At 36.2% G+C, this 60,948-nt stretch overlaps 2 protein-coding genes across 4 annotated transcripts; both read right to left on the bottom strand.

Annotated features, from left to right (window-relative positions):
- Positions 1-14,329: 14,329 nt before the first annotated feature.
- LOC129281391 (uncharacterized) lies at positions 14,330-30,139 on the bottom strand. 2 transcript variants are annotated; one of them, XM_054917334.2, is made up of 6 exons: positions 29,914-30,139; positions 25,852-26,301; positions 23,705-23,801; positions 21,975-22,189; positions 20,755-20,877; positions 14,330-15,561 (listed from the first exon to the last, which is right to left on the bottom strand). In XM_054917334.2, the coding sequence occupies exons 2-6, from the start codon at positions 26,299-26,301 to the stop codon at positions 15,547-15,549; spliced, it is 900 nt and encodes a 299-aa protein (XP_054773309.2). In that variant the 5' UTR covers positions 29,914-30,139; the 3' UTR covers positions 14,330-15,546. The 2 variants fall into 2 exon arrangements, with proteins under 2 accessions (XP_054773309.2, XP_063969145.1); XM_064113075.1 differs by having other exon boundaries at positions 20,781-20,877; positions 29,914-30,136.
- Positions 30,140-42,817: 12,678 nt separating this feature from the next.
- Positions 42,818-58,777, bottom strand: LOC129281940 (deoxyribose-phosphate aldolase-like). Of its 2 annotated transcripts, XR_010296452.1 has the most exons (9): positions 58,674-58,738; positions 54,673-54,770; positions 53,120-53,267; positions 50,886-50,984; positions 49,545-49,679; positions 48,133-48,261; positions 46,199-46,311; positions 44,428-45,224; positions 42,818-44,125 (listed from the first exon to the last, which is right to left on the bottom strand). XR_010296452.1 is itself a non-coding variant. In XM_064113026.1 (8 exons), exons 1-8 carry the CDS (start codon positions 58,702-58,704, stop codon positions 45,018-45,020), a joined length of 960 nt encoding a protein of 319 aa, XP_063969096.1. In that variant the 5' UTR covers positions 58,705-58,777; the 3' UTR covers positions 42,818-45,017. The 2 variants fall into 2 exon arrangements, 1 of the variants encoding a protein (XP_063969096.1); XM_064113026.1 differs by having other exon boundaries at positions 42,818-45,224; positions 58,674-58,777.
- Between the last annotated feature and the right edge of the window lie 2,171 nt (positions 58,778-60,948).

The raw sequence follows: 60,948 nt of genomic DNA, 5'->3' as shown, positions 1-60,948 counted from the left end.
GGAGTTTTAAAAGTGAAATACGAAGGCTTTCGTGCACACTTTTGGTGAATTTTGTGATAATTTTCAATAGAAAAATAAGTTTTAAAAAAATTAGGGGTCATCATGCCCCCGTATTGTCGTTGCGAGCATTTTGGGGCCAGGGTTAAATCGCCCCAAACGCCTCAAACAGACACTCCAAAATGTATTTGAAGTGCATTATTAGAACTGAAACTTATCTCTACACCAGGAAAAATTAACTTAACAAAAAAAGCAACAAGAAATATTTATAAAAAGTAGAAGGGCCTGTACAAGTACACTGATATTTCACTCTCTCAGCTCATATGCACTTGATCGACTTCCATCGAGGATTCGGGCTAAATTCCGCCCGCCACTTCCGGGGACCAACCAACGTAGTATTTCGATGAAGAGCACTCCGTCGATTCACCGGTTGTCCCTACCGTACACGCGCGCCTATGGGGATTGTGAACTGTAGGAAAAATCGTATAAAATTACACTTTTTGATATTTCTACGAAGACGAAGTTATATAGAAAATGAAGAATATTACAATCAGACCATATCCCTAGAAAATTGCTTCAAGAAATGTCATTATGAAGAGGAAATGGACAAAAATTTGTGAAGAAAAATCACGAAAAAGGAAATCGCATCATGAATATTCATATCATGGGCGGTCCCACATTTGCATGTTATAGCGAGTTTTCCATTATTTAATAAATAATGGCATTATTTAATAAATAATGGCATTATTTAATAAATAATGGCATTATTTAATAAATAATGGTTATTTGTATATAAATAATGATTATTTGTATATAATGGCAAACTGTAAAAATTGTTTATAAATAATGATTATTTATAAATAATGGGATATTGAAACAAAATTATTATTTATAAATAATGAAGTAGATATTTCATTATTTAACAAATAATCTTTATTTATAAATAATGGAAAACTCGAACATTAAATAATGATTATTTATAAATAATGAGAATAATGGCGCACTCGAAAAAATTATTTATAAATAATGAAGTAGACGTTTTCATTATTTAACAAATAATCATTATTTATAAATAATGGAAAACTCAACAAATTATTTATAAATAATGAAAAACAAATAATCATTATTTATAAATAATGAAAAACAAATAATCATTATTTGTAAATAATGAAAAACAAATTATCATTATTTATAAATAATGAAAAACAAATAATCATTATTTATAAATAATGAAAAACAAATAATCATTATTTATAAATAATGAAAAACAAATAATCATTATTTGTAAATAATGAAAAACAAATAATCATTATTTATAAATAATGAAAAACAAATTATCATTATTTATAAATAATGAAAAACAAATGATCATTATTTGTAAATAATGAAAAACAAATAATCATTATTTATAAATAATGAAAAACAAATAATCATTATTTATAAATAATGGAATGTCGAACTATTATTATTTACAAATAATGAAGTATTACTTGGAATTATATATAAATAATTAGAAATGATATTTTATATAATAGTAGTTATTTACAAATAAAATGTAAATTATATATAAATAATAGTTATTATTTAATAAATAATGATTATATAACAAATAATTGTTCTATATAATATTGGTACATTCGGCGCCTCATATTGGATGTGGTTTGAAGCCGGCGTCAAATTGCCGGACTGAAGCCGGCCGGCGCACAGTGGGCCAGGAGAGAGCAAAAGTGCGCCAAAACTGGTTTTTGGTCATGAAACAAATTTTGTTTTTTTCATGTTCTAAGCAAAGATAAGAACCTGTAGAATGCCTCCGTACAATATTTCTCCATTAAATTGAATATTAGTTGCCCATTTTTATTCAATGTTACCGGAAAATGACTCTTTACGGCTACCGCATGTGTAAATGACACGTTTTAGATATTTCACTGTTTTAACAAAACGGATTGCTTAATTCATTTCTAATTCACGGTGCTCTTTGATGAATAATTGTTTTAAGTGATCAAAGATTTTAAAGATAAAATGATAATCCCTTCAGAGGCAATTTTGGACGAAACCATTTGACAATGGGGGTGTTTTAGCATTTTTTTTTTCATGAGCATTTCTGTTACAAATTGCTGCCGATTGCTGCGCTGTAGATACCATGGCGGTCTTTGTCATAGTTCATGCTTTACACTGATACCAAATTTAGCTGCATATACGTGCATTTTCTGGAGATATAACCAATTTTCCAACCACATGTTCGCCGTATTTATCACAAAAATCGGTCCAAGTTACTGTCCCATTATGCGCGTGCATGCCGAACGTTGCGGTGACATTAAACATCAAACTCCCCGTCGCGTTCTGGGAGAGAGAGAGGGGGGGGGGGTGTCTGGCTCAAGTGTGTGGCTCTTGTGACTGGTGTCTGCCTTTAAAATATTTTCGTTAAACATACGTAAAGGCAAGCTTTCATTTCCAATTCCACTAACTATACAATAATACATGTAACGCAACTTCATTTTGATGCCAAACTGTTCCATCCCGTGTTCCATATCTGAAATGCTGTCATACTGAGAAGATTAATTCTTAAGGTAAGATTCCCGGGTAAGATTATATATTTGGTTTGTTGTTCATAAACCAAGTAGAGGCTACTGTATATCGCTATAACACACATGACTAGGGATGTGATAGGTCTCTCGCAGTTTTCTGACAAAATATAAAAATGTGTATAGGACAGAGATGGGATATACGTGGGCTCTATTACATGTATAAATTGCATTATCATTATTAGTATTTATCCCCCAAAAGGGTTTGTAACTTCACATACACGTATGAATTCGTTTATCTCTTGGCTCATTCTAAATTTGCTATAATTGTTGGTATCGATTAAGAAGGAAGTGTATATTATCATTTCAATGATTGTTTGGTTTATGATTCTCATTGACTTTATATGTATTCCACAGGCTAATGGTAACAGGTGACATTGTGATTAGTAGCAAGTTTTTAAGAGTACAACAATCACAGTCTCTTCCCCCTGATGTTCAAAGTATGCTAAAAAGATCCTCTCATTAAAGACATAATAGTTGTTGAGATAGTAGAGAGAGACTCTGATTCGGAATAACTTTGTATACGCCGTTCTTAGTAGGCCTTGTAGGGCCTTGTACTGATTAACCTGCATAGGACCCGGCCTCTATTCACTGGAATCATTATTTTAAAGATTTCACTGTCCACTTCTGGTATCAATCCATTTTAATTCGTGTAGGTGTGGTTAATCATTGTACACAGGGAATAAAAATACTCCTTTTCATTTTTTTTACAATTTCACTTTGAATTTTACAATTCCGGATTCATGGTAGGACGCCCTCTTTAAGCGATACTCAAGTCACCAATTGAATTTTTTGTACCCCGAGCACAGACTTTTCTGGTTTGGTTGCCTGTTTGTGTGTTTGCTGATATGCTTAATTATTGCTGAAATTTATCTAAAACTAGTTTCTGAAAATTTGAAACTTATTGTAGAATTAGAAACATGTAATTTCTGCTCAAATGTTAACAGCCAATCAGAAAGCAGTGTTTTAACGACGTCATCAATATTTGAAAATACTTTTATTGAATTCTACGGGTGAAATTACCCCTATCTACCAAATTTAATCATACAAATGTGTGAATAATGGGTTTTGGCGCACTTTGGGTTCATTCTGGCCCACTGTGCGGCGGCGCGACGCCGGCTTCATTCCTGCAATTTGTATGTGTATTACCCCCAAGTTGACTCAGGCCGGCTTGACCGCTGAACCAGAAATTGGAACATTAGTTACAGCCAATAAAGTGCGCAAGAACTGTAAATGTTCATTTGAACAGTCTTGACAGCACTTATACCGGGGACTTAGGAGTGTCTTTTGTGCCCCTTGAATGGGATACATATCTTACCAATCGAGTCATGCCAGCACGAAGCGCTGGCTGAAAATGTTGGATGTTCTGACTTGAAAACTGGACATTCTAAGCACTGTTTGTAACCATGAATAGATTGGGTATGTTGCGAAGCGCGAGCGAAAAAAGACAATGGTTTTCTAATCTACAATGTGTTACTTCAGAAAAAAGGACATTTTTCAGTATGAAAAACTCAAACTAAAAAAAAAAGCGGCATTTCCCCCCTTTTTGGGGGGTGCAAGTGCCGCCCCTGGTTCCGCCACCCCTGTATCACTGGGATATTTAGCATATTTATATAAAAATATTGAAAAATGTATGTCTCATAATTTGCATCGTGCATGATGCAACATAAGTGTTGATTTATGTAGAAGAAAATATGAGCAGAATCTGAAAAGTACCGTGACAATACAATGTTAATACTGGACGCCCAAATCGTGTTGTTTGAAAACATTTGTGTTTTTTTAGACTTTTTTTTAATCTACATCTTTTCTCTAAATTGTGGGAAGTTTCACCCATACCTACAGTGCCGTTATGTTTAAGATTATTGATCTTTATGCTTTACAACCTGCTGAAGACTATCGAGGAAATCAATTACCAATGAAATACGTGGTTTAACATGAGGGTTTAGTAATTTACTAGGGTTTTGTAGTAACAAGAGAATTTGATTAATTCTATCAAATGCTTTCGGGAAAAATCATTCAAAAGTATAGTACATACAGTGATAGGCTTCTCAGCGTTACTTGCCAGTGATCCGATTAGATAATGACATAAGACAACTTTCGTCCGTTACCAAATTGATTTTGATCAATTTTGACAACGATGTCCTCCCATAACCATTTTGCAATACAGAATTCTGCAGTCTTTGCCAAATATGTCCATGCAACTGGTCTTATTTCATCAATTCTATTTGTGTAAGGATTTGCCACAAGTATAATTTCCACATTTGGGGGGAAATGCCATATTGATAGCTTGACCTTGTAATGTGTGTCAGTGGTGTGCTTAATTCGGAAAACCCCGCGAATTATTCGAACTGGAAAATTGTAAAATATGCTTGCTTTTTGTAATTTCATTTTTTATAATAACTTAAGTAATTGGTAAGGTTGAACAATAGGCATTCAGAAGGAGATGGCAAATATGCAGGTAACAAATCCTTATTGAGATGATGAATATCTGACGCTACCTGCAAACAAAATATCATGAATATAGTTGACAGATTCTTTGAATTATCACCAACATCAGTAGGAAGGCCAGGGATACTAATGGTTTGAAATTGGAATATGATGTGAATTACTAAGAATTGAAATATTAGCAGCGGGAAATACTTAAAGGAGAATGAAACTCTTGGAGCAAGTTAGCTTTTGTGAAAGCAGAAAAATCAAAGAATAAGATCAACAAAAGTTTGAGTAAAATAGGACTAGCAATAGAAGAGTTATGAGCATTTGAATGTCGAGATCACTAATGCTATTGAGATCCCCCCCCCCCCCCCCCCCCCATTGGCAATGCGACCAAGATCTATGATGTCACAGATGAACAACTCTCCCCTTTTGGACACTGAAAATATACCCCAAAACATTTCTTTTTGCTCATTCTAATCATATGACAAACGATTCATCAATGATATAATGTTGTGAAACCCTCTGTACTTGTCCTCTCATAAAGAGAACACCTCACCTTGTGATAGACTCTATAAAAGTGAGAATATAAGTGAAATATGTACTAATGTAATGAGGGAGTTGTACGTGTGTGACATCACATATCTTGGTCGCATTGCCAATGGGAGGATCTACATGGCATTAGTGATCTCGACATTCAAATGCTCATAACTTTCTTATTATTCATTCAATCTTCCTCAAACTTTCAACAATATGTTTCTTTGATTTTTCTCTTTGATATGGATTCGGCAGGTTTCAAGGCTTTCATTCTCCTTTAATACCAATTAAGGTCTGGTTATAAAATAGTTCAAACAATCAGAATGCAACAAAATCAAATGTTTAAAAAAAAAACTGCCAAACGGCGAGTCGAAAACAGTCTTTTTAATTTTTTTGTACCAGCTAAATATAGGTGGTTTGAATAAAAATGAATAAAACGACTGTTTTCGACTCGCCTTACGGCCGCCGTAGAGGAAATGTGACCAAGGTATTATATTTGATATTTAAGCTTAGAAGATAAGCGGTGCGAATTTCCAAGTTGAAGGAAGATTTCTATATTTTGTCATATTTCGTTTCCGTTTCTGCTTGCCGTCCCTCATAAATTAATACATATATTTCGTAATTAATTTTTTTCTCTCCACTTTTTTTACATATTTCCTCCTCGTGTGATTTATAATACCAGGAAGACTCAGCGATTTCGTCATCGATAATGCATGTATGAGATTAATATCATGTGTCTTTACATTTTGATTGTAGAATAAATAACACGTACGTTGTTCATAATTCCTAAATAAGCATACCTGATTCCTGCTGGGCAAGTTATTATATCGCATCGGGTGTGATAAAAAAAATAATTAGGATGGATATTGACAGTGATTCATCTTCATATGAGACAAATTTATCTTCATATAAACATAAGTCGAGTACTTGTGATTATAATGGGTACACAGCAAGTGTTCTTCATCTCATCGCCGGGATCACATCGATTCTTGGTATCGTCATTACGTTCATCACCCTTCTCACTATAGCCTGTCATCGTCGAGTTCGAAAGAAGCACTTCATATTCGCCTTCAACATCGTCCTCGCTGACTTGCTGCTTGATATTGCAAGCTTTGGTTTCGTTATGTGGAGGGTCCGCAACACTAGCGTACATACGGGGGGGGGGGGGGGGCAGAGGGGCAGTCTGCCCCCCCCCCCTGACGAGCCACCACCCATGCATGTATCCCTGCCCCCCCCCCCCCTGACGAGCTTGAAAGACCTTTTTGTCCCCCCTGACGAAAATCCTGGAAAATCCTAGGTACGCCAGTGGTCCGCAATGTTTCCTGGGTAGGTATGATTGCCATTATTGTAAAAAACTTTGAGATTTCCATTGGGCTGAAAAGGCACATCCTTCGCTTTAAGGACGTTCCACAGTTATGTTTGTGCGCATTATGATCTGCGCATAGTTTACACTCTGCGCGCTGACGTCACAATGGATGAACAGGTGATTAATTAGCTGCGGGTATGTGCTGATTTACTCATCTTCTGCACTTTAACTGCAGATCCGATGCGTTATTTCATGAAGCTAAAAAATTGAATTATTCCATGGACCATTCAAAAAAAGATTCTCTACAATTTCAAAATACTTTACTCTGCAGTGCTGCCAAGAATCACGAATATTACCCCGAGTTTGAATAAATGGTAGAGTGGTTTTGATTTTTTCTTCACATAGATACAAAGCATTCGGCGCATTTTTGGTGTTTTAAAAAGCACATTTGCTCTAATAAAAATACTGATAGTTTAAAAACAAGCACATGAACCCCTATTCTTAATGTTTGTTCCTCTTAGGTATATCTTCCTCTACAACTCTACAAATTTTGGTGAAAATGACATGGATTTTGAATAAAGTGCAGCATTTATTGTACTTTTGTAGTTTGTTACTGAAATTTCACATTTTTTAGATTGGGATTTTGTTATCTTTTACGCCATTTTTAAGAACTGACAGTGCTGTTAAACTTAAAATTGCAAACAAATAGCACTATAAATATATTCTCCATTCTAACGATACAATTATCAACTCTCTTGCGAAAGTTGATGACTTTTTCATGTATTTTGACTGAGTAATACAGGTTTAAACTCATCGTAGTAATCTTAAGCGGTCTAAAAATGCCAAATTATTTTGAATGCGCAATTCTTAAGAACATCAATTTGGGTGAACTTTGAAGTTCTATAGCAAAAGATCAAGCACATGGACCTATGTTAATTTTTGCATATTTCGAATATTAAGGTTCTAAAGTATCGATGTGCAAAGTTTGGTGAAAATGACATGGATTTCACTTTAACTGTGGAACGTCCTTAAAATGATATATAACGTGTCAGAATTGATCGTCAATTACCCACAAAATTGCTGGATCGAATATGGAGTACACAAGGTTTGAAGTTCAAGTTTCACTCACGCATGGGATGTGCACAAAAGTGCAACCGTCAACTCAGGGAAATGGTATCAGAGAAACTCTTGTATCTCTTTTTTATTATTTTTTTCGCAAGTACAAATTTTGACGATATAAATAAGAATTATTTATTTCTCTTTCAGATTATTATTTTTTTACTCTAACAATACAATTTTGGGGTATTTACTGTCTTACTGACGACTTGTCCTGACCATTGATTCTTAGTTTCGTGGTGGCACGTCACATAATTATATCCTGCTGGTTTCCAGGAGTATTTTGGTCGGAGGAAGGTCGGAGTAATCCTGACGAGACGGGCACTACTCGGACCCTTTCTCCGACGAACTTGACAGCCTTTGTCTAGGTCGTGATAATAGAAATATCTTTGGAATTTTAATAATAATAAAAGCTGGATTTATTAAGCGCCTTTTGCCTGAGGATACATAGCGCTGCTATTATTACCCCGGCTTTAGCTCGAGCTGCCATCACCATGCATAATATAATTTTACTCCGACTAAGATCCCATGTCTGATTAAAGCAATCCCATGTATGTTAAATTAAATACAAAATATTATTGACAAAGGACATAATCATTGGGAAGCACAGAAAGTCACATCTTTCATTATGGTGCTAGTTCACGCAAGACAATTTTAAGAAGGGATACCAAAAAGGTATCTGAATTTCAAAAATAAAATCAAGTGTCGAAAAGTTAATACATTAATCAAACAAAATAACAAATTTCTGTTTCTTTGAAATAAATGCTTGCATTTCCATAATTTCATTTAAAAAATTATGGTCATCTTAATTATCACGTAAAGGCTTGGTCCCACTGCAGAAACGGATGCAAAGAGGAGGTAAAACGTACAAAAATCTTGTATTGCCATCTGTAGGAAAACGCGGAGTCCGTTGTGTACTCGTAGCATATGCGTTTCCATCGAGCATCCGTCCACTGTTTTCATCCGCGCAAAAAGCTTTGAGCTGCACAAAACGTTTTGAAGGGATGAACTTTCCGCCGTGTACAATGAAAATCCGCAACAATACGAGCAACAAACGTCCCATGTCGGTTACCATCCGTTAGAGGTGTCGATCCGGGGGGGGGGGTGGGACAAGGGGGCGGTTCACCAATGAAAATATTTGAGTGGCAAGCATATCGTTTTGCCCCCCCCCCCCCCCAATAATTCCGTAAGTGCAGAAATAAAATAAAATTGTAACGTTACACAGAAATCAACAAATTAACCCAACTCAATTTAAAATTCAGTTTTTACATCTATAATACAGTATAAAAATCATGATTTCTCCGCGCGGGAAATGATTCCATCTATCATTGCAACTTTTGTTAAGGTATGCCCTACATTTACGCAGGAAACTCATCATATAGGCATAGAATTTTTTTCTGCCAATGAATAAACAAGAAAATGGCAAACCCCTTTTTCCAAAGGCGGATCCAGGTGAGTTATGTATATCTCTAAATTAATTCTAACAAACTACTTAAAAAAAAAACTTTCCATGACAGTTGATCAAAAATTTGGTTTCGAGATTTGCGCTCGCTTCGATTGTTAAAAATATATTAACCCATGCATCCTATTCATAGTTATAAAAGTGATTAAAATGTCCCTTTTTCAGGCCTTAATATCAACAAATTTCGCACTCTCATTAGGCTTATAAAAATAGATAAGATAATAATATATCCACGATAATGTTCCTAATAATCAAATGTCCCTTTTTTTCAGATTGGAATTTCGACAAGTTTCATCTCGAGCTTAGGAAGAGGAATTAAGATAGTCATCATTTTCATAATTATATGATGACATTGTGTCTTCAAAATATCCCGGTCCTAAATCAAATAAAACTCATGATATATCAGCTCGCGCCTCGCACCATTTATTCATAGCGATCCATATCCACCTCACAATTTCCCTACAGGGCGAAATGTATCATTGATGGTTCCAAATAATATCTATAATATTTTCATGATCTATAATAGGGGCAGCCCTGATTTTTCCGAACCTATTTTTGGCAATGTCCCGTACGACACATGAACATGCAAAAGTTTTTCCTACAATTTAATTTTTGATGATGCAATTTTACAATATCAGTTTCTCTATCTTTGACCCATGGGTGATCGATTTATCCCATAAGGATCTAATTACTGACCTTCATTTTTCAATAATTGTCCTATTAAAAGTTGTCCCGTACGACAAACAATATATACTGCATTTAATTGCAGGATTTGGATTCAGAATCTATAAATAGTAGCCCTATTTTAATTTAAGTAATTGATTTGACATAAAGTGAACTGAAAAAGTACTCTTTTTATCTCAATATAGAACATGAAATAGGTGATTCTAACCATTTTAATTTACTTCATGTAGGCGTATTCTTTTGTGAATCCCTTCAGCTAAAGTGGTGATTTTCACTGGTCAGAGCAGGTTAATTTCTTTGTCATTGAGCATGAAAATAAAAATCTTCATAATTGATTCACCCTAGCCTGCATGGAAGATGACTTCCTCTTGCATGCTAATGTGAAATTATTGTAAATAATGTAAAAAAATATTTACAAATCAATCATCTATTTGGACTTCCCTTGATGATCACTAATTTTTTTATATGCAGAATTGAAACTCCTTACTTTTTTTTCAAGTTGTAAAAAAAATATGGAAAATAAGACAAACCATGTTGTTCAAAAAATCTGGAAAATAAATCAAACCATATGGTTTCATGAAATGCAGAAAGGTTTGAAAAAGTAGAATCGCATTTCTTTAGAAAAAAAAATATTTTGTAGAATTACAAGTGACAGTTGTCACATATATCATGTATATATACATTTTATGTGAAAAATCATAACATTTTAGCCCCATAATTTACACAAACAGTTTCATTCATTCATTGTTTAAATGGTGTATTGGAAATCATCAATTAATTCACTAAAATATAACTTCACAGAAAACCTCAAGTTTTTCAGCTCGTAAAAATGCTGTGAACCATTGTACATTTCCCATCATGAAAAAAATGATAATATATTGCTCCCGATTGTATATATTGAGGTTACTTAATCATATTGTCCTGAATGAATACTTATTAAAAGGCTTTTCATTAAAAAGGAAGAATTTAGGGGCAATGCTCCCCTTCTGATTGATAAAAAGTTCATTGTTTTATTCAGGCTGTCCAGTACAACACTCAAGTGCCTGTTCAACACGCAAGTGTCCCGGACGACACATTATTTTCTTAATGATATATTGACAGAAATATTCAGCCAATAGCGGTTTCTAACATAATGAATGTCTTTAGTCTGATAGGATTATCATTATCATCAGCCAAATAAAGTGATTGAAGAAGTCAAAGAGACATAAACTAAGAAAGTTTGGCTTCAATTTTGAGAGTCCCGTACGCCACAATGTTCTTGAAAATTGAAATTTGCTTTATTTATTCATGAATGTTTATTTTGCTTTCTTTCATAGATGTGTTTGTTCTTGGGTAATTGAATATCAATTTGAGTTCAGTTTCTATGCAAATTATCTGTCCAACTCACAGACTTTAGAGTACAAACTTCAGGTTTCTAAAAAAGCCACTTTCTGCGTCCGCACGACACATTACTATTTTAAATATGTATTATACAGGATGTGAATTCAAGTCATGTTAAGTCTTAGTTTTCCTAAAACTCTGGTAGTACTTGATGATCCCCTTTAGTTACTGGAATATTATTTTTTTTTCTTGTCAAAAAACTGTCAAATGTTCTCTAAATGTCCCGTACGACACGTATGGAATCACCCTACAGAGTGCTTGAAATACATGTAGTGCATAAATTGACCCTTCTTCAGATCGGAATATCTTTTTTTTCAGCTCGCGCTTGACTTTCATAATGAAAGAAATGTATTTAGAATGACCAGAATCCAGGTCGCATTATTAATGTTGGAAGATACACAATTACCCATCCTTTTCATCCTTTTCATGATTTCCAAAACATCAATAGAGTGTTCCATTTTCAGGTCTGTCAATTTCTTCCCGCTCGCGATTCGTGCTCGCATCAATTATTTAGTTATATACATATCTTGTTCATGATTATAAAAAGTTCATACAATTTTTAGTTTTAGGTCGGAATGACAAAAATGTTCTGCTCAAGCTTCGCGCTCGCATTATTTGATTTTTTAATTATGTCTTGTCTTCATGGGTAACTGCAAACAGTCCTTAACATGTCCCTTTTCAGGCCCAGAAAGTATAAAAATCAAGCTCGTGCTCGCAGTAATTATATAGTTACATACGCATCTTGTTCAGGATCACACACACGTATATATATATGTATAGGCGTAAACTAATCCAAGCATTGACGCTAGACGTAGCTTTCAAGGTATCTCATTTAATGCGAGCTTTCGGCCGGTAGGGCCTTCATCAGGCCTATAATAATGTATTGAAACAAACAAAATATAACAAAACCATACAAATAAAATCGTAATAACGACAAAGTAAATAAAGGGTAACAAAGGGAACAGAACAGGATTACAGTAAGATAACAAAAAATAACAACAGAGGGGGTCATGACTTAAACGAGATAATTGAGTACAATAGAAACGATTTGGTAACTTAAGTTGTGTAGGAAGACGAGGTATTTACCGGCAATGAGATTAACTTGGGTTTCTGTGCATCTGGAGGGGTAGTTAGTTTTGTGTAGTAAGTACTGTGAATAAAAATAGGGGATAATGTTTCATGTAAAATGACAACTCGTTTCAGTATTATTCGACATGTATATTTCATATTTGAGTACATAACTATATTGATATATTCATACGTTTACATACGATCCAATTCAACTGACCTTACACTATTGAAGTTTTATGATGTTATGTGTTTCAACTGCCTTAGCAGCTCGCGAGCATGTTGTTGGTGTATTCATGGATCTCAGTAAAGCTTTTGATACACTTGATCACTCGATTCTACTTTGTAAATTGGACCACTATGGAATACGAGGTGTCGCACAACAATGGTTTTCAAGTTATTTATCTCTTGGAAGACAATAAACTCATTATAAGGGTACAAACTCAGATATTTATTTTTTAACATGTGTTGTCCCACAGGGGTCTATTATAGGCCCACTACTATTTCTCATTTACATTAATGATATTTGTGATGTTTCAGCTGCTTTGCATTACACTTTATTTGCAGATGATACTAATGTTTTCATTTCACATCGTGATGTAAATGTTCTAGAGCACAAACTGAATTCAGAACTTCCGAAGCTGGCATGGTTTAGGAGTAACTTATTATCCATGAATTAAGGGAAACAAAATTTGTTCATTTTCAGGGGAGGAAATCTACTGGTAACAAATAAGCATTAAAGTAGATGAAGTTGAAATAGAACAAAGGCAGTGTACAGAGTTTCTAGGTGTGTATGTTAATCAGAATCTAGACTGGACTGATCATGTCACTCACATTGTTATCAAAATTTCTAGAAATATTGGTGTATTATATAGGGTAAAAATATTTGTTAATGATAGGATATTATTGATATACAATACTCTTGTACTGCCACACATTTCATATTGCAATGTTCTTTGGGCTACATCTAAAGTGTGAACTACCAATATATTTCTCCTGCAAAAGAAAACAGTTCGCATATATACTGGGTCTGGCTACAGAGACCATACAAATCCCTTATTTGTAAAGCTGAAGTGCTTGAAGGTAGAAGATAATTTTTTTTTGCAAACTGCCCTATGTATGTTTCGTCTTAATGCCAATATGCTGTCCGACTCATTTTCTTGAATTTCTTCAATGTTTCAGCCTAAAAGCACTGTCCTCCATTCATATAGTACAAGACAGTCCTTGAACATACATTTGGTTAATCCCCGCACCGCATTAGCTCATAAATCAATCAGACACCGTGGATCAGATGTTTGGAATTCTCTTCCACATAATATTCGAAATTTGAAAACCTCACATTCTTTTAAATTGGCTGTAAAGCACAATCTCCTTTCAAAATTACAGAATCTGTAAAGTGCTAGTAACGTATACATGTAAGTAATTTTGTTTCCTTTCTTTCTTTTCTTCGTAACTGAAGATTAAGAATTTAACTTTGTTGAATTACTATTACCATATATTCATAACAACTTGAAACTTAATTGTTATATCTTGGCAGTCTATCACTTTTATATTCTCTTTCTTTCCTCTCTTCCTTATTCTTACATTTTTATTATGTTTTCTTGGATGCAAAACCAGTTTAAAGATGCGTCAACCAATCAAGCTTTTAGCCTATGTTGCAACACCTTTGTATGTTCATTATTTACTTGTGTTTTATATTTATACATTATCTGTATTCTTTTACATTGTACATTTTTAACATGCATGAATAAATAAATGAATAAATATATATATATATATATTGTAACGAAACGAAAGGTTTATTTAATGTTCACCATGGTTTCGTACACTGTAAAAAATGGAGTGCTAATTTAGCACTTAAAGTGCTTGTATAGTGACTGCACTACGAGTGCTGAATTTCTAGTTTAAATTTGAACTTAAAAATCAGCACGAAAGAAAGAAAAAGAAGATGATGAACAATAAGAAATCAATTTCACATGAAAGCTTGGTAATCTTTAAGTATTAAGAGTCACACATTTTTTTTTTTTTCACCTTTTAAAATCTTTAACCTTTATATTAATTGAACCAGTTAAATCCCCATTTAGAGAGTGTAGATCCCCGCCTTCATGATTCCAGATTGATGAAGCAATATACAGACACATAGAAGGAATAACTATTAATCAAGTTATAGACATAATATAAATACATAATATACATAGGCCTACACATATACAATTTTTATAATTATTTGTGCCATTATTCAATTATTTTAATGTAATGTTCTTACACCAAGATTTTTTTGGACAACGGAACAACCTTTAACAACCATTTCGACTAGTCTATTTTGAATAGACCCTTAAAATAATAATAATACGTTTATTTCCTGTTTATAACATACTGGTTGCTTAAAAAAAAAATCAGGTTGCATACACTTAGAACAGAAAGTGTAGGAACTAATTTTAGGATGACACCAAAGTCACCAATCTTTATTTTCATTTATTTATTTTGTCTTTGACCTAGACTTACAGTTTTATTCTCTTCCCCATATCTTTAGTCTTAATTCCAGAATAGTAAACTGTTCTTCAGTACAATAACAACATCAAAATACACTGTTATGTTCTACACGTGTGAAAAACATTCATTATTAATTTAATTTTTTTGTTTGTTTCATGCTATTGCACCTGAAAGACATAGTGCCAAACCCCAGGTGCCACATGGAGATATAGGGAGCAAAAAAAAATTTGAAAGTAATAAAGGTTTGGAAAATTCAGGCTCGGTTTTATAGGCATTCCTATTCTCCCAAAATTGCATAAATAGATCATAGAATTTAGAAAATGAATCATTTATTGTGAAAATGCAGTACTTTTTTTATAGTCATTTATAAGTACTACAAGTACTACGGATGAGACTACGTACATGCCACCCCCTGCAGAGCCCCGTGCAGAGCGTAAATCGGCGCTGTTGTTGTTGTTATATTGCGTTCTAAGGCGCGTACCATTCAGATTTCACGGTATTGGTTCCTGCAATATATATCACAAAAGATACGAGATCAAATTAAATGAAACCGATATGAGATCGTCATTTAAAGGACAAGTCCACCCCAACCAAAAGTGGATTTGAATAAAAAGAGAATAATCCAACAAGCACAACACCGAAAATTTCATCAAAATCGGATGGAAAATAAGAAAGTTATGACAAATTTAAGTTTTGCCTAATTTCACAAAATAGTTATATTCACATCCTGGTCGGTATGCAAATGAGGGAACTGATGACATCACACACTCAGTACTTCTTTTGTATTTTATTAGATGAAATATGAAATATTCTAATTTTCTCCTCATTGTCCTGTGAAACAAAGTTTGATTTCGCCCTGAACATGTGGAATTACCATTGTTTAACATTCTATGTTTCAGTCAAGTTGGTCTTTATTGTCAAATCTGTAAAAATTGAAATATTGTATGATTCAAACAATAAAAAACAAAAGAAATAGTGGGTGAGGGACATCATCGATTCTCTCGTTTGCATGGGACTAAATTGTGCATATCACTATTTTGTGAAAAATCAGCGAAACTTTAAAATGTCATAACTTTCTTATTTTACATCCGATTTTGATGAAATTTTCAGCATTATGCTTGTCTGATTTTTCTCTAATGATTCAAATCAACATTTTTCTGAGGTGGACTTGACCTTTAATATCACAAGGTCAAAGGTCATTTGAGGTCAACAAACTTAGTGCATGTTTTTTTCTCCTTGGGTGAAAAATTATTCATCTTGAAAGTCAGCCATTGTTATTTCTCCCCCCCCAAAAAAAAAAAAAGGGGGAGGGGCCATCTCAGAAGTAACTGGACCTGATTTTTCCCAGTGCCTTAGCTGCTGGTGGGATTAGTCTACTGTGCAAACCTACATGTAATCTGCAGGCACAGATCTGATGGAAACTTTGATCAACAAGTGGGTCTCCATGCTAAGATAAGCACACACAAAACTTCCTGAGCAAGAGGGCCTTCAGTACACAAAGCACGAGTAGGCTGCACATTCAGACCCTTAACTTGAATGAAGGCTTTGCACAGTCTAGACTCGTGCAAACACTTCACTCGAAGAAAGTGGTCTGAATATGCAGCCTAAGGCCCCTGACAGTGACTGTACAAAAGATCCTTTTGTTCTACAGAAAGTTGTATTTGTGCTAGTCTTGTGTGAAGACCCACTTGTGGATCAAAGTTTCAATAAAGGGTTGTGCGTGCATAGTACATGTAGGGGGCAATGTTTTATTAACATGTTATTATGTATTGTAAATGGAAGGCAGGTTCTATTTAAAGCCCTTGGGCGGTATTCTGAGGTCATTTTATCTTTAAAATATTCTATTCTATCTCTTAAAATAAAATTGGTATTCTGAGATGACATTTTATCTCTCGGATAAAATTTAAAATTTTATCTTGCGTGTAAATTTTACCTTGCGTATCTATGATGATACGCTACAGAGCAGTGCCTGCGTAGACTTACCAATCGTGTATTTTACCATTGCAACGCGGATGATGTGTTTGCGCCCATGTTACTTTGAAGAAAAAAAATCAACTTAAAAGAGGGTAGGGGCTATTTTATCTCTGCGACATTGATTTCATCAGTATTTCTTGCGATGTTGATTTTATCAGTATTTCTAGGTGAATCAACTCCAAATTTTGACATGAAAATGAAGAAAATTTTATATTTTTTTAGAATAACACCTTAACGTTATTCCTGTACAATCAGGAAGTATTTCATAAGACTTTTCTTGACTAAATATTGTCTTTGAAATTATGCTTAAAAAGATGCGATAGACTTCGAAAAAAAGATGAGAGTATTGTCATTTTTGTTTTAAAAAATCTTTGTAAAGACGCGCAAGCGTATGGTGCAAGCGTATTATGAAGTCAATAAATTGACACAATCTCACTCCTTCGCCACACCTCCTAGCGGAATGGTTTTCCATTGGTTGAGTGATATGAGAATTAAAGGCGCGTTTCTAATTGGATGTTGATTAAAAAATAGGTGTCTTACAGAGATAAAGTGAAGATAAAATTGATCTCAGAATACCAATTCGGAGAGATTTTAAAGGCATTTTATCTCACTGATTTTAACGCAGATAAAATATTCTATTTTATCTGAGATAAAATGGATCTCAGAATACCACCCCTTGACATTAAAAGAAAAATGAAAAATAGTGTAATGCAAGGCTTAATTTTTTCTCTTTTTCATTGATAAGAAGCTCCATCATGTTTACTAGATACACACATGTACATATACATGTATACTGTACAGTGCGTTTCAGAAAAAAGGTAATCCAAATCTAGAGGGCCGATATTTGAATCATATTTAATTTTGTGAAATTTTTCTGCATGGATATGAAAGAAAAACTCATCAGCTTTCCATTGATACGCTATTTGTACCATTTGCACCACAAATTACCGAATTAATTGATGTCGAAGACAACAGGTGCAGGTACCACTTTTTCCAAGTTTTGGTTAAGTGAGTAAAATGTGCGTTTGATAGAATAAAATGTAAAAAAAGTAAATTTTGGAAAGAAGAGTCCATGCATTCCTCTGAAATAATGATTGAAAGGTGAATGTCTTATTCATCCACACCTTCAACATGTATTCTTCTCCTTTGCACACAAAACCGGTAGCATGGAGAAATTAAGGATATCTTGGACAGCTCATCTTACCATTGCCCAGTCATTGCACAAAAAGCATCCACCTCATATCGAATTTGGCCCTGCAAATCATCAAGATCTTGAGGAGGAATTACAAATACCTTGCTTTTAAGTGTCCCAAAGGAAATAATCACAGGGCGCAAGGTCAGTGGATCTTGGTGGCCATTCTACGTCATGGTTGAGGAGTGCTAGTCCTGATGCAGGTACACTCCTCGAACCTGCCTATCAAAATGTTGGTCCAACAACTGGTACGATCTCCTTGTTAATCATTTGCAAGTACAATTGCCCAATTACGCTCCTTTGGAATAAAAAGGTCCAATTAAGATTTTTGCCAGCTCAGGCATCGACGAAAGTATTCACATCAGCATCTGCCCTTTCATCAAGTTTTCAAAAACTTGGAAAAAGTGGTTTTTGCACCTGTTATCTTCAACATCACTTACCAGTAATTCGGTCATGCGTGGCACAAACGGTACAAATAGGGTATCAATGGAAAGCTGATGAGTTTCTCCTTCACATCCATGCAGAATAATTTCACAAAATGAAATATAATTCGAATACCAGCCCTCTAGATTTGGATTACCCTTTCCTGAAATGCACTGTATAATGCAATTAATATATGTACAATTTGATTAATATTTTTTGCCCTTGAAGAATAAGAATAGTTTAAATAAAAATGGAAAGTATAATATTTGAGGATATCAATTTATGATTTTGTATTTTAAAACACAATTTATCACTTTTTAAGAAAAAATGAAAATTCTCAAAAATCCCTGGGAGCTGAAAATTCCCGAAACTTTCCATGGAAATTTTCCAAAATTTCTGGAAAGTTCCCAGCCCTTTGCAACCTTAATAAAGATACTGTTGGAGTAAAGCAAAGAGTTGATTTAGTGATATGATAGTCTAAATAATATACTTGTCATCATAATGAAATATAGAAATCATAAGAGTATGCATACAAAAACAAACAATTTTTGTTTTCCCATTTGAGAAAGCTGAAATACTTTAATATTTTGCTATTCATCTGAAGTTATTCAGAGTTTGGGGCAGAATTTATATTTTTACCTCTATTACAGAGAGCTAATTATCCCCATGCCAAGCGGAGTCGGAGAGGGACATATTAACGCTGCTGTCTGTCCATCCCCAACACTGGTTTCCATTTGATAACTTTAGCCAAGTTTGACAGATTTAAATGAAGTGTGTTATGAAGGTACATGGTATAAAAATACAGCCCATTAGCAATTTAGGACTGTCGATTTAAAGGTCAAGTCCACCTCGGAAAAATATTGATTTTAATCAATAGAGAAAAATCAGAGAAGCATAATGCTGAAAATGTCATCCAAATCGGATGAAAACTAAGAAAGTTATGACATTTTAAAGTTTCGCTTATTTTTTACAAAACAGTTGTATGCACAATTTAGTCACAGGCAAATGAGAGTATCGATGATGTCCCTCATTCACTATTTCTTTTGTTTTTCATTGTATGAATCATACAATATTTCAATTTTTACAGATTTGACAATAAGGACCAACTCGACTGAATCATAAAATTTAAAACAATGGTATTTCCACATATTCAAGGCAAAAAACACTTTGTTTCATAGGACAATGAGAAGAAAATTAGAATATTTCATATTTCATATCATAAAATACAAAAGAAATAGTGAGTGAGTGATGTCATCAGCTCCCTCATTTGCATAATAACTAGGATGTTCATATAACTATTTTGTAAAATTAAAGCGAAACTTAAAAATGTCATAACTTTCCTATTTTACATCCGATTTTGATGAAATTTTCAGTGTTGTGCTTATTAGATTTTTCTCTTTTTTTTTCAAATCAACTTTTTTGAGATGGACTTGTCCTTTAAGGTAAAAAGTTATACCCTCTTTATATGAAAATAGGTGGGTTCCCCTTGATAAGTATAGTAATATTTGGTGGATTTCAATGTAATAATAAAGCCTAGAAACAAGTTCAGAATACATACATGTACCTGTATGTAAATGACAGGTCAAAGACCAAGACCATGAAATGTGACATGTACGTTTCTGTTTCATAACTATAATGTTCAATGAATTTCAATGAAATTTGGTATGAAGATCACGCTATCAAAATACAGCCTCAGTTTAATTAAAGAGTATTTAGGTCAAATTTCAAAGCTCATTAAATATGTGATAATGATAAAGGCTGATTATGTACAATTATGTATCTAAAAATGTGGTTACCATTCAATGACTTTCATGTCAGACAAGTTTAAATAAATTTGGTATGGGCAATTTCAACAGTTTATAGAGAGCAATTGCAGTACTCACTTGTGCTGATAAGAATTTGAATATAACTCTGTGTAATATACAGCCAAACTGACTAATTAATCATACTCGCATAGCCCTTTTTGAGGAAATGTCACAATCAACTCATTTCTCTCTAACAGATTTGACGTACAGTGAACCCTGAAATGATCTGAAGTAATCATATACAATGTACATAAAATGTATATCATCCCAATTTGGACTTATAAAACTATAAAGCACATGTTTACCTTTGGACAGGCTGGAAAATCCTCACCTTTACTCTGTGGAACAGCTTGCATATATACATTTGCACTAAATGTTTGAAATTGTGCAAAAGATTGCTGAGTCAGTTCTGAGTATAATGCATTCACCTTCAATATAAATGGTAGGGAAGGGAAGAATGTCACAAAGATAAGATAGATCAAGATCAATGGACGTAATAGCATGATAATCAAAAGAGAACTAAAGAACATGTGGTCTTTACACGGATTTTCAAAGTACGCAAATATTACAACAATTTTAAACCAGGAATTAGCAATTTGTCAGAAATGTTAGTGCAGTTAGATAAAACAGCTAGAAATAAGGAATTATATAGGCAATCATGACATGTATTCCAACTGCAATGCAAAATATGATGACTGAAAATGCACTTACAAATGTAAATTTGCTCCATATCATTTTTTAAAACATAAAGAGTAGTTACATGTATCTAACATATGTGCAATCTTCCTGTATAAACAACCACCCAATAAAAAATTTATTATTGAGCATTACCAAATGTGATATACATTAGCACTGCCATTAAAGGTATAAAAAAAAACATTTCTCTTTCTTTATCATGGTATTATAAATTGTACTAACAGTGGTTTTAAAAAACTTGAAAAACAATTCAACTTGTTTCAAGCTGTTAATCTCTACCTTTATGGACAAATTTTTGTTTGTGGAATAAAATTTTGTAAACTGAAAACAACTACCGTACATGTACAGCAATCTGTGTGCAGCTGATGGGTATGCCTCCACCCTCCCAGTCACCTTTGACATTTTACCTCCAAAATCTATCGTAAGTTCGTAACTTCATAAAAACGTACTTGGGTGTGTTATGATTACCACAACCAGCTGATGGTATTTTCTGGCAGTAATGAGATCAAATCAGAGATGAGGCCTCATGCCCTTTAATCTTGTAACTTACAAATCTTATCATAGTTCAGTGGTGCCTTATGATTATGAATTCGGGTATCACGGTAACAAGACAAATCAGTCATGCTATAGGCCTGTATCCTTTGCCCCGTCAACTCCAAACTCAAAACAGTTCATTGCTGCCTCATAGCACACTTGGTCCTAGTTACATCAGAATATGAGCTGTTCTTAATAAGTTCCTGCATTAATGGATGGATGGGAACACAGGAAGCATGATGACATGGAGGCATACATGTAACAATGGTTATAACCGTACCAACAAAAAACACACCTCTTTTTCTTTTAGGTTGTTCTGGAGCCCAATAACCTGGCTAGCTGCTTTTAAAGAGACATGAGCCTCCATTCTCAGGAAGTAAATAAGCTTCATGAGTTCCATCGACACAGCCCTCTTTGGTTTGGGTTGGGTTGGCCACAGATGATACCTAAGAATGCCTGCAGCTTCAGGTTCACAACGACATAACTGGAACAGCACTGTGTGTAGTCTCCCTGAACGCAAAATGAAGACAACCCACAAATAGTTAATATAGCCATTCTCATCTCATAGTTGTGTTAGTATATCTACATACGTATAAACAAAAGTGTAATTATCGAATAGTGTGTCACTAAGCAGAATAAACAAGTGGAACACCTCTGGCAGTCTCGCCTGCATTACGCAATTCGATTAAAGCAACAGTGCTGACTTTGAAAAGAGTTATTGAATAATTATTCACAAAAGTACACATTCAAATGATAATAAAATACCATGTCCACTGACTCAAAATTACTTTTGACCATAATCCTTTGACCTAAAACATGTACAAAACAATCATTCATACTTGATTACCCTTATGTTTACGTTTCATGAACTAGATCGATAAACTTTTAAAGTTATGATGACAATTCCTCTTTCAATGCAAAGTTTGTTGGCCCTAAATTACCTTTGACCTCGGTCATGTGAACTGAAACTCGCACCGGATCTTCAGCGATACTTGATTGCTCTTATTTCCAAGTTCCATAAACCAGATCCATGAGGTTATGACGACAAATCCCCAAATACATGTACCTCAACATGGCAAAAGTTCATTGACCCTAAGTGACCTTTGTCATGAGACCTGAAACTCGGGCAGGATCTTCATTGATACAACACTACCCTTCTGTCTAAGTTTCGTGAGCTAGGTCCATATACTTTCTAAGTTATGAAATTTCAAAAACTGAACCTTGGTTAAGATTTCAATATTGATTCCTGCAACATGGTCTAAGTTCATTGACTCTAAATGACCTTTGACCTTATTCATGTAACCTGAAACTTGGGCAGGATATTCAGACCCTCATGTCCAAGTTTCATGATCTAGGTCCATTTAATTTCTAAGTTATGATGATATTTCAAAAACTTAATCTTGGTTAAGATTTCAATGTTGACGCTGCCGACCCTGCTGTCGGAAAAGCGGTGCCTATAGTCTCGCTATGCTACAGCTATGCAGGCAAGACAAAAACTTGGTGGCATACCATAACTTTTGCCATTCTAAACAAACAAATTTCTGCTATAGAATGAATAATATATAAAATTCAAAAGATGCTTTTTGTTCTACACACCTGACATTTGAAAGGTTATAAGACTTATAGTGAATCATCAGCTCTACGATACACTCATAGATTCAGGACAAATCACTGAATCAAAAGTTCTCTTATGAAAAAAAACATGAATAAAACATACCTTTTGTTTGTCACTCACCAGTGAATGTAATTTGGGCATCACTGAAGTAACCAAGCCATTTGGTTTAATTTATTTTGGTGATTTGGTCATTCATGTTCTATTCTAATTATAATCTATGGTTTTTTTGTTGAACACACCACCTAGCAACTGTAATAAGGAGAGAACTGCCATGGAAAAATTGTACTGGTAACTGGTAGACTGGTAAGCTTTTCATAAATTCAATTAAAAAATCTTACTGTCACTTTAATTATTGACAAAATTAGTTATTATTTCGACAGAGAGGGCATTCAAGCATTTAACACACAGACCTTTAGCATCAAATACCTCCAGAGTCTTCAAATAGGTTGTTGGGCAACTGTGGTCTCTACGAAAACATCTCATCTCCTCATCTGGATATAGCAATCCCTGCAAAATTTACATGTACAAGAATTACTATAAAAATGGTAATAACCATCTACAATAATAAACATTTCATGATGAAAGACATAACTCAACGCATAATTAGTAGGAAAACAAATGAACAAATGTTTGGCATAATTGAGTAACATTCAAATTTATGTTTATTTTAATGTTAAAGCAATAGGCCTACCTTCAAGCTTTCAACAACAAAAATCACTTTTTGTGGCTTCAGAACAGTGTTGTACACGTACAGTACTATACAAAATTTTGATAAAAGAAATCATCCCTGAAACTCACAAGGTGAATTGGAAGCAACAGACAAACAACAATAAAATATTTATAAATTAAGGAGAGAAAGAAAGCATATAAACCAAAAGATTGCAAAATCTTCATCAATAGCAAGCATGTGGAATATATGTAATAAAACTTTAATTCTGAAATGATTGAATAAATATGATCATGGCCATGGGTGTACCAATTTAGTTTGCTAATCACTGCCACTTTCATTTGACACATGTATGCATTTCTCCATTTCTTTAGAAACCCTAGAAACCCTTCAGAAACTTCTGCAGACAGTGATCTACCCCACTTCAGCTGCATCCGAAAAAGTTCATGTCAGGTTTTTTTTAGTTCTGATAAATAAGCCCCAATGTGCTCGCATAACTGTCACCAGATTAAGCAGCACAATTTAATGGTTTTTAAAGGATATATCTGAATTTTGAAACATGTGCCTACATGTACATGATTTCAAAAATAAAAGGGACATATCTGTAAATATTTTGATTACGCGGTATATAAAAGCTCCTAGAAACAGACAATGGGCCGTATGCATAAAAACAAGCAATTGCTTGTGCTAGCCTTTTGCTTGAATCGGTATGCACACAAACAAGCAATTGCTCATAAGCAAAAGCTTTTGCTTACAAGCACAGACAATTGCTTACTACTCGTAAGCAAATGCTTACCAAACAAGCAATTGCTTAAAACCGTATGCATAAAACAAACCTTTTACTTGTCTTGATAAGCAATTGCTTGCGTTTTTTCAAGCACCTCCAGACCAGCTTGAGCTCTTGCTTACTCATGGCATTCTCGTTTAAGGGTTAAATTTTCATACCGTTTCAAGCTCCATATTCCAGAGGTTATGTTGTGATTTCATATCTAATCAAATTCCTGTTATTTTAGACTTTTTACGGCAATTTTTGTCCATCGATCTACACAGAAACCCCCCTGATGCTCTGCGCTGTTTTCCCCCTATTTGCGTAATAAAAAACACTTCTGCCAGGTCGGGAACGAAGCGTCGTTGTCCTACTGTGCGATGTTCGCACAACCGTAACGATCCTTTGTCCAACACATAAGCAATTGCTTAGGCAGTGCAAGCAAAAGGTTTCAGCACAAGCAAAAGCTTGTGCATACGAATTTAAGCAATTGCTTGAACTTGCCCTTTTGCTTGACCAGCTCTTGCTTTTGCTTAAAGCATTTGCTTATAAGCAATTGCTTGTCTTTATGCATACGGCCCAATGGGCAAAGGATCGTTACGGTTGTGCGAACATCGCACAGTAGGACAACAACGCTTCGTGCCCGACCTGGCAGCATTATTTTTTTATTACGCAAATAGGGGGAAAACAGCGCAGAGCATCAGGGGGGTTTCGGTGTAGATCGATGGACAAAAATTGCCGTAAAAAGTCTAAAATAACAGGAATTTGATTAGATATGAAATCACAACATAACCTCTGGAATATGGAGCTTGAAACGGTATGAAAATTTAATCCTTAAACGAGAATGCCCTGAGTAAGCAAGAGCTCAAGCTGGTCCGGAGGTGCTTGAAAAAACGCAAGCAATTGCTTATCAAGACAAGTAAAAGGTTTGTTTTATGCATACGGTTTTAAGCAATTGCTTGTTTGGTAAGCATTTGCTTACGAGTAGTAAGCAATTGTTTGTGCTTGTAAGCAAAAGCTTTTGCTTATAAGCAATTGCTTGTTTGTGTGCATACCGATTCAAGCAAAAGGCTAGCACAAGCAATTGCTTTTTTTTATGCATACAGCCCAATGACTGTGCATACCTTCTTCCAAATCATTGGCCTGTGTAAAAGAGATCGATGAAAGTTTGAAGAGCATCCAACACAGAAGTGTGCATATGGCCCACAGTCTTTGCAAGTAACAGAAGCAACCTCTTCTTCACAGAAATCACATTTGGCATCAGGTGGTAATGCATGTCCTTCTACAAAGGATCTCTGCAAATGAGGTTGCAGGTCCCTCCACTCCTCGAATGTCTTTTCTTTTCTTTGATGGTAGGTACTGCTACCAACATCTGCCGGTGGATCTAGACAAGTAGGTTCTGCTTGCTGCAGGACTAAAGGCTCTCTAATCTGTGACGTGGATGGAAACTCCTCTTGGGGTCCAGGACCAGACTGTGAAAGCATGTCCTTTAGTTTGACTGTTTCCACAGTCAAACAACCTGCTACTAGAGTCCTTTTCTTGAGAACTATCTTTTTTCTGTTTCGTCGTGGCATCTGAAAGGGTATAACATGATTGAATTAAAGACGCTACATAACACTGTGGAAGACCTGTTTTAAAAAAACAAATAACCGGCCATGACAAACTGGACATAGATGAACAGAAGATCCTGCGTCCAGAACTGAACCTTATGTACATATGTATGTTAACCAAATCCCACTCATTGTCAAACATATTAAACAATTTCCATATTAGATTGAGCCCTATTATGTTTAACTGTGCCTAGCCTTAGACATTTGGAGTTAAATATATGAATAAATATCTATAGGCCCACATCATGTACGTCCACCCATAATATTATGACATGGTGAGAGTGACTTTGCAGAGGTTCAGTGTGGAAAGATTGGAATTTGCGTGGGTGTGTTGTCTCTATGACTTCATCAGAGAGCAGTACTTGAAAAGTGGCGGTAGTCCTAACACTACAGTTAGGCCTATTCTTGTTTATAAACTGCCAATTGTACTTGGCCTATAAAAACCTGGCTGCTGACTCATCTACCTAGGCCTAGAGCTTCTTATAAAACCTAGAGCTAACCAGGCCTAGACCTATATCATATTAAATCTTTAATCATAATCTAAAAATCATTAGGGCTCAGAGAAATTTAGTGTAAAAATGAAACAACAAATTTTGTCGCATGAAAATAAACATTTTGTGCCAGGTTTTACTAGATTCCAGATCAAAAGTTTCACCTTTAGGCCTAGATCTAGGGTCTATAGCTTTTTTATAGCTACATGTAATTATAAGATCTTTTCAAAAATCCAGACACATGACCTGAAAGAATGAATTTTCTTCTTTATAAAGATACCAAAAAAGACATAAATTTGGTCAATATGGATCAATGGTAGAATAAAATGAGGTGTTTTTGTCCGCACCGAGCTCATTAAAATTGCAAAAACCCTAAGCTCTAGAATCTAGGCCTAGATTATCACTTGGATAAAAGAAGCTCCTTATTGCGGGTTTCCCGACTGACTAAGGCCCATAGCCCGATTGTTAGTTATGGCTAGCTGGCTTGCCTTAACTCGAGCCCCACTTATTCAGTGAACAAGGTTAGTAATTTCAACATTGTTCTCTGTTCTAAACTTTGCCAATGACCACCAATGAAAATGTCAATGTCCAATTCTGACTTATTTTATCTTTTTCTTTGGGACAAATGCTTGATTTTTTGACACTGTCAGTTTCCATTACACTTTACAGATACATGTATTCATCACATAACTTGGCCGCTCTTCTTAGGTCTAGCTTACATGTAGTTAGATCAACTGAGAGATTGAAGAATGAAAATTTTCTTGAAATTTTACACTCATTACTATGTTAATATGACTTTCCACCAATAAGTGCTCCTCGTCGAGCCAGTGATTCTTTTCTTAGACTTTAGACCTACCCGGGGGGGGGGGGGGGGCACTCACATATATTGGTGGTACGGGGACGTGCTGCTTTGATGACCCCCTTTTCAGTTCTCTAGAGACTGCGAATGACAAAAGTTCAGAAGCCGCCCAGCCCCACTTGCAAGACCCCCGTTAAGAGACATCTCAGTTCCCCAGCCCTGCCAAAATTGTCAAGCGCGAGCATGCACTGCATGCGAGAAATATAAGTACGGGCTTCGCAACTCCTTACTAGACTAGTAACTTTATAGTAAGGAGACCCCAAGATTTTTCTATCTCATCAACCACTTCATTAAACTGTCTGGTTTTTCAGATCTTTAATGTGCAAAATATAAATCTACCAAATTTAATAGTAATCCATGAATCGGTTTTTGACTAATAATCGAACAAAATTCAGCCAAATGCTCCCAATAGGCTCTGTAGTATAATTTGTTACAACACACACACAGAGCTCTGAAACACATGACCACACACAGAGTGCAGATATTTTGTAGACAGTTTTGCATTGGGCTTTCTGGAGTAGTGGGGGGAGGGTATTTTGAAATCAATTTTAACACTTGATCCTGAACTTAAAGGTGAAAAATTAGTATTTCAATTGGATTTGCCAATATCAAAACTACAAAAACCTGCTAGTTTACACAAATATGGTACATTTATTCACAAGATACAAGACTTTGAAGTTCTTTTTTAATGCCACATCAAAATTATGGTAGGCCCTAGGGCTAGGCCAATAACCAGATGTAAAAGTAGATCTACATCATTAGGCTGTATTTGGAGCATTTTTTTCTCTTCAAATTTAATTGATCAATACCAAAATATTCAAATTTGGATAACGGGATCATATGTCAGAAATGCGTTGAACTTTGATTTTTCCCTCAAAAACCATGACCATTTTTGGCTGGGTGAATGCGGTGAAAAGGGCGAAATGTTAAGCTCTGTGTGCAGTCGATCTAACTTGTTAGTCACCCTACTGGCCTACTACTACATGATGAGTAGCAAATATAGTAGACAGTTGGTAGCCGTTTGTTTCGAGGAGTTTTTTAACATTTATTCCAATTTCTCCTCGTAAACAGATGGCTCGCGATCGTGCAGCCACCATTATGGGCTTAACAAAGCAAAATCCCCCAGACCGTCTAATGAAGATGTCCAGAGCTCCATTACTTCCAACATTAACAACTGAGTTACACATGACCGACCAGGAAGAAACCCATTCTTGATGCTTGTCGAGAAGATCGAATTTTCTCAGAGCGGACGCAAAAGGTAACAAAATTCTGTGATGTTTTACCAATATTTTCACAATTTGAGACCTTACCTTCAAGAAAATACTGAGTAATTTTGGGTCGCTTTTTCTGTTGGTGATATCTGTTTTTCAAGATTAATTAGGGGGCCTATATATAAAGTCAGAACTCAGATATTCGACCGTGCGCAAAATTTGGTAACGCGCGAATTAAGGTCACACCATAATTTATTTTTTCCCCTTTTAAATTTATTTGGAGTGTTATTGCGACCCCATTCTACCCCATTTTGGAGAGTATGGGTCCGTATTCTGAAGTCGGGTTTAATTTAAACTCTGGTTTTAAGTTACGGTTTAACTATGGAAAGCCAGTTGTTACATAAATCTCTAACAGTAGAGGTTCAATGTATCGGCTAATTTGACTCCCAAAAAATTATTAACTGCCCGGGAAGGATAAGTATGACAGTTGTCTTCACCAATAAAGAATTAGTAAAGAGCATAGTAAACATTAGACAGGAATAACCGTCGTTTCTGGGGATTTATTCAACAATTTCTGACATTTTACTGTAATCCCCATTAACCGACGGTAGGGTGTACGTGTGGGCTCGCATATGTATGGTGAGTGGAGCCAACGTAGTTCAGCGGAACAACCAAAATACAGAGACTGAAGCTTTTGGTCTAAGTAAACATGAGAAGCAATCACTGTAAACAAATTTTGAAACGTTTTGCTTCCCATAATTTTAGGACAGAGTTAGACCATGGTCTAAGTTAAACCCGACTTCAGAATACGGGCCTATATGTCTGCCTAGTAAGTACCGTAGTACTACTACTAGTAGTATTAAAAACTATTAAGTATTACTAGGCCTACACGGACAAGTCCTGCCCTGGGCTCCGACCCGCCAAGCAGGCCGGGAGCTCCGGCGCCGGAGCTCCCTGCCCTGGGGCTGGGCCTGGGCCGGGTAATACCATTTTTCATGGATAGTAAGTGACTTACCTTGCATGAGTTATTCACTTGGCCCACTTGACTTGAGTTGGAGTAGACCTATAGTAACTTCGTCTGATCTTGTATCCTGCGGATCTGAAAATGTATATAACTTAACTTGAACTTGAATTAACCGCGCGCGTCCACGTGACCACTGTCATGCATGCACCCGGTACCGTACCCTGGCGCTGGCCATGCCTGGCGCGCGCTGGCGCTGGCCTGCACCGGTGTCATAGGCGAACTGGACCGGGCAGCCGATCGGGGCTAGAGGAACCAATCTGCGGCTCTTTTATCCGCCGATTTGTTCCGAATTTTGTTGTGTGATGCGATCGTCATAGCCGATTTGTTCCGACCAGGCAATTTGTTCCTATACGCCGTTCATGCAACTTTGACACCCCTTCAGCAAAAATGTGAAATTCCAGTAGTCCTTTTCAACCAATTAGCTCCTCCAAATCAACCACACCCACAGAACAGTTGCCGATTCGAGAACCATATTTTGGGACCTATATAGAGATGTATATTTGTTTTGGAAATAATTTACCGGTATGCATTATCCACAAAACCATATTCACACTGAGTGCTCCCTTTGTACGCCTGTGCTATTCGGGGTGTGAACTTCGATTTTGTATAGATCTATATAGGCCTACTTCATTACTCAAGTAAGAAACCGGGGCAAGAAATAGGATGGGATGGCGACTGGTGTGCTGAGGGTGGGTGGGGGTAAAGGCACTGCTGCGCGCTCACCAAACCCCCAAAGTAAGTAGAAAAGAAAAAATATAAATCAATAAAAGAACTAAAAGCTTCAAAGTCAAACAAGGCTGCCAAAAACACATGGAACTCTCATGCAGTGACACCTCATTGAGACAAACACATGCAAATATTTTTTTTCTTCATTTTTTGGAGGGGGGGGGGGGGCTTTCGGGGCTAAGGGCCCCCGGGTAGTCCAACAAGGAAAGGGAAATAGATGAAAATAAAAGGGAGAGAAAAAAGGGAGATACGAAGAAGAGATCGCAAAAAATGGGGGAAAGTAAAAAAGAGAAAAGGGGGGGAAATAAGAGGGAATTAAGGGGGGAAGGAAAAAAGAAAGGGGACATGGGGGAGATTAAAAAAGGTTATATAAGAGCATGGGCGGCAATTTGATGTTTGGCCTGGGGCGCATTCATGTTTCACATGGGAGGGGGGACAAATTGACGTTAAATTTCTTAGGGGGCATCACATTGACCTGTATAAATGAGAGGCCGCCAAATTGACCTTCAATTCGTGGGGGGGGGGGCTTTGGTGCTGACATAAGCAAACACACACACAGGTGTATATATATTTTATTTATGACGACTCAAAACTGGTCGTAGCTTCTTATGATCATCAATGCTTGGCGCATTAAGAGATACTAAGCTACAGTTATGTATTGTCATTTTTTTCACTGATCATTGAAATATATATGGGCCCGACGTTCTGCATGTCCGCGGGTCATTTCTTAAGCTATATATTTCACCAAAAGTATACATATGAAGAAAAAGGAGAATAATATAATCAGGGGCGGCGGAGCAAATTTGAAAGTGGGAGGGGCACGGGGAAAAGGGGGGCACTCCCTCTTTTGAAAAGTGAACTTAAAACAAAGAACAATTTTAAGAGAAAATAGTCTACTATCTACCCCAGTGGCGTAATGAGGCAAAAGTTTTGAGGTGGGCAGACTTGGTGTACGAGGGAATTTTTTTTAAGCTGCGAGCGAGCAAAATGTTGACATATTTTAATAAAAAATATAATTTGTGATATATAGATTTTGACACAATTTGAAGAGAACAATATATGTCAAAAGGGTATTGTGTGTAAACAGATAACCCCCATGGCTACGGCCGGTAGTGCGAGATGTCCTCGCATTATAGATTAAAAAAAAATCACGGTCCATGTTTACAATATAGCCTTTGAAGTGCCATCGACTTGACGACTTGGTGAGATACTTTAGTCTTGCCATGTTGACATAATAACCTTATTGTGTCGACATGGCGAGATACGTTATCTCGCCAAGTCGTCAAGTGTCGATGGCACTTTAAAGGCTCCGTAACAATCAAAGTAAAATGTTGTTTAAAAACTAGCTCCTACTCCAAAAAAAGAGAAGTGGTACGGTACCGTGTGTCAACTGTCCAGCGCTGCAATATACGCACGTCGCGTGCGCAAAAAAAAGTGTAGCCTATATTGGTACCGTACGAGGCTGAAATACCTCATATCTAGACCAACATTTTTTTTTTTAGACAGAATTATAGAAATAATCTGCTCTGCAATGATATTAAAATTACATGAATAATTACACAAATATATATACATGTATATATCGAAATATTTGATCAAAACAAATATTTAAAGAATATATTTATTACCTTTAAACAGAATTATAGAAATCATTATTTCTAAGAAATTAAAATCACATTAAAAATTACACGAAGATATATTTTGAAACATTTATCAAAGTAAATAATCATAATATCTACCTTAGAAAGATTTGATAAATGTGGAACCAAACGGCGGCTCTCCTATCGTTTCGGCAAAAATTTGAACCAGTCATTTGGATCTGGCGGGCCCGATCGACTAGCCATTTTGTACTGGCGGTACTAATCAGCTAGCCGTTTTGGACCGCCGGTACCCGGGCCAGTTCGCTATGACACCGGCGCGGCCGTGGACGTCCAAAATGTTGTGGCCTCATGCATACATCAGGGGCCGCGGAACCGGGGGGGGGGGGGGGCTAGAGGGGCTTCAGCCCCCCACTTTTTTCCAAAACCGTGTACAAAAACGTAAAAATGACCATATGATTGTGATTTTTAGCATGGTCAGCCCCCCCCCCCCCCCCACTTTGAAAACCGTTCCGCGGCCCCTGTAGGCCTATACATGTAGTCTACAGAAATAGATCCATACCGGTAATTGAATTTACAATGTGTGTACACCGTCTACGCCTTATTAGGATCATGATTGTCAGGCTTTCTTGAAATGGTGGGGGGGGGGGGTAATTCTTGCAGTATGTGATTGTGCTGATTTTCGTTTTGGTTTGTTTTGTTGTTTCGTGCATGTACTAGGACATGGTCGGAAAAGCAGAAGTAGGGCCTACTGACTATAGAGGAGTGAAAATACTGAATTTACCGAGATACTGAAAATACTGAGATTACTGAGAATACTGAAAAATACTGAGATGAGTGAGGATGCTGAAAGTACTGAATTACTGAGATTCTGAAATACTGAAATTACGGAGATACTGATTACTGGAATGACTGAATAATGGAGATACGGAATTACTGAGAAGGAGCAAAGAGTCATGCAGTTCTAAGTGAAAATTAAAGACGGACTTTACACCAACTGGTTGTATATTGTAGCCCAAACGAACCAGCTCGTCGAGAAATATATAAATGTGTGACGTTATACACATGTCTATCTGACGGTCAGTCGGATCGGGGTCGCCCTAGCCACTAACCCGTCTCTGTGGTCTAGTGGTTAAGGCACCGGCGTTCAAAGCTGGGGGCTCGGGTTCGATTCCCGGCAGAGACATTTTTTCGGCATCACCAATTTTTCCAAAAGGGTAGATAGCTCAGGGGAACCTTGATTTAAGCTACGCCTACCATGATCTTCATCCATTTCTTTACAATATTTAAATAAAAGAGTTGCCAAAGCTGTTGTACATGTATAACTTCACACATTATTTTGTATACTTTCTCCCGTACGTGTACTGTATCAAAGCAATAGCTTTGATCCAGCTGAGGCATGGCGGCTTGTCATTGTTCAAAACCCACCTTGCACCCGACAAAGGAAATTATAATTGGTATAGTGTCGAAAATCTGTCTATCTGACGGTCAGTCGGATCGGGGTCACCCTATAGCCACTAACCCGTCTCTGTGGTCTAGTGGTTAAGGCACCGGCGTTCAAAGCTGGGGGCCCGGGTTCGATTCCCGGCAGAGACATTTTTTCGGCATCACCAATTTTTCCAAAAGGGTAGATAGCTCTGGGGAACCTTGATTTAAGCTACGCCTACCATTGTTCTCTTCATCCATTTCTTTACAATATATACATATATATATATCGAGTGCATTTGTAATGTTGATTTATTATGGCTCATGATCTTGCCCCCCCCCCCCCCCCCCCCATCTGAATAATGGATCAACGCCCCTGCCATCCGTCTAACATCCGCTGTATCCTCTCTGCATCCTCTGGGCACCCTCGCATCTCACATCCGTCGCAGCTGAACAACGGAAAGAGCGAGGAAAGATATAAGGTACATGGGACGTCTATACATCGTTAGTAGCACTGGAAATACATCTCGGATATGAAGTATTCAAAACCCGCGGGAACTCATTCAGAGCTGTCATCTACTTCCATCAGCTTTCATCCGCTGGGCTCCCGATGAACATCCGTTTAACATATCCGCTCTTTCCCGTTATGTTTTCTCAAACTTTTTGCTAATTTTGTTCATTTCTGGAGCGAATGAACGGATGGAGCCACCCCCGAAATTTTACTCGTCCGCTGTGTCCCTTATGAATACGTTTTGTGTCCATCGGCCAGTGGGACCAGGCCTTAAGACAATCAATACTACCATCATCATGATCATCTTGTACTCCATGATCATAGGCTACTTGTCTCAGGTATCACCCCCTTCCACCTGAAATATGGGCGGATGTATCCCCCTCCCCCCCCCCCCCCCGTAATCGTGAACCTATCATTGAGAAGCACCAAATTATGAAAATAGAGACTATAGGCCTGGTCCTGGCACTGGCCGTTGGATGGACAGTAAAAACTTATTCATAAAGGACACGGTGGACGAGCAAAAATTTCGGGAGTGGCTTCAGGCCGTTGTCATCCACTCCAGAAAAATGGACAAAAAAAATTGTGAACGGACGTGGGTATGTAGGCGCGGATGTGAAACGGTTGTTCATCGGAAACCTATGCGGATGGAAGTGATGTCAGCGCGCCGAAGGGGTTACCGGGGGGTTGACCTTTATACGAGATGTATACGCTTACATCCTTTTTATTTCTGTGCTACTAGCGATATATAGACGTTCCATGTACCGTCCTTCCTTCCTCTTTCCGTTGTTCAGCTTCAGTTTATGTGGGCTGTGGCCTGATGTGGGGATGCTTTGCCAGAGCTCCCTGCCCAGAGGATAAAGAGGGGGTACAGCGGATGTTTAACGGATGATAACGGACATGGAATGTTTGTTGCTCGTACGTGTTGTGGATTTACATGAAAGTTCATCCGTTCTAAAAGTTTTGTACAGCTCAAAACTTTTTGCGCGGAAGAAATCATATTGGACGGATGCTCGATGGATATCTAGAGCGTATAAAGCACGTGTGCAATGAGTACAAAACGGAAGCATGGCGTTGCAAACGGATGGCACAATTTTTTCTCCGTTTTAAATCCTCTTTGCATCCGTAACCGCAGTGGTACCGGGCCTTAAGATTTATAATGGTATGTGATATGCATATTTGTGATCAAGTTATGATAAAACATCGATGATTATTAGTTTTGTGGTGTTTTGAGAGAGGGCGCTTTGTATATAATTTTTTAAAAGATATATGTATATAGTAAATGAATGGCAATTAAGTTTACCACCTTCCCCCCTTCTTGCAGGATAGCGGGATAACATGGATCTTACACACGCTACTTCTTCTCGTGAATAGCTCAAGCTTGGTGTCGACTGCGAATGTTCTGTTTGTGGCTGTTGATCAATACATCGCCTTTAAACTCGATCCATTCGGCACAAAGAACATTCTAAATAGGTCCCGTCGAGTCATTATTTGCTTCGCAACATGGGTAATCATGATAGCTGTATCTGTTCAATCGATCGATTTTTTTTAGAGTTACAATCCAAACAACCGAATCTACATCTGTAATACTTTCTTAGTCATCACCGGAGTTTGTTATATATTTGTCTACAGAACGGTCACCAAATTACCCCCCTGAATTAGCTCAGCATCAAGTGCGAAGAAGGAGGACAAAACGAGTGTTGCAAAATTGCGCTCTTATTTTGTTCAATTTTGTTCCTCTTCACTTTGCCAGACATGATATACGGTACACTTATTTCACGTATTGGTGTATACCGTCTTTATTTGATATCGAAGCGTGTGTGGGCGGTGTTTGGGTAATCTCGAAAGCTTTGAATACGATAACAAATGCTTTCATATATTGGTGGCGGATGAGAGAATTTCGCGCCATATTGACGTTTTGGGAGGGATGCTGAATCAATGGGTCCATTCCTTTTGCTAGCTTTTTGCGCATAAAAATAAATAGTTAAGCATTTGCGGGGCCCATTGCTACGTGGAGGCAAACTCTTGGAAGGTCAACAAATTTCCTTTGCTTTGAAATCATTAGCATTTACGTTTTGTCAATGATATTGTCGTTTTTTTCTTAAATTTATTCAGGAATTTACATGAAGCAACATCTAGAAAATAGTACGTTTATGCATAATAGGCCGAATACTTGACGGTTCGATTGCTCGTAGGTTTTAGCTTAATCAAAACACTCGCGTCCACACAGGGGTGCAGTAAGATACATTTTAGGCCATAAAGGGAGCAAGGTTGCACCCCTTACATAATTTTCACTTTCAAATTTTAATGGAATATTCTGCAACCTTTAACTTGCACTTTTATTTCATTTCATTTTATTTATTGATTTCCGTTTCACAATGTTGTACTTAATATAATGGACATGCATAACATAAAGTCAAAAATATTACAAGACATTAGCAACCAAATTATAGATTTGGTAACACAATTGAAAGATTAAACTACCTCAGATGATTTTTTTATTTTAGAATAGAACGTAGGGGCTTGCCGAAAAAAGGGCAAAGCTTGTATGAAAGGCAAGCCCATGAACTTAGTTTCATTACCTACTTTACAAAAAAGTTCAAATTTACAAAAGTTCGCACAGTAGGCCTACTAATAATTATCTATTGTACATAGTCTTTGCAATACAATCATTAGCTGAAGGAGCATGATTAAAAAATACAAATGAGGGGGTGTAGAGACGGGGGCAGATGGAGGAGTTCAAACAATGCAATAAGAACATAATGATACTTGGGATCCTATTCTCCTGTTTTGCAAAATTGCTGGCATTTTAGCCAACCTTTCTTTGTTTGATTTTTTTTTTAGTAAGTATCATATTGGTCTGCACTGTAGTTAGCAGTAAGCTTTCGCTTTTCTTTTCAAGGTTAAATTATTTTTCTACATGTGTAGTTTCAGCTTGCCGAATTTTTGATACTGTAATGTCATTGGTATCAATTACGCATTGTAATAACCGCCGCCCCTTATAGAGATATATTGAAGGGGTACTCCGATTTTTTTATTTTCATTCTTGGTGAACCTACTTTGAATAAATGTAGTTTTATATAATTTTTTTTTATATATAAAAATACAAAAAAGTGGGATCCATTGGCTCACTCATAACATATTCATGAAGACATGCATAGAACTGATGAAATTTTCATTGTTAAGCTTGTCTGATTTTTTTCAGCCTGGGGCCCGTTTCATGAAGGACTTACAACTGTTGTAACTTTGCCATCATGGCAACTACCATGGTAACAGGGCTCATCAGCCAATCAGAATCAAGGTTACCATGGTAGTTGCCATGATAGCAAAGTTACAACAGTTGAAAGTCCTTTATGAAACGGGGCCCCTGGAGTACTCATGGTTTTTTTTTATTTTTTTTTTGAAATTGTCATATTTCATATTCTTCCGGATATTGTAAGTTTGATATTGAGAAGTACTCAATACTTCAATGCATGATCTTATATCTTCCGTAATCAAAATTTTCTTCATAGATTTTGTCCTGGTTTTCATTAAAATGTTCAACGTTAATTTCTGTTTCTGCATAATATGTTGGGTTGTTATTATTAATTTCCATCTGTATGACTATGTTTTGATTATGAATTTGTGGTATTTGGATCTTTGAATTGTGACTATTATTTCAAACCGAATAAATAAAATATATTAAATAAATATAATCAAAAGGAACAGTTCTTTAATTCTTAATAACAACATAATATGTACATATGTACTATCGAATTGACAAATAAATTGTTCATTGTGATTAATCAGCCTTTTGGTCTACGACTCTGTGCTCTTTTTGTATGATAATACCATCCTACGTACTCTTTATATCCTGGGTACGCATATGATACTGTTCATTTATTATTTATCAATCATTAAAAAAATCAGATATTGTATAAACCCTGAGTGAAATCTGTTAATTTCCATGTATTGTTCATTTTCAACCTGTAAAAATATTATGAGTAAATTAGTACAAGGAAATGATTTGCCTTTTCAAAAAGGTAACGTAGCGAGATGGATACAAAAATAGAAAGGAAGTGGAAAATACACTTTTGATCATAAATCAGGATTTAAGCTGTTATATGCTTTTAATGACTTTCATCTGCCCCCCCCCCCCCCCTCCCATGTATGTGTGTGCAGGGGAGGTGCCAGAATTTTGGATGGGTAAAAAATATGTGTACTGTAATCTCAAATCCACAATGACAAGCTATTTGGCACTGTTAGAGCAACCTGCAAGAGAGGAAAACATATGAAATACACTTTTATTTTTTCAAAATTTAGGTCTATCTGGCACCTTAGGGCAAAATTTACCGTCTCATTCCATTTTTATTTTATCTCCAATTTCGAGCCCCTGCATCTTCTTTATTATAAGCAATCACTAAGCATCATTTTCGCTAACGGAATTTACTAATGAAATGCCACTGTTTCAAACTGAAAAATCCAAAAGCTACAAATAACTTTTTTTTTAATATCAACCCAAAGTCGGATACCAATTTCTGTCAGAAAAATGTCCTCTCCCCGAATTCCACATTTGTATGCATAGTTAGACGTTACTTGTACAACTTTTTTTGTCTATGAGTACACTCGTGTATATATACATGCAACAAACAGTTCACGTTCCAATACATGTATTATACAGTGCGCCCCAGAAAAAAACCGGGATTCCAACATCTTGTTTTCTTCAAAAGCAAATTAATTATGATATTTCATACATCATCATACAGTTATTACTCTACATTTTGATACCTAATATGTAAAGAACAGTTCACACATTAATGAGCAAGACTAACTTGAAATTTTAATGTCAAATCAGGTTGCGCAGAAAAATTGGACAAGATTGATTCATGATACGACAACCATGCTTATTCGACGATTGACTCATTTGCATTTCTTTTAAATTATTTGTTAAGTTTATCTCACTGATCCCTGAAATGAGAGTGGATTCAGATTAACACGTGGGCATTTTCACGGTAACTGACGTTACACGTCACAATTAATACACACCTTTCATTGTGTGTATCTCTAAAACAACAAATGATGGGAGTTTGCTTTTGATAGAGTTGATATACAGTGCGTCCCAAAAAAAACTATACACTTTTGAAATGGCTGCCAAATAAAAAATATAACATTTTGGGGAAAAAGACTTACATATATGGAAAGCCAATAAAGGAAACTTTCAAATGACACCAAAAAATTGGAAAACTGTTCATGCTTGAGCGAGCACTGCCCACTGAAACAAAGGGTATGAAAATTAGGGTGGGCTGGAATTAGCCTTCCAATTTATGTCAGTTTTTAAGAGGCAAATCCTTTCGAACTTGCAAAGTTAAGGGCGTTGTGATAAATTAATGATCAACCGTGACCAGTTTTGGTTGCTTATGCAAATTTTATAAATTATTAAATTGAACTTTAATGCATGAGTGAACACAAATTACACTTTTGGGGCAGCATTTCAACTTAATCATTTTGGATCTCTTTTTGGGCAGCATTTCAACTTTATCATGTGGATCTCAGCAGTGTGTTCATGATGGGAGTCGGGAGAATAGGGGATGAGATAGGACTTAAGTGGGAGAAGTATAGGTTGATGGAATAAGGGTCAACAGAACATTCAGCCCCCGCCCCCTCTCTCTTTCCCGCCCTCCCCTCCTGTTGAGAGACTGATGGCTATTGTCATGTACGCGTGAAGTCCAGAGCGGAATGTTGATTTAATGATTAATTCTGAATTGGGGCATCAACTTTTTCCTATCAATCATTTCATCAACAATTTATCAGTAAATCAACTCATTCAATGTGCAATGGGATCAATCAAACATTCAGGGTTTTTTTTCAATAAATTATTTCATTAATCATCATAATCATAAAATTTCTTGGTAATAATTCAATAAAAAAGTGACCATCAGCCATCGGTCACTTGGCTGCTTAGTTTTGAATAGGCTACAATCCAGGATGTGAGACAGAGAGGGGGGGGGCTTGGAAATGGAGGTGGAGAGGGGAGGGTACATAATTATGACTTTTAATTTGTAAAAGGACAAAAAGAATAGGAATGCCCTTTTAACCAAGTCTTAGCATATCTCGCCCTCTTGCTTGTAACAGGTACCATCACATTAATCTGACTCTCACGAACACACTTCTGAGGTCCACAAGATGAATATGCTACACTAAAATTTCAATTCCTGTTCACTCATGCATTAAATTTCAATTTAGTAACTCATTAAATTTGCCTAAGAAACCAAAACTTATCTCACTCATTAATTTAGCTTAGCAAGTTCGCAAGGACTAACCACTCAAAAAAACTGTAAGGCTAATTCATGCCCAGCCTAGCCGAGCTTAGTGTCCGAGGAGGAGAGAAGCGGGGGGGGGGTTGAGATGGAGGGAGGGGTTGCTTTATGTTCTGTTGACCTTTATCCCATCAACGTACTTCACCCACCTAAGTCATATTACCCCCTCTTCTCCTGACTTTCATAAACACATTGTTGAGATCCACATGATAAAGACAAAATGCTGCACTAAAAATTCGAATTCACGATCACTAATGCATTAAATTTCAATGTAATAAATTCAATTTAATAACGCATTAAATTTTCACAAACAACAAACTGATCACAACTGATCTTTAATTCACCAAATAACCCTCAACTTTGCAAGTACCAAACAAAAAACCTGAAAGAAATTGGAAGGCTAATTCCGGCCCACCCTAATTTTCATACCCTTTGTTTCAGTGGGCAGTGCTGGCTTAAGCATGAATAGATTTCCAACTTTTTTGTGTCACTTGAAAGTTATCTTTATTGGCTTTTCATATCTATGAGTTATTTCCCCCAAAGTGCTATATTTTTTATTTGGCAGCCATTTCAAAATTGTATAGTTTTTTTTGGGACGCACTGTAGTGAACCTTGCTGTATACTCCAATACTAAATTTTTCAATGTAACCACATTTGTTACGCATCAGCAAGCAAAAATGTGTTGGTAACTGACGTTACGCAAAAAGGACATGCAATTTCAGGGTATTCAGTAAAATTGATATATCTTATGTCCCTGAGTATATAGAGTAATAATTTGAATATGTAAATATCCCTTCATATGATAATTTTTCCACGACCATGCTGGTAACTGACATTACGGTAACTGACGTTACACTTAATTTGCCATAGAGATAACACATGGAAGTCAAATGTGTGGAATCATTGCATTGTATCTTCTGTGCAGGGCTTCACATGAAAGTGAGCTTGATGTGAAAGTATACCCGAGTTTCTGGGAACATTTCAATGAAAAAAAAAAATCTTTTTCTTAATTCCTTTTCTTTGAGTTAAACATTTTATCATTACTGACATTACACATTAACATTTACCAGTGCCATATGATTTCCAAAGGCATAATTTTCTTATATGTAAGGCTTTTTAAAATCATAAAAGTTTCATACACATATTCAATGGTACCCTTGGCTTGATTGTTCATTGATTATTTTTAATTTTGGTGTAGAAGGGAGGGGTGTTTCTACTAAAGGAGGAAATCTACCAAGTTTCATATAATATATCCTCTTTTCTGGGAAATTAGAAAAAAAAGTTCATGTTTTTGGTAACTGACGTTACATACCATATTACATACTTCATCAATATTTTTTAATCAGATAAATGAATTACTGGCGTTTCTTTCTATGGGATTTTATAAAGTGTTATTGTAGCAAGCTAAATCACAGGGGAAAGCGTCATGATCAAACCTGTTCTTTAAAATTCTGTCAAAACAAAATATGTATCAATATACCATTTCCAACACTAATTTGTATCCATACTTTGGCGGCCATTTTGAAATAGAAAATGGCTGCCAGTCAGAAAAAAAATTGTCCCAGAAGCTTCAGGTCTTGTATTATTAAAAAAACATAAAGCATTTGACATGAATATCAATTTGATTTTTTTGCCTTTGTGTCCATCTGTGGTGAAAATGCCCACATAAATTTCCTGCGCAAATCATTTCTGATAGGCCTCAATAATTATTGTTTGTAACCTGTCATGCGTGGATGATTTGCTACTGTAAGCTGTTGGTCTCAAATTAAAGATGAGATTCAACTCTTACCATAAGTATCAAATTCATTGTAAAAACATATTTAATAATTTTGAAATCTATCTCTGAAAACGGGTCTCCTTTTTTGTGGGACGCACTGTATAATCAATTCCATCCAACAGTGTCCTCTCCGGAAAAACAAAACAATTGACAGAACATGCCATTTAAAGATTGAACTCATTTGAAAAAAAAATATTAATTGGGTGACTTCAAGCCTCACAACTTGAAATAAATATTTCATTTGCTTATAATAGAGACAAAAAATTGAGGGGAAAAAAGCAACTTTTTTTGTCAAAAGAAGACCGCAGGGTTTATCTTATTGGAAAAAACCAGGGGCCAGTTTCATAAAGGACTTGCAACTGTGGTAACAGGGCTCAGCAGCCAATCACAATCAAGGTTTCCATGGTAGTTGCCATAATGACAAAGTTACAACAGTTGCAAATCCTTTATGAAACTGACCCTAGTACCTCGTCTTTTAGGGGGGGGGAGGGGGAACACAAATGACCAGCTTCTGCACTTCATCCACCATCATCAAACTCAAACAAGCACTTCAAAACACAGTAAATAGTAGAATAAAGACCAAATTTATTTGATATTTCACAAACCATATATTTTCACCCTGAATGATTTCATCAAAATCGTAGAAAAAAATTAAAAATATGCACTGCAATTGTTTTCTTTACAAGAAAAAGTAATGTAGTACATGATTGAAAATTATTTTTAATTTTTTAAATGATCTAATCTAGTTAGTTACTTGAGGTATACAGTATACATTGTATTTATACATGGATATAATGGGCCAAATGAACAAAACATTTCATGCTTGCTGCTTTTAAATTATGGGCATAAGACCTTGTGGCACACAACTAAAGATAACAGCAGATATTAGTAATTGCATGAATGTTGAACATTTGCCAGAGAAGGTATTTTATCAAAAGAGGTCATTTGAGCTTGAGCTTGATTAGTCTGAAATGCTGCTTTTGAAAAAATATGGCTATAACTTGACCACTGAAACTAAATATGCTCTATATACAAGAGTGGATACATTCGGAAGAATATTTAGCCTTTCATACTAGGTTTGTGCAAGAAGTTTAATATACATAAATGAAAATAATGGACAAGAAGAATGTTCACTCTGGCAGAGAGAATAAAGTTTTCTGTAAGAGCCATTCAAGACTGTCTTTGTGACTGTCATTGTGTAAAACAAGCAAATTCAAACACAAGGCAAGCAAAAATTCTGAAAAAGTTAGAACTAATACAAAATGAAGTACTTACTCCATTTTAACCTGCACTCGACCTGCGCCAGAATTCACATTTGTTTTCAACAAATAGTTGAGCTAATATGAGTCAAACATTTATCAAGTCAAAGAAATTTCTTAGACCAGATTACGCAAAAAATATTATATACCTCTTTTTAAGTGGAATTTCTCTGAAGTCAAATGGATTTGTATGCTCCCAAAGATCAAGACTCCGGCAAGATTACCTGTAACCGTTTGCATAATCTGAAAGAAATTTATCTGACTTGGGCATTTTGTGCCTCATGAAGGTTGACTTTATGTAATTTATGCAGACGAAATTATCACTTATACAGTGAATGATTGTATCAGATAAAAATATCATGATTGACATCCAAGAGAAGGGTTGTCAGAAAATAGTACAATTCTAATATTTTCATTTCATAAAGGCCCATGATTATGGTAACTTTGCGATTGAAACTACCATGAAATACTTGATTTTAATTGGCTGCTGAGCCATCTAATCTTTCCATGGGTAGTTATCATAATAGCAAAAAATTGTAAAGTTCTTCATAAAACGGGTACCAGACCAGGGGGCCATATCAAAAAGTTGTTCATAAGAGTGACTTTGAGAACGACTGGTGATCCTTTCTTGTGGTATATAATATTCACCATTAAATGTTCATTGGCAATAATTTAGCGCGTAAGAAAGAATCACCAGTCATTCTAAAAGTCGCTCTTAACTTACGAACAGCTTCGTGCTATGGCCCCCTGGTCCCCTAACACAAAGGTTAGTGATTAATCATACACTTGATTTTCACAATTGATTGTACATTGTAGTCAATGCAATCAATCGTAAAAAAAATGTTATACAATGATTGCTAAACTTTGTGTGACGGACCCCAGGTGTGTTTCATAAAACTGTTCGTAAGTTACGCACATGACTCGTGATCCTTCCTTGTTCTCAACTCTTTGCCCGCCATGGACAGAATCACTCCTGCGCCACATTTATTTCAAGGTGCAACCGTAAGAGGGGTTTGCATGGATTATGCTAATCCACCTCACAATAGCTTTTGATTGGTTTATTGTAAAGAAAAGCTTTGTGTGTACACAGTACAACGCGATGCACACATCACTAATGTGCATGTTGTGTATGAACAATAGACTTGAGTCGAAGTTGGCAGTCTGCTGTACGCGACTCTAGTTGAAAAAAGCGGGCAAAGAGTTTATAATATGTCCCTATGTAACTGGCTTAGCACTTAAGAACATGTTCCAGTCTTGCGGTAAGTCATGCATAATTCTACAACCAGCTTTGTGAAACATCACTCCTATTTGTAGTATCTTCTTAAAACCTTTCTAAATATAATTTACAAATAGTACAAGGCCCTGGTTTCACAAATCTATACAAATGGCACAGGACAAGCTACCGTAAGGATCCCACTTACTTGGCAGAGTATAAATTTGTTACCGAATTCAAACATTTCATGCTGATAAGCTTCATGAAACCAGGACCTGGATTGGAATTTCAGTTCATGCCATAGCAAGTTCGTTGGCAGCAGCGTACCGTCCTGTCACATTGTGGTATATCTGTCTCTCTATGTCACCAAGGAGTGAGCTCGCACCGATGCGGAAGAGTTCTGGGGTCAGCCAATCGTTTCCGAGCTCTTCCTTCATGAGGGCGAGCCAGGAACATGAATCCTTCGCTGTTCGGATGCCTCCGGCCGGCTTGAAACCAACCTAAATTCAAACAGAAATATCCATGTTTAGCTTTTTACAAAAAATGAACCTTGTACATCATATCAAGTTGTTATCAAACTCACGTAACAACTAAAAGATCAGTTGCAAACTTGTACACACTTCACCATATTTTAGATTCATATTTTTTCATGTATGGTTGAAATACCTGCATTGATCAAGGGAAATTGCTTTACTAAAATTTAGAGCATTTCTGACCAAATGGCATTTGTCCTTTCACCTTTGACATCTATCCCAAGATGCTTATGGAATATAACACACCTTTCATTCCTGTAAAATGATAGTAATCTCTGATGCCTCTGACCATCACAAGACCCTGTGCCATTTGACCCTTTTTACCCTTAGGTGCATAGTGGTCAATTGGTTCAGACTTATTTTTCAAACAGGGGATCATGGGTTCAAATCCCAGCCATGACATGTTTTCCTTCAGCAAGAAATTCATTGACACTGTGCTGCACTTGACCCAGGGGAGGTGAATGGGCACCCAAAACAAATTCCCTGAATGCACCGAGTTGTGCTGATAAAGCAGTATCTCGAGTTAAACTCATGCTAATTATAGTTGTTTTATATCCTCTGGCAAAAAGCATTATATAAATCTAGCTATTATTTTCATTATTATGGAATAACTAACCTTATCTTGTAATTTACTGTAATAGTAATCTCAAATGGCTCTGGCCAAAACTAGACCCATTGGCATTGGTTCTTTTGACCTTTACAATCTATCCCAAATACATTTGGAACAACTTGCTCTATAGTTATTATCTCTAATTGTCCCATCCATCAGAAGATCAACGGACATTTGACCTTTGACATCAATCCCAAGATGCACATAACCTTCTATCCTGTATCCTATGATAGTAATCTCTGATGGATCTTACCATCAGAAGACCTACGGACATTTGACCGTTTGACCTTTGACATCAATCCCAAGATGCACATGAAATAAGCAAGCTCACCTTATATCCTGTTTTATGATAGTAATCTCTGATAGCCCTGACCATCACCAGACCAACAGGCAGTATGGCATTGACTCCTTCCTTTCCTGTTGATGTTTTGATGAAATCCGAGCCTTAAAATGGACCAAAAAAGCAAAGGAAGGTTCAAGGTATTTTCAAAGGGGCGAGTATTCATTGTCAAAAGTAGATGAGGGATATACCGTATTAGGCCCGAGTCATTACGTTTATTTTTAAAAACGTTTAAACGTTATCAACCAACGGCGTTTACAGTTAACTGGTGGGGTTAAAACACACAAAAAAACTTCACCTAGAGTTGATGAAATTTTGTATTTTGCATCTTTAAACCCATTAAATGGCTATCCATTTTCCATACTTCCTTGAAATTAGTCTGATTTAGTTGTAAACTATCAAGAAAATAAAGAATATTTACCTTTTTCTTGACTTTGAAAATCATTTTATGATATAACACTCGGTCTATCTTGTAGTCCCACATGTAGACTTTCATAAGGTTGCAACATTAACTGAAAACGATCGTTGTTCATTTGATTGTTTTTGTTTTTTTTTTGTTTTACATCTTGTCAACACCATGAAAGTCTCCATGTGGGCTACAATATTTACCGAATGTAACATCACAAACAATCTTTCTGAGTCAAGGAAGTGGTGAATATTCCTCCTTTTTGGGGTAGTTTTCAACTAAATCAAAACAATTCCAAGCAAATATGGAAAATAGTTATCCATTTCATGAATACAACAATGTAAATGTGAAATTTCAGCCTTTTTGTTGGAAGGTTCCCCTCTTCCCCTGGCACTGGATCTACATGTATATACAGTTTACACAGTAGTCAAAATTGGTAAACGTTTATGCTTTTACCTGTCGTTTCAATGGCATTTAAATGATTTGTCTCGGCCCTTTACATTTTCTCTTCCTAGTGTATAATTAAAAATAACTGGACATTCTAGATGAAATGGAAGTCAGTATCTATTTCAATAGGTAATAAATAATTGAGGTTTACGACATACTGAGAGCAGCCAGCAGGCAGATTGCACAGCTAGCCAAAAAGGGGGCTATTTTAAAAAGCTGTTCGAAAGTTGTGCTAAAGCTGAAAAACAAAAATTCTATCTGCTTTAGCACAAATGGGGGCGATTATCCTTGAAGAATCATCAAATTTTATAATAAGCTCTACATTCAGATAGGTTATGTAGATTCAAATCAGTGATAGGTCAATACACCATCACGTGACCATAGCTACGAGGATCGCATTTGTTATATTCTAGGTTTTGACGTCACCTCAGTGAATATAACTGCGTTGTATTGTCAATTGCGGCGTTATGTTCACTAAGGTGACGTCACTCGCTGCTTACAAGTTGTGTAATCAGGTAGTTTATTTGATGTACGCGCTAGAGTTAACGCGTCGATTGCATAAGAACGCACTTGATGTATTTTCCAAAATTTTTCTATTATGACGTAGATGAATCAGAGCTGTAGCAAGAATTTCGGGTTAATCAGAGAGCCAGATGATGAATGCAATCTCTGATGGCAAATCCACATAAACTATATAATATAACAGATATTACCTGGTCTATCTTTTTAATGAATAACATTTCAACTCCCCTCCAAAGCTATATTTTTCCCTCAGGAGATTATTTTCCCTCAGCGCTGCACGCTTCGGGCAAAATATAATCCCTTGGGAAAAATATAACTCCGTCGGGGAGAGGAAATGTTATTTTCAAACTCTAGGTAGGCAATATCTGTATGATATTAATCTAAAAAGATCGGATTTCTAGTTTAACCAATGGGAACCCACATACGTGAGATTATGATCTAGTACTGACGAACAGATCGGCGGTCATCCGTAGAGTCGTGCACAACTTCCTAACAGCTTTACAAGACGCCACCCTGAACGGTCTACTTTCTCGACTTGACAGAGACTTACCTGCCATCATGCATACAAGGCTAGCCTTATAAACGTTGACCAAGGAACCCAGTTCACCGGTAGCAAGGATGGTCTTCAGATGTGCTTCACCGCAAGCTTCCCGAAACGCTCTTACTTCATCATAGACACCTAGTGGTGGTACGTCAAAATATCAATACATTTAATCAATTCTCCTAAAGTTACATCGGTTGCCAATCCGGGAGCGTTTAGAATTTAAAATACTTCTTTTCACTTGGAAAGTGTTAAATGGTATGGCACCAAAATATCTACAAGACCTTGTCATGCCTTACACACCAGCTCGTAGCCTAAGATCATCACACCAGCAACTTCTTAAGACACGTGTAGCATATGGTGCGCGAGCTTTCTCTGCCTCAGCACCTTCTCTCTGGAATAATTTGCCCATATATTTAAGAATGATACCATCACTGGAGACCTTCAAATCTAAACTGAAGTCTTATCTTTTCTAACAGTATTAGTTATTGGCACTTTGACACTCATCCAAACTTTTTCATTCTTTCTTTTCTTGTGCATCTCGGAATAGAATATTTCTAGATAGATGGTGCTATATAAATGCCTATTATTATTATCATTATAAGTTGCTTTTTACATAAGAGATAATGTTATCAAAGCTTAACTTAATCTCAGACCTCCAAATATTTCTGATTGAAAAAATTAGGATGATTTCGCTCTTTAATAGGATTCAACAAATTCACTTCCCATAGGAGTGGACAGTGAAACTATCTTGGATAATAGGAAAATTCTATCTGCACAAGTGAAAAAACACTTTAAAATCCTGAAAAGCTTGGTATCCACTTGGTCTACTAACAGATGGTCTCACAATTGCAGCTAAACTGTTGGTCTAATGTCAGTTCGGTTTAATTACTGTTTGGTGCAACCATCACCTTTCAGTTATAGCCAGTAAACTTAGGTCTAATTACCATTCCATTAATATTATTTTACACTTTGCCAAGTAAACCATTGGATCACAAACAGATCATCTGTGCAGTCATGGTGGCATCAGAACAATGGATAAAGACAACATGGGTATAGCGTAACCGGAACATTTGCAGCTATTTTGCAGATAGCCGACATATCGCTGATGAGCTGATAAAGCCTTGTATCTCAAAATTAAAAAAATTTTGAGGGCAGCTTAGAAAAGGCTGTATTTTAAAAATATAGCAATGGTGGCAGTACCTGGAAACAGTCTCCTGATAACCTGTGAACAACTCTTTCGAGGCCAAATACGGTTGCTACCCATGTTATAACTGTGAAATCTAGCTAATTCTGAGCTGTCCTCAAAATATTCAAATTTTGAGATACAATGTTTTATCAGCCCACCAGCGATATACAGTACATGAAGTCCTGCATCCCCCCCACCCTTTCACCTTCCCCTAGCACGAGGTTTCCTATACCTTTCCAGTTTCCAGCCAAGGCATATGCTCTGTTGATGACTATGTCTATCTCCCTTGCACCGTCGGAAACTGCCATCTGGATCTCGGCCAGCCTCGTCTTGAAGGGTGTTTGACCAGCAGGAAAACCCGTCGCAACTGTCGTAAAAATATCAAAACAAAGTTTGGATATCACTGATGTAACTACATGTACACTGGTGCTAAAAAGTTAGTGAACTCCACCAGAAAATGCACTCCTTCATGCTGAGTGTTACAGGTAGACGAGAATGCTACAATGTCCAGCAAGCCCAGAGAAGCAAACTACATTGAATGTTATATTTTATCACCTGACTTCACAAATAAATATCTGAAAGATGGCAAAATTTGAACACTTTTAAATATTCTCATGGGGCGCACTAACCTTTTAGCACCATTGTAAATTAATCCATTATCATCCAACGACTTAAGTCATACCTAACACCTAGCTATCAATTGAAAATTTGGTTCATTGACACTTCATCTCACCATATTATAGACTTAGCCCAAGTGGTTAATTCCACCTCCCCTTTCCAATATGGTTACTTCTCAATTTGAGAGTATTTTTGAAAAAAAAAATCTTAAAATGTCAAAATCGCCCCCTCCTTTAGTGATATGTGAATGTACACTGAGAAACACTGATGGGCGCCCTTCCCAAGTGTTTCATTATGCACTCTACTGAGTCACTTTGGAGTGTCCAGTCTTCCCTTGTAGTGTCTATGGTAGAAGCAGGTCTAGCCCAATCGGAAATTGCTCTTCTTGCACTATGTGTTTTATTCGGGCCTGAATGCATGTGCATTACTCGTATGATTTGTATAATACGTCAAAGAATTTCATTCAAAATTGTTAACGGTACATTAATCGTTCAAGCCCCACATTACATTACAGAATTACTCAAACTTCAAACCCAATCACATAGTCGAAGCCTGCAAAGTTCCACAGATAAATTATTGTTCCACATCCCCTTTCACAAAACACAAGTTACACTTGGTGATCGTGCATTTGCACTAGCTGCCCCAAAACTATGGAATAACCTGCCAATTGACATAAGCTCTCCATCATTGACTCTCTTCAAATCAAAATTAAAAACATATCTCTTTAGTTACAAAATTTGCTGTGTAGATTTAAGTAAAAAGAGCTCTGAACAAGCGCAGGTGACTAAAGGTTGCGCTATACAGATTAATATTTATCATTATTATTATCGCTGCTGCTGCTACTAATACTAATACTACTACTACTACTACTACTACTACTGCTACTACTACTACTACTATTATTTATTATTATTATTACTATTATATTCCACTGAATTCAATATGATCATCATACCTGAAGCTACAGGGACCTGGGGGGCACCAGCCTGTTTCAGTGCATTCACAGCATCAGATACTCTGGATGGGTACACGCAAATAGCTCCTACAGTCAGACCTGCACATGAAGTGGGTGTATTATGAAAGGCATGAATCATCTAGATGTCAAAAGTAAACAAATGAACTCCCAAGTGCACAAGAGATATACTGTCATTTCTTCCTAGGATACAGAGTAATCAACAATAACTTAACTTTTTATGGTGAAATGGAAATTATCAATTATCTGAGGCAACATGACTTCATGGGTGGCCATGCATGCAGATCATGCCTGCCGGAAGAGTCCATGTACATGTATAAAGATAGCTTCATTGTGAAATTGTATACCTTGACGAATACTGAATTTTCGGCTTTAATGTATATTGTATATAGAGTTCTGGCAATTTCTGTCTGACCTAAAGATGAAATGATGACCACAAAATTAATTGAAACAAAATTCAACATGATAGCCACCCAAGATGGATCCAGGATTTGACAAAAATTAGGGCCTATTTTACTTGTATATAAAGGAAAAATAGACAAGCCAAAAAAAGGTTATAACTACACACAGGGGGCATAAGCCTGTAACCAAAAAAAAAATCCTAAAAAAGAGGGGTATGTGTATCCATATCTGATTAATACTAATAGGCACAAATAAAGAATTCAGTGTAGAATGATTCTTGTAAAAAGTGAGTATATCTCAGTAACTAGTTACAGTGTAGTACAATAAGCGAGGCATTCTCTGAAAAGAGTAGTCTTTTTCTAAATGCTTCCACAGATACACGCAGTGCCAGAAGAAAAATACGTCTCCTCACTGTTGTAAGAAACTTCATTGAAAAGTTTGAAATGTATTATATTAACGGTATGTGCAGTATCTCCCTTAAGGTTGGTCCATATTAGAGGTGAGGCGAACCGACTGGTCTGCAAGTAAATGACCTGGTGGGTGTTTCATAAAGCTGTTCGTAAGGTTACAAACGACTTTACGCAAGACTGGAACATGTTCTTAGGTCATAACTCAATTACATAAGGATATCACATAGCACAAGAAAGGATCACCAGTCGTGCGTAAAGTCATTCGTATCTTACGAACAGCTTTATGAAACACCCACCAGGGGCCCATTGCAGAAAGAGTTGCGTTTAAACGCAAGTCAAAAAATCAATCGCAAGTCCAAAACGCTTGCTGTTAATTGGGTGAAATCAAGTTGCGCATGATTTTTAGAGTTGCGTTTGATTGCAACTCTTTCTGCAAAGGGCCCCAATTCTGCCGGTCAGTCACCAGGGGCCCGTTGCCTGAGAAAACTCAGGTTGTTTTTACCTGAGTTTTTGCCCTGTGTTAAAGTCAATGGCAGAAATCAAACTAACCTTAGTTTTCAGTTTTTACCAGAGTTTTCTCAGGTAAAAAGTTTTATGCAACAGGCCCCTGTACAATTACCTGCAGACAGGAGGACTGATGAAATCCAAAAGTTTATTATAAATTCATGGAGTCAAAGACTTTGCCAATTAACAAGTTTAAAGTCTTAAGTTCTGAAAATTTAAAGGTCAAGTCCACCCCAGAAAATTGTTGATTTGAATCGATATAGAAAAATCAAACAAACATAACGCTGCAAATTTCATCGAAATCGGATGTAAAATAAGAAAGTTATGACATTTTAAAGTTTTGCTTATTTTTCACAAAACAATTAAATGCACAACTCGGCGATATGCAAATGAGAGAGTGGATGATGTCCATCACACACTATTTCTTTTGTTTTTTATTGTTTGAATAATACAATATTTCAATTTTTACAGATTTGACAATAAGGACCAACTTAACTTAACCATTAACTTATAAAATAATGGTAATTTCACATATTCAGGGAGAAATAAAACTTTGTTTCACTTGACAAGGAGGAGAAAATTAGAATACTTCATATTTCATATAATAAAAAACAAAAGAAATAGTGAGTGGGTGACGTCATCAGTCTGCCAATTTGCATACCGACCAGGATGTGTATATAACTGTTTTGTGAAATTAAGCGAAACTTTAAAATGTCATAACTTTCTTATTTTACATCCGATTTTGATGAAATTTTCAGTGTTTTGCTTGTTGGATTTTTCTCCTTTTTTTCAAATCAACTTTTTGTTGAGGTGGACTTGTCCTTTAATGACATAATTTCCTCCAAATTTCATGTGATAATATAAATCAAGTGGGTCAAAATGAAATGTCACGTTCTTCACCTCTGTGTTGCATCTGTACAGCTTCCATTAGATCCCTTCTAATTGGATTCTTGGCCTTGAAGCAAAGCCTCTGAACGTTGGTGATTGTGTCATCTCCGGAGAGTGTCGTCAGGTCAATGCAGGTTGCTGCCTTCAACAACCATGCAACCTACAAAGAAAGCACAGGTTGATGGATTATTATTTAAAGAAAGATGCCAGTTGTGGTAACGATCTCAAAATGAGTTGAAACAGAATCCAATAAAATGACTATCAAAGTGTGTGTATAATAAATAAAAGAATATGTGCCACATGCAACACTTGATCAGTAAATATATCTTAGTCACAAACCTATACATGTATATGCATGTATACATGTAAATGCTCTCATTGTTCTTTTATATTAATTGTACATTATGGATTATTTTGTATATTGCAAACAATGTAAATACATTTAATATCGTAATATTTTAAACGCAGTGATAAAAATAAAACAAAAAGTGGCTCTGGTAGAAGACTTGTAATGGCAGAGAAATGAACACGGAATTCCATCAAATGTCAGCTATTTTTTCCAAGTAATATTAATACACTGTCCCACTGTGTTAGTATTCATAGATGTCGGTTTTCAGCTAAGATTTCATGATTTCAGAAAGATGAGTTTATGTCTATGTACCAGATCTAAATCTATGATATTATGGTGACAATTAACCTTGATTTTAAAGACCTTATTATGAAATAATTGTTTGCTGCAACTACATTCTTTCACCTTTTAAAGGGGAAGTTCACCTTAAAAAAGAGTTTGTTATAAAAATAGCGGAAAAAATAATAAATAATATTGAAGTTTTGAGGAAAATCCATTGAACATTAAAAAGTTATTCAAATTTTAAGTTTTGGATTTGCGACGTCATAAACAAGCAGCTGCCCCATATGTTATGTAATACAAAATTCATAAATTTCAATTTTTTAAATGGTTTGTGATGACTTATTTTTGTTTTCTTTTTAGGAACGGGTGTGAAATGATTTGTCTATTGATATACTGAAGGTGCAATAAAAACCATTTTTCAATTTTCTGAGAATATGACATTTCATTGATTTATTATCATACGATATGTAGAAAAGCTGCTCACATATGTCGTCACAAATCAAAAAAATTAAATTCTAATAACTTGTTTATTCTTTGATGGATTTTTCTCAAACCTGCAATAATATTTTTTATCATTTTTCTGCTATTTTTACAACAAACTTTTCGACAGGGTGAACTTCCCCTTCAAGGTAACAGTGTTGCACAAGGAGGGATATGTGTCATGAGGAAAGAGCACTTCAAGAAGATAGAGATGAATATGAAGATACTTGGGAGCGACTAGAGGAGAAATGTATAAGTGCAAAATGCGGCAGAATGAATTTCTCAAATTAATTACTTTGATCCAACTTATCCTTGTCATGGTAAACTTGCCCTTTAATACAGACTCGTGACAGTCTCTCTTAACACTTTACAATATGCCTCTGATTAACATTTTACACACAAGACAAGAAGCCCTAACGACATTAATAAATCACCATTATGAACGCATTCTCACCTGATAATTCTTCTTCACTGCTCTCCTTGTTCTGATTTCATTTGCTCTTTTAAAAACAGCAGGTTTGTTGACCCTTACGGAATCAACCCATGCAAGATCTGTAAAAAAATAAATAAAATTAAAAAAAAAATCATGGTTACACATTGTGTGCAGGAATGACTATTGAATCCGATGACCGGGGTAATAATATATCTGTAAAGCGCTTCTAAAGACACGTTCCGATGTATTAAGCGCTATGTAAAAGCGGATTATTACTATCATTATTAGGACCTTTATTTTGATATTGGTTTCCCTTTTAGTTGAGCTATTCACTTTGTATCCATACACAAACACACATACATATCCATGTATTTTTGCATCACCTAAACATATATTTTCCTGGAGGTTTATTTTTAAAACCCTGACACACAATGTATGAGAGACAAACAGGCAAGGGGCAGTGATCCAAGGGGTCAAGTGCCGCTGGACAATTTTCAAGGGGGGGGGTTACCCCCATAGCCAATGGAAGAAACTTACATGTAGTATGTTTAGGGATTTGTCAGACATGCCAACCTTCTACAACAACAAAAAAGTATTCTTAGAAGGAAAAAAAATATTTTTAAAAGAGTACCAGCCTGTTGTAAAAAGATTGGTGAGCTACATGTGAAATGAGTAATGACTACTTGAAAACTTGATAATTCACCCTTTCAAACATGTGCTCGTAGGCACTTGTTCTTTTAATTTACTGGCCCGACAGTGATTTTTACCGGTCTGGGACTCTTGGACTGGCGCTAGTGTCACGCGCTGTGTATAATACATACTCCATGATCAGAATTTTTTTTTTTTTAAGTAACAAATCATACAAAAAAGTATTTGTGTATTCATACCAAAAAAGAGGAACAAATACTCTAAAAGGGAATGGTTGGCATGTCTGATTTGGGCATTTGTTTACCCAAACCAGCAGAACAGGACCAATACTACAGCCATGTCATGGAAGGCAGTTGCCCAATGTTGATGGGCCAATACACAGCAGACCAGTGTTATAGCTACAGTGAACGGCAGTGGTCGGGCCCAACCAGCACAGGAGATTTCTGACCACTCATGAAAAACACTACTTCCGCCCACAACTAATTTCAAATGAAAGTGTTTCAGAACTTACTCCTTGAAAAGAGGAATTTCTCTTGCATTCCTTTCCATCTTTGATCTTGTTTTATTTGCATAATTCACATTTAACATTCTTATATGTGATGAATAGACCTATTTGTTTATTTTCAAAGATTTGCTAATGCCAGATTGTTATTACACTGATGTTCTTTCACTTTTGGCTTTAAGACTGCTAATTCATCCTGAAAAAAGTGTTGTACTGCCGTGAAATAGCAACTACCACTAAAATGGGTCTAGCTAGAACACTAAGCCAGACAATCAATACCTGGGCATTAGCCCAATGATTGCGCAATTGATTTCCGTGACAAAAGCCAAAAAAGCAGCATAACTATCGGGGAATTTTCAAATAAACTTTTGGTCAAAAATTTTGTTAAATGTCAGATTTTGATAATTGTTTTATCAAACCAAGTGGAATGAATTTTATAATAATATTTTTACAAGATAAACAATTAGCCTTACCTGTGCAGGCAGTAAATATTTTTTCTGAATATTCATACCTTTTTTATGTAGACAGCTGAAATCCGTCTGTTTGGAGTTTTTAAGTTTTTTTTTTACTTAATGTAGGTGTAGTGAAGCAAGATGTCCAGTGAAACAACCCGAGACTTTTATGCTGCACTTATATATTTTGGCATCGAAAATTGATACAAACAACTTTTTTTAAACCAAATATGTAGGCCTAATTGGTTATGCCAGCTTGGTGTCGATGCAGCAGAGAGCTGCTTTGCTGGGTTCTTACACGTCAGGAGTTACATGTATGTAGTCTAGATCTACCCCAAAACAGAAACAGAAAAATGTTCACTCGGAAAACAGCTATATAAATTACCAGAAGTAGAAGATCTAAGTAATACTCATGTTTGATTTCGTTAACATACAGTCTGGTACCAGCACCGCCACATAATGAATTTATTTTAAGTTTTGGCCTTATCGTTAAATTGGTCACCTCTCTTCTTGTGTGTGTGAACTCGACAATGTCAATCAATGGGAGTGGAAAGACGTTAGTCTTGAGGACGCAATGATGATGACTTTTAAAATCCTGTCATATACTTCTTCATCATTGACGTCTTGAACAGGCCATCATAGGCATGTAAGAGAACGAAGTAAACAAAGATGGATTTCCCTAGGAAATCCATCTTTTCATAACAGAATCACGTGAAATACGCTTATTTTATTAATTTCTACACCTTCCTACGCCTAATGCGTAGGAAGGTTTTAAAATGTTAGATAAAAATGTAAAAAAATAAAGGTTTCTTACCTAACTGATGCCGCGTAGACCCCTCGATCCACATGTAAACAACGGAAATACAATAGCAATACTAAAAATTATTTACGTAATTATAAACAATTGGTATAATACTAAAAATTATTTATAATTACGTAATAAATTTTAGTATTTGTGAAATAATTTTTATCTATAAATTGTTCTTCAAGACGGCATTGCTAGCCGGAAGTACGTCATACATAAGCGGTTCAAGGGTCGACGGCTCGACGCTAGTATTGTATTTCCGTTGTTTACATGTGGATCGAGGGGTCTACGCGGCACGTGTAGAAATTAATAAAATAAACGTATTTCACGCGATTCTCTTATGAAAAGATGGATTTCCTAGGGAAAACCATCTTTGTTTACTTCGTTCTCTTACATGTCTGTGAAGGCTTGTTCAAGACGTCAATGATGAAGAAGTATATGACAGGATTTTAAAAGTCATCATCATTGACATTGCATCCTCAAGACATGCAACTTGCAAGACTAACTTAGAATTTTAGTATTAGAAGTCAAGACACCAGCGCTGACGAAATAAACGGCAGTGTCGTGAATGGACTGGTGACTTAAACCAGGATAATCATGATATAGACAGGAATAACCGTCGTTTCTGGGGATTTATTCAACAATTTCTGACATTTTACTGTAATCCCCATGTATGGTGAGTGGTAGACAGCTGGCAGCCGTCTGTTTCGAGGAGTTTTTTAACATTTTTTTTTTTTTTATTTCTCCTCGTACACAGACGGCTCGCTAGCGTGCAGCCACCATTAGGGGACTTGCAATGCAAAATCCCCCCGTCGGGGCTCTTCAATTTTTGTCTTTAATGAATAAAAATTTTGAAAATTAACGCGACCAAAATGCAAATTAATATTCCCTCTTGGCATTAATTGCCAAAAAACTGAGAAAAATCAAGGTAAAAGGAACAAAAACAGTGACTTACCTCGGCTGTCGCGCAAATTCACTTCCCCGTTTTATCCGATCTTAAGTACATAAACATATGGCCATTGAGTCCCCTGTACAGATCGCGCTAGAACTTCGGTCTCTGTATTTGGTGAGTGAAGCCAACGGAGTTCAGCTGAACAACCAACATAACAGAGACCGAAGCTTTTGGTCTAGGTGAGTGGAGCCAACGTAGTTCAGCGGAACAACCAAAATACTAACAGAGACTGAAGCTTTTGGTCTAATCATGATAATGCCTGCCGTAAGTTTGTACAAATATGAAATTTGGGCTTTTTGGGTAACAATAAAGTGGGAGTAAGAAAGTGCAAATGCCAAAGGCAAGCGCAAGCGCCACCGTCATAACAAAACAAGTCAACATGCATCGAATCGAGACTGTGACGTGACCAGCTGGCAGCTAGCTTGAACCGACGGGCCCGCAGCCCGCGACACTGACACAGTCCGTGCCCGCGAACTGGATCGACTCAGTTTTTCTCAACCAGATGATCAGATCAGACCAACCAGCGTCTTACCTTCCCTCGAATATGCACTCAACAATCAATGAAAAACGAAATTAATCAGTGAAAACAAACACACACCATGAGAGTGTCTCACATAAACAACAAAGTCACAAAGAGACCCCAAAAAATAAATAAATTCGTACCCAACTCCGTTCCTGGATTTCGGGCGGCCATTCTTCCAATTATAAAAACAATGACACAAATCTTAAATAAAAAAAAATAAAAACCTGTCACTGTCCCATCCCGTCCCAAATGAAACAACTTCAACAAGGATATCTTCCCACCCCCCCCCCCCCAAAAAAAATGCTAAAGAAATATGATGAAAATTATTCATAGGCAGATCCAGAGGTCGAAAAGGGGGGCGAACAGAAAAGGGATAAAAGGAAGAGAATAATAAAGAAGAGAAATAGAGGTGAATAAAAAAAATCATTACGTGGGGAAGAATTATTGCAAAATCGGTAAAAAATTCAGATCAGCATCATAATATTAAAGAAATCTGCTCGCGCTTTGCGTTGGCCCTGTAGGCCTACATGTAAGTTAAATGAAATATATATCATGTTAACCTTGATTTTGCCCCTTAAAATTTTCCTGTTTAAAATCGATATTAAATATTTCTTCTCGAACTAAGAGCTTTCACTATTTTGTTGAGTGAAAATTATATACATCATCGTGAATAATATTGTAGCTGGCGCTAGCCCGCTAGCATGATTTATTTACTGGTATATTTTTTCCTTATCATAACTTTCTACCCGACAAATGTTCCTTTTTTAATCAGTAGTTAATCAAAAGTTAATGAGATACGGATCCTGTTAATGATTATAAAAGAAGTCTTTTCAGTACCAGCTTATTTGACTTTTGAGGGGTAAAATGTATAAGCCTAGCTATTTGTGATTTTGTGTACTAATTAATGTGCATTTCTTTTCCGGTCAATATATGTTAGAAAAGGACAAGCTAGAAATTGTGTGATCGTATTGTTTAGTTGATAATTAATTAAACAACATAATAACAATAATGATAATGATGATGTAAAACTCTTATGGGAGTAACTGACATTTAGGTGATGTTTACACCTCTCTTGTCTCTATGTTTACATTACATTTGCCATAAGCTTTAATTCAACAACAAACATAATATGAATTATTATAGATTGGTCATAATTAAGAGGCAGGCATATGTGGAAAAAGTGGGTTTGTCTTGACGTCAGAAAATGAAATTCCCGAGGGTGCATGGCAAGTAGCACCAGTCAAATTCTCATTGGACTCTCGGTTAACTCCATTTCACAGCAATAAAAGGCTTTTTTTTTCATTGAGGAGCCAGGGCCCTGAGAACGATTTTTTTTACTGGAGGTCAATTGGTCCCGAGCAATTTGAAAAGAAAAAAACAAGGTTTTCTTTTCACTAAAAAATGTAGGCCATTTTGGTTACATTTTCAAATTTTTACACATCTTCCAGAATCTTGGGGTGCTGCCTATGGAGAATAATACACGCAGCACCCCCCCCCCCCCCCGCTCACCCGTTTTCCCAGGGCCATGTGAGGAGCCCACAATATACAAGTTCTACTTTCGAGTGGGATCCTCCATTTTCACAAAATTATAAATCATATAATCCTCCATTTCAATTCAATTCAATTTTTCATATTTGCAATTATTATACAAGTATTATTACCTGTTATTTCCTGCTAACATGTTAGTTTTAAGTCCATTTAATGACCGTGGTATATTGTTTATGACATTGTCTTGTTATGATTGAATTTAGTTGCTTTATAATCTTGTTGAAAAATGAAATAAATGAAAATTAAATTAAATGTAATATTTGATATTCAGAACATTTTGTGGTATTACCTACATACGTGACCCATCTTGACCTCTTATGATATTAATGGCTTTAGCAGAACTGTGCATTTTCTCGAAATCTAAAGATTTATTATGTTTGCATATGATCTTTCATAAGCTTGAATTCGGTATCCAACACATATATGCTTATTTCATAGATAAGGTGATCATAATGAACAGGACAGGCCTATAGGTGAATAATGGGCGTGCTTTATTATGAAGTCAGAATAAACAAAAATGTCCGATAGTTTTTAGGTAGCACCCGTCAGATTCTCAATGAACACTCCGTTTAAAGGGGAAGTTCACCCTGACAAAAAGTTTATTGTGAAAATAGTAGAAAACAAATAACTCAAATATATTGGCGAAGATTTTAGGGAAATCCATCAAAGAACAAAAAGTTATTGGAATTATAATCATTTGATTTGTGACGTCATAATTATGCGAGCAGCTTTTAAGTTGGCATATCGTATGGTAAAAAAATTAATGAAATGCAATTTTCATTGTTTTTATTGTAGGCCTACCTTCAGTATATCAAAACACAAAATGATTTCACACCAGCTCCTAAAAAGAAAATAAAGAATAAGTCA

This window comes from Lytechinus pictus, chromosome 18, assembly GCF_037042905.1.
Source record: "Lytechinus pictus isolate F3 Inbred chromosome 18, Lp3.0, whole genome shotgun sequence".
NCBI lineage: Eukaryota > Metazoa > Echinodermata > Echinoidea > Temnopleuroida > Toxopneustidae > Lytechinus > Lytechinus pictus.
This window is presented reverse-complemented; position numbering and strand designations above follow the sequence as displayed.

What these genes read in the sequence shown, in the direction of transcription:
- LOC129281940 (XM_064113026.1), bottom strand. Translation starts at nt 58,704, where the DNA reads ATGGCCGCCCGAAATCCAGGAACGGAGTTGG. An exon ending in CAGTGAAGAAGAATTATCAG is followed by an intron (nt 53,268 to 54,672) that starts GTGAGAATGCGT and finishes CTTTCTTTGTAG; the next exon opens with GTTGCATGGTTGTTGAAGGC. An exon ending in CTTGGCTGGAAACTGGAAAG is followed by an intron (nt 48,262 to 49,544) that starts GTATAGGAAACC and finishes TACCACCACTAG; the next exon opens with GTGTCTATGATGAAGTAAGA.
- LOC129281391 (XM_054917334.2), bottom strand. Translation starts at nt 26,301, where the DNA reads ATGCCACGACGAAACAGAAAAAAGATAGTTCTCAAGAAAAGGACTCTA. An exon ending in GGCCAATGATTTGGAAGAAG is followed by an intron (nt 23,802 to 25,851) that starts GTATGCACAGTC and finishes TAAATTTTGCAG; the next exon opens with GGATTGCTATATCCAGATGA. An exon ending in GGAGGTATTTGATGCTAAAG is followed by an intron (nt 22,190 to 23,704) that starts GTCTGTGTGTTA and finishes TTTTGCGTTCAG; the next exon opens with GGAGACTACACACAGTGCTG.